Here is a 72,089-nt window from a genome sequence, read left to right on the forward strand (position 1 = left end):
TTTATAAAAAATAAAACACTTATTTTTTTTTAATTTTTGTATTTACTTTATATTGCATCAAAGGTAATTATTACACTATTATTCTACAACAAGGAAATATATGTACAATTATTTCTGGAATAAAGACCTCATTTTGAGAATAACATAAAAAAAAATTCTATTATAGAATTGACCTTATTCCTACATATTTTAAAGGGTTTAAATATAAATTTTAGATTTAGTGAGGCATATAAGTAAGTAAGGGATTTTAAAGGGTATGTATGCAAAAACCCTTATATTTATAGTTTTGGACCACTACATTTGGGAAGTCCTATTTATTGATGGGATTCTTAGGATCAATAAGATTTTCCCCCGGCGGCAACATAGAGTCATTTCTATTAAGTTAAGAGAATTTTACAAGAAAGAAAAAATAGGGGTATATTTGAAGAGATGCATCCTTTATTCTAAGGATGCTTAAGCGACTCTTCGTCATCTATAAAAAAAATTGCCATAATTAAACTAGATATAAAAAAATGTAGGGAATAATTTCAATTTCTGTTGATTTCTATTGTGGGTTGGGAGACCTTCTCAAGACCCTTTAAAAATACATCTATTAAAGACCTTGATTGCATTGAGTTTCGTATCCTAGATATAGAATTTTCACAAGTTTATTTGCATCTATAGTGGGGAAATCACTATTCTAAAAATTTGTGGTAGAAATTTTGTATAAAATTGAGAAGAGTTAAAGATATGCTAAAGAAAATAAAATTGTATGCCACTATTATAATACACAAGCCTAAAAAAAATAAAAGAATAATGGCTCAGGAATGCAACTACAGACTCAGTAATGCTTCTACCTCCACCTCGTGCTCACTAATCGAACGCTTGCGATCCTAGAGTATGCAAATGTTAAAGCGACCGATGATGCTATGGACATCCCCGAGAAGGCCTACAACCTAGATCTAGCCCTTGTGATCACAGGGACCTCGTTCAAACAAAGAAAGATCACTCCATCATCGGCCAAGGTTGCAGTCCTTTTCAAATCCAAGAGTAGGAATTATGGTGAGATAGATCCTTTTTGCATCAACCACGCCTTTAAAATTAGTCATCTCTTATATACGGATGACTTGCTTATCACTATTAAGGTATTAATACTGATGAACATTCTGTGATGAATCTACTAGAAGTCTTTGAAACGTTCTACTACATTACAAATTTAAAAATAATTAATGATAAATCTGAAGTGTTCTTTTTATTCTTTGTGTCCGATGATGTGGCAAATAATATTTGTAAGCTCCTCAAGATTGAGATGGAACTATCTTTTTCCTTACTTAGAGGCCCTTATCTCTTCTAATAGACTAAAAATCAGAGACCATGAGCTTGTCATCAATAAGATTGATGGTAAGCTAGCTAGGTGGAAAAGATCCAACCTTACCCAGGCCGGTTACCTTATGCTTATAAACTCAGTCATATCGGTTCACTTACTTTCATTCACTTGGACCTCACTGGCTATCATGGATTGAATTGAGAAGAGAGCTCAACAATTCTTCTTCTCGGATAAGAATAAGGGTAAGAGGGGCATCCACCTCACCGGATGAAACCTTATATCCAAACCCAAACTCCATGGGGGTCTTCATCAGGAATCTTCGATCGATCCATTGGTCCCTAGTAGTGAAATAGGTCCTTGACATGTTAAACAACTCGAATGGTAATTGGACTCAGCTGGTCTGGTCCAAATATGAAAATGTCCACCCTTGGCATATCAAGAAGATTAAAAAAGTGAATTAGGAGGCTCCTGAAAGAGGCCTTGCTGCATACCCGTTCGAGTTATTTTAGGCTTCTCAAAAATAGAAATACCACCTCTATTTGGAAGGATCCTTGGCCGCACAAGATCCCTCTAAATAAGTGGCTTACTTTTGTTAATATGAACCTAGTCAATATGATTCATAAAGTTTAAGAATTGATTGGATACAAGTCCTAGCTTGAGGATAGCATGTTAGACCTATTTTAGCCTAAACTAAGTGAGAAGGTCTTCGCCATCTACCTCCCACTTAGTGAAGGACCAGATTAATGGATCTAGTGCTCGAATCTCACGAGCCAAGCTACATCCAAGTCTGTTTATAATATTATCAATGAGATTGATTTAGTGGAAGTTACCTTGGAACCGTTTGCCTACTACAGCCATGCTTTCTGAGCTGAGACTAAGCTTCTCAAGAACTTGCCATGAATGTGGCCTCTTCAATGAAACGATTGATCATCTTTTCTTTTCTTGTTTTTTTTTTTTTTTTTGCTTGTAATATGTGGCAAGAATTCAATAAGTCTTAGCCTATTGGGCCGCCCAACTCGTTAGTGGGCTGAGGGCTCTTGGATGATGATGAACAGTCTATTCCCTAGCAAAAACAGATTTACCATGCTCTCGGTCATGGTTGTGCAACTTTGACACACTTGGAAAAATAGAAACATCTCCTTTAATAATATTAAGGAACATCCTAATATTATTTGGAAAGACCCTTGGCCCTTGTGTACAAATATCACTATATTTTGTCTCTTCCTTTAGCAAAAGCCCATAATTTTACCACCTCTAGCTAGGTTCCCAATGAGCTTGATGGGGCAGGCTTCATCTTACGTTCCTCATCGAGCTCCTTGATTTTGGTCGACCATCGCTTCGATATTTTTCAAATGCCAATCTCCACTAAAGTCATCACCTTTGAAGATGAGCTAATTGCTATTCAGAACCTAAGCATATCACACCTAGAAATAGATCAGACTCTCAAGTGCTTGTCAATATCTTTAATGAGGTTCTTCCGACCCCTTGGATGCTATCTACTCTAATCGATGACTTTATCTTCCTTCTTTGTATCCCCCATTAAACTATAAAGCATATTTATCGAGCCGCAAACAAATTAACACACTAGCTTGCTAACTCGGGTAGACAAGCAAGATTTGGATGAACCTAGCAAGGGGCTTTCTCAAACCCTTTAGTATGACTTTTGTACTCAAACACCATGGGTACCACGGTTCCCTATGAATCTTAATTAAAATGGTCGCTTTCTTAATAATTTTTTTTAAAAAAAAAGAGATGATAAGGGATCTCATATATTGAGTGGAGAGACGCTTTGTGAAAAAAAATGGTGATTCTAGAGAGAGAGAGAGAGAGAGAGAGAGAGAGAAGAGCAAGTGAACATCCTTTTCTCACATAGTAATGCATTTATAGAATAATGTATGCTTTACCATGTTGCACTATTAGTGTTAGTTCTATGTTTAAATATCCATATGTAGTAGTGTACCTCTTGTTGCATTGTAAGTGCTAGTTCTATATTTACATCTCTGCACATATGTATGTCTATTCATGGTCCACACAAAGTATATTTAGGAATATTCCATGTATTTCTTATGCTAAATGATTGGTGATGCTAATTGTGATGTAGTGGTGATGAGGTGTATGGATCACTCTTCTAATTAATCGAAAGCTGAGTCTAACGATACCTGATAGCCGCTAAGGTGAGAGTGAGGATAAAACATAGGTGGCACGATGCCGTTGAGTGATGGCATTATGTATAAACTTATATATAGGGCCTAAGCCTAAGATCTTGGCATTATAGATCCACGAATAATTAGATAGGCTAAAATTGACTCGCATAGCCCGATCAACACAGGGAGAAGGCACTTGATTGATATATATATATATATATATATATATATATATATATATATATATGTGGGTGATGGGTTAGCGACCGAGGTCATGAGTCTGTAATAGTAAAGTTATTTGTCGACTATTATTATGAGCAGATGATATCTCTATTAGGATCAATCCCATCTTGAGAAACACTCTTGGTGGTGAGTGCAAGTGAGATGTGATGACATGTTGGTTATAATGATCAAGCCTAGTGGGGGGTGGTAAGATGAGATAAAATCATCAAGGCAAATCATTCGTGCGATACTTAAATGTATTTAATATGATTAAAATATAAAGCTACTAAAGTGATAATTATATACAAGAACAACATGATGATTATGACACCTCTTCATTGTGTATGCTTACGTGTAGGTGGCATGATGCCATAAGGTGCTCAATAAGGGATCTTTCATATGTTATCAACAATGTGTAGAGATATGGACCATGATAATATACAACTACTCAACTTATGTCATTACTATTGCCATAATTATGCTATTGGTCATGCCCTTGCATCACTTGGTCATTTTCTCAAGTACTTATGTTTTACTTGCTTTGCTTATGGCTCACTCCATCATTGTTGTATGCTTTCAATTTCAGCTTGAGAGTTGGAGTGGATTCCAGTGAGATAGTATGCTGTGGCATGTGAGAGCCTACCTGTGGATGAGCCTTAGCTTTAATCATCTTACATCATGTTCTGATTATGCCATGTTAGTCAACCCCTTTGGAATCAATATCTTGGATTGGGCATTGCCTTCTCTTGGGCCTTTTGGGGCCAACTTTCAACACTTATCTATTTTTAACCACATACATCTTGCGTGCCGCGGCACGTGTAGGTGTAGGTCTTCGAACTTAGTCTATTTTTCATACGTCAACTACAAACACAACATGGAGTATTGTGATTTGTTATGATTTTCTTATTAAAGAGATCTATGTTGCACACATTATTGACCTGTAGTTATTTCTTACCTTTTTATTAGGATTACCGATTATTTCTGTATATAAAGATTTAAGTGTAAAATATTTATCACTAATTCTTTTGATGACGGCTAGATTCAGCTCTTCTAATTCTTTTGATCAAATTCTGATGTAGAACTAACAATCAGACATATGTAGATGACTCACTTCATAATAGATAGGAAATATGTGATCATTGAACTCATAGATGATTTACTTAAAATTTTGTTGATCACCTATGTAGAATTGAGAAACTTCTCTACTTCATAATAGGACAATCAGAAAAGAAAACCTAAGTTTGAATAAAATTCAGAAACACTTGGATATGCACCTAACTTATTGGGTGTGAATCCAACCCTGCTAACATATGACTTTGATGTCCACATTGGTCTGGGTGTGTACCCAAACTTCAAAGTTAATTCTCATCTCCTTCCACAAGTTATATATCACGATCTTATATTAAATCTGGATTGCATAACATATTTTAAAGTATTTTATGTCCACGAACTTTGCTATTACATAAAATTGCACTAACATCTACTATACAACAAACCAACAAAATGACAATAAGGTAAATTTGATCCTTCTTATCCCTTATCGTAACTATCAAAATCAAACACATTCTTATACAATTGTTTATTTTTATCCAAGATAAATATTACATTTTATTCTTCTTTTTCAACCAAATAGCAGAATAAAATTAGAGTATCACTATATAGTTTATCCCCAGCATAATTCATTATTTATCTCTATCCTTGTTTTTCTCTATCCTGCAACCAAATGGGCGACATATACTAGTATTGCTGAATGTAAGAATTCTGGATTTGTCTTCCCCAGATTTCATAGATAGTAAAAAGGATTTAGATAGTTCGGTAAAAAAAATAAGAAACAAAAATTAGGAGATGCTGAAAAACTAAAACTGATTTTAGTTTTCAGTGGAAAAGAGCCAAGATCAACTGAAGAGCTAATAAATATTTTCTGATCTAATAAATGGCAGCCTCAGCTTTGCTTCTGCAATGGGTCAGGGGCAACGAAAAAATTATTCATACTATGTGTTAAGCAGTACATTCATTACTTGCAGGAGAATGCTTTGGTTGTGAACTTGTGATCCATCATTAGTGTTCTACAGCTTTGCGCCTGCGAGCCAGCGGCTATAAAAAGCTAGTGCTTCCTGCGGCTTGTATTCACGAACAGTATGCCCTGCTCCCTGCACAAGAAACAACCACAGGATGGGGGAAGAGTACGTCATATAGAATCAAAACGCAAAATCATGTAAACCAAACGGCAAGTCTAATTAGAACAAAAGTAAACAGAACTGATACTCCTAAGCTATCCGCTTGACATAATTCAATCGTGTAGTCTTAGAAGACTACCAAGTGTGTCAATAGCCAGATGTAGCAATTTCCTACCAAGCTCACTTGATTACCGATAGGGATATCAACTATGTATCTCCAATTAGGTAATTTTTGGTTATATTACAAATAAACAGGAACAATTCACATATTGATGCCATTTTTTTTCTTTTTCTTTCTTTCTTAAGTATTTAATTTTAGGAAAGTGGGCGAAGCCCAATTATGTTTTATTGAAAAAGATTACAAAGATACCAAAATAAAAAGAAATGATAAAAAGGAGAATAATAGAGAGAGAAGCGGAGAAGTGATTAAAGGAGGCAGAGGAGGAGGTAACACCTTAAAAGCTATTAAAAAAAAGGGGGAGGGGGGGGACCCAGCGCCCTGCCACCCCCTTATCCGACCCGTCCTCCTCTTCTTCTTCTCTTGCCGTGCACGCCACCCAGCCCTTCCCTATTTCTTCTCCACCCCGCTATCTCTCTCTCCCTATCCTCTCTCTCGGGTTGCCGACGAAGTCCTAGAGCCAACGAAGCCAAGCGCACAAACCCACGGTAAGCCCCTAACCCCCTGTAATTTAGTAGATTAAACCCTCCCCCCTCACCGTCGTCGAAGTCCCCGACGACTGACGACTTCGCGTTTAGCCGCTAGTCCGAGGGCTCCGGTGGAAGGGAGCGGCTCTCTAGTCGGGCTTCGGGCCTTTACCGTTGGGAGGAGGGACCTCCATGGCTGCTGGCCATGGAGCGTGCCTCGCCGCCTTGTCGGCCACCCTGGCAGTGGGGCGAGCTACCCCCGCTCCCCCTCGTAAGCAGGGAGGACGGGCGACGACTCCACCGCAGCTCGGGTTATGCTCGCCGTCGTCAAGCCGAGCCCTCCTCCTCTTTCCCCTTGCCTTCCCTTCGACTAGCCATCCTCCCCCCCCTCGTGAGGGTCGCGGGCCGCCAACCTCGAGGGCGAGCTGCCGGTTGCGTGGGCCCTCGGTAGTGCCGGGCCCCTTCTCTCTCCCCCTCTGTATCCTTTCCTCAAAGGATATGGTGAGGGAGATAAGCATTTGGTGGGTTGCGGCAACCTAGACTTTTGGTGGGCTGCAGGCTGTAGCCCACTAAACCAAAGATTTGGGTGGGCTGCAGACTGCAGCCCACCAATCAAATTATTAGTGGGCTGTGGTTAGACCCCTAGCTCACCACAGCTAACCTAGTGGGCTGCAAGCCCACCAAGGCCTCCCTTACCCTATTGGGTTGGGCTCGAGCCAACCCAACCCAACACCCCAGCCTAGGCCCATTTGGACCATATAGCCTCATTTCTCTATTCCACTTGATTAATTAGCCTAACCAATCCCCTAAAGACAGATTATTATAACCTAAATAGTGTGAATTTTAGGATGACATGAAACTCACCATAGAGGACCCTTGACTCATGTATATGCCTAAACCTAAATTCTCTAACAAGGTAATTTATTCTATTAATTCGATAATCTTAAGTTTGGGTTTACATGCGTGAATTAATAGGATCGACACAGCGTGAAGAGGATTTTGAGATTCCGAAGAAGCTGGGTAGTTGAGGAGAACTAGAGTACTATGGAAACCCCTAGGCGAGTAGAGTTTATACAAGTCTAGAATAATGTAGTTGCAGCTATTATACCTTCCATGACACTGTAGGAAATGTTAGTATTAATACATGCATTTAGTGTACCATGATATATCTTGACATGTGCAATTATTGATAGTTTACTCAGCACGATATTATGAGAATGTTAATGTTAGCACATGCATTAGTGTAACGATGATCTACATGTATCCTGTATGGTAAATCCTTGCATAAATATCTGTTGTGAATATAGAATGTACTGATCATGATGACTGATTTATACACTCATAGACACTGCACCAGTTCCACCTATCATTAGTAGTCGGGTTTAGACTAGGCAGTGTTTCTACTCACTCAGCTCGGGGTTTAGGGTATCATATATGACTATATTATTAGCGGCTTATACCTGAGGTCGAGAGCCTGTGTGACATTCAGGTAATTATATTGCATAGTCAGAACTAGATTATGATAATAGAAGAACATGATTGTGAGGCGGAGATATATCTCAAGCGGTACCCGACGACGCATAGTTAGGGCGTCCATTGATGAGTTGAGGGCTCCTAATTCTCCCACTAAGGGCGGTAATGATTTAGAGATAGAGAGATATGAGCCCACGACCAAGGTCCTTAGTCTGATGGCTACAGATAACCGGTCACATGTAGTGTTGCCATACATGTTTGGGTGGCATTACTGCTAGATGTGTATATATCCATCCTCGATGTATGAGATAATGGATGGTTATATAATGGATGATTTGATTGAGAATATCTACATTATGTAGTGAATGGCTGGGTGAGCTATGATAAACATGATTAATGCCTTGGTGAGCATGAAATGACTAAATTACTCTTTTACTTCTAAGCATAATATGTAAATACTATAATTGAGATTTGTATGAATAAAATATTGTATCAGGCTTTATACCTGTGTGGACTTATCCTAATATGATTAGGAGTTGGCATGTTCTAGGATAGTGACGTGTAGTCTTTATTAATTGCATTGATTTAGTAACTCATGGTAAGTCATTGAAATAGGCGTATTTTATTGCTAGCAACTATAAGCGTGCATTGGATATGCACCTGCGATTTCATTATTATAGATTGTATGAATTCTACTCGCTGGGCTATGTGCTCACCACTTCTTGGTGGCATCATTTCAGAGCTAGGGGAAGCAGATGCGAGTAACGAGGAGTAGCTACCTTTATTTCAGTTATGACTTTCTATTAGTTGTATTGAGCCCCTACGAGGGTGTTATAATTAGTGTTGTATTTTGGACATTAGAGTTGTATTTTGGATGTGTATCTTGATGGCTTGTTGTGGCCTGCGGAACTTGTATTTGGACTCATAATTGTTTACGATTATTTATGGTATGAACCTATATTTCTATGTGCCTTGTGGAAACCTATTATCGACAGGTCACGTGATGCACCGCATGGGGGGGATTTACTCACGCGGTATACATGTGTATTTGGAGGTTTGGGTGTTTCAACTTGGTATCAGAGCTTAGGTTCACCATAAATCCGACAAGTCTTTCTAGATACTATTCAAATACATAGGAAAGTGATAATAATAATAATGAATAATTAGGAATAATGAACATTAGTCATGTATGACTTTTGACATACTTGTGAATTGAGAACTAAACTACATTGAACTTACTAGGAATGCCGCCTAGACGTGCTCGGTCTGTGCGTACGACTGTTTGTGGATGGGCTTCAGCCCCCGTTGATGAACCGGCTGCCGGTACTTCAGTCCGCATCGAGGCCCTTGGACAGCTTGTCAGGCAGCAGGAGAGGCAAATTGAAGAATTAGTTCGGGAGCGCACGGCAGCTATGTCTGGGATGCACATACCGAGGAAGTCATCAGAGCAGGTTACTCCAGCCGAGCAGACTAGAGGTGTGTCCGCCTGGTCATGCAGCTCAACCACCATTTTGTTCAGCGGCACGATGGACCCCATGGAAGCAAATAGGTGGATAGTGGATGTGAGGAAGATCCTAACTGCCTTTGAGTGCCTAAAGAGTCATTAGGTGACCTTTGCCACCTTCCTTCTCTATGGGGAGGCGGAAGAGTGGTGGAAAGCCACTGAGCGTATGACATCGGGACGCCTTGCTAGGGAGTACATCACTTGGAAGGCATTTTTAGATTCTTTTGATCATAAATATTTTCCTGCATCCCTGCATTTCAAGCTGACGAGAGAATTTACCTAATTAAGACAAGGAAATATGACAGTGGCGTAGTATGAGGACAAGTTTAATGCCTTATCCTATTTTTGCCCTAGAGTCATACCTGATGATGCTGCTAGGGCTGACCAGTTCAAGATGGGCCTCCGGATCGAGATCCAAAAGTAGGTGAATATGGTGAAGAATCTGACCTATGCAGAGCTAGTGGAGAATACGGGGATAGTTGAAAGGGACTTACTGGAGGAGCGCTTGCAGCGTCAGGAGCAGGACGTATTGGCCGCTTTGATGGGTATCCACGTGGAGGTTATCCTGGTGGGACCTTCCTGCGACCAAGGTGTCATCCCTATGCTAGTGGTGCTGGTTCTAGTGCCACCCCGAGTAGACCCAATCCTCAGGGTTTAGGCGGGCCGAGCAAGGCTCGACCTTTTGTTAGTGGTGGGAGGTCAGCAGCAGTTTCGAGCAGTTCTGGCAGTGGTGGTTTTGCACAGCCGTCTACCCCTGAGGGTCGGACCTGTTATACTTGTGGAAAGGAGTCATATATCTCGTGACTGCTTCAATGCTCGCATTACCTACTTCCAGTGTGGAGAGTCTAGGCATGTCCGCATGCAGTGTCCCCTGTTGGTCAGAGCGCCAGTCACTCCTATCACACCATCTATATCTGGAGCATCGGGAGCCAGTATTGCTGCGAGTAGGGGCCGCGGTGGCGCGCGATCGGGACCTTCTAGCAGAGGGCGAGGCGGACGTACCGACTGAGTTTTCACTATGACTTTGCAGGATGCTTAAGCGTCCAATGAGGTGGCCACAGGTAACAGAGTAAATTAATCATGTTATTTAAGTTTTACGTATGTTCTACTTATACATGATATTAGATCCTCGTTTCTAACCCTGTGCAAATTTGCATAATGTGAAAAATATATTTTTTCTATTTTATTTAAGACTTATATATGCAATGGTAGGTACTATGACCTTATTTGCACACACTGCTAGGATTTTGTTTAACCCTGAGGCCACCTACTCTTTTATTTTCACGTCCGACCTGGAATATACGGATGTGGCGCCGGAACCACTTGTTGAGCCCTTAGTCATAGCCACCCTACTTGGTGACTTTCTAGAAGTTCGCCATGTTTATCGATCTTACACCTTGACATTTGACGAGTGGGATTTTAAGGCAGACCTCCTACCTATTGAGATGTATGACATCATGTTTCTCTCGGCGAGGAGTGCCTTAGACACCATTTCTAGAAGCGTCTGACACTGGAATAGTGATATTCTATCTCTGATGGCTGGCCGCAACTTACCCTCGAAGAAGCTAACTTTCTCTTCCTCGCTCGCCGCTATATGTGGAACAAATCGCAACAGCTCGGTGATCCTCGCCTCAAAATCCACCACTGACATATCTCCCTGTCTCAGCTCAAAGAACTCATCATGCTTCTTCTTCTTTAATGCCCGAGGATAGTACTTTTCAAAGAAAATCTTCTTAAAGTTTCCCTAGGTCAGCTCCTTCTCTCGTCCAATGTACTGGCGCTCAATCATCTGCCACCAATGCTCTGCCCGATCCTCAAACATATAGGTCATCAAAGCAACCTTTTGATCCTCTGAACAATCCAATACTCGCAATATCTTCTCGATTCGCAGCAGCCATGCCTCTGCTTCAATCGGATCAGTGGTCCCTCTAAAGGTAGGTGGAGATGCCTTCAAAAACTTTTCAAACACTGTACCCCTATCTAGACTAAGGGGCCTTGACTCTGATGTAGCCGGAGTCTGCGATGGCTGTCCTCCAATGGCCTGAAGAAGGGTCTGAAGCACTGACACCACTATATGAGTAGCAGGAACTGGGGTAGGAGTGGGGATCTGGGCAGATGTAGGAGCAGTTTCCAATCCCGAACCAGGAATAGCAGTAGGTGCAAGAGCTAGCGCTTGAGCAGGAGCCGGCTCTTGCTCCCTAATCCTGTCAGGAGATAAACTCTAGGCCGCAGCTGCTTGTCGACGACGACGCGTATACATATTGTCCCTTCAAAATTTATAAATGAGATAAGAAATATAATAAAAATTTCATAACGAACCTGAGCTGATGCCACCGGACCTCCACACAACTCTAAGGGTGATTTAGGATAACACAATTTTTATTTTTTTATTTTTTTTAGGCTCTGATACCAACATTGTCACGACCCAAAATAGGAATCATGACCGGCCATGCATCTCAATATGCTTGAGATGCACGAAGCCTTATTAATACTCTCTACGTGTACGATGGCAAATTAAATAAATAAATAAGAACGTGCTTTATTAAATTTTATAACTAATTGCAATAAAAAAATATAAAACAATGTTAATGTTTTTGAGTCTCTAAAGTAAATAAATAAAATGTCTAATCTAAAGTATAAAATCAAAAGAGCGGAAAGGTAAATAAGTGAATCCTAAGTGGAGGTGGAGTCCGGGTACATCTCGCTCAGTCGCCCCGCTGACTATTACCTGAAATAAATAAACAAATACAAAAAAAACAATAGAACCCATGAGCCAACAACTATAGCTCAGTGAGTGGAATCCACTCACTAACCAAATAAATTTTAATTCATATTAATGCTGAATAAATTAAACTAAAAGCAACAATATCCATCACAATATGCAATAGGCATGCTCTCTAACTAATAACAGTGATAACAATAGAGAGAGATGTTACAACTTGAAACCTTGCACGTTTTTAACATATTAACATCTTTTGATATTTATACTGTCATATGTCTCAATGGGTCTAAACCCTGTGGATCCACATCAACTAGAAGTAACCTCGAGATAACGCTCGGGACTTTTCTTCATAGCTGATCCGGTTAGGGTCATCAGAGGGTATCATCCTGTGATTAACACACTCTATCTTTTCCTCTAACCGTTGAGAGAAGTTAGAGTCACCTAGGTATTTTTTTCATTCATCCTAGGACTGTTCCCTAACCCCGCCAGAGTCACCTAAGAAAGTCACTGCAGTGATCTAATTTAGGACTTTCCCCTGGACTTCCAAATAGACTTGAGTCATCACGGAAAATCGCAAACGATTTATACCGGACTGTTTCTCTAAGTCGTATCAATACTAGTCTCATTTTTGTTTTCACAAATTTCAATATTTGCACGAAGTATGGTGATGCATTGAATATAATAATTAAATGCACACAGAAAAATAAAACAATTTAATTTTCGCACGTACGAATGAAATAAATAGATTGCACACAGAAATTTCAACAATTTAAGTTTTATATATAAGGGTGAAATAAATAATTTGCACATAGAAAATTTACATGGTCTGACAAAAATACGAAATACAATAAAATAAACATATGAGTGAACCCACTCACCTGAGTCTAGGCAAGACAGCCGAAATCTCAAATCTCTAGCTCACGTACTAAAAATCACCACCTTAAATAATAAATAACAATAACATTTTTAATTAAAACAATTATTAAAAATCTTTCTACAATTTAACCCAAGAATAATTAACTTGGGCTATAAATAAGCCCAAATCAGTTGGGCTGGGCTGTAGTTGCCCCGCAGCCCACCCAACTATTACTTAAATGGATTGGGCCAAGGCCGAATCCAATTAGCTAATGGAACCGGGTCGGGTTCCTTGGATTCGGATCCAACCCGACCCGAATCCAAATACTAAAAGGGAGAAGATCAGACCCCGAGTCTGTTTTCTCCAAGCCGAAGAGAGAGAGAGAAAAGAGAGGAAGAGAGTCCATCGGCGATCGCCGCCGTCGGCGGTCGCTAGCCAACTCTAGCTCTCCCGCCTCCCCCATACGATGCCGCCATCGTCGCAAGGTGGGGGAAAACTCGCAAACGGCGGTCGATCCCTTGACCGACGGCGACCGGAGCCACGAGGGCTCCAACGGTGACTGCCCACGGCACGAGGCCAACGGCAAGGTGCTTCCAGAGGTAGCGGCTGCGACTCGAAGCCGCCGTCCGACCAGATTTGCCGATGAAGCCGAAAAGCCCCCAATATTTAGGTATTTTCACTAAACCCTATTAAACTTTAATTAAAATTTATTCTGGGAGAGGGCTTACCAACGAGTCGCGTGGTGGTCTCCGATGGCTCCGGCGGCGCTCCGGCGGGCCGATCCCACAACGACGACTTCGACGATAAGGAAGAAGAAAGCGAAAGAGGGGAGGAAGAAGAGAGAGAAGAGAGCTCAGATGGTTAAACAGAGATTAGGATTTTAATTTATAGATTAGAAGAGAAATCTAGACCTAATCCGATCCGGATTAGGCGTGATTTCTCTCTCTGCACCTCGTTGCGTGCTGGAGAGGGAAAGGGGAGGGGCTGCACGTGCACACTCCTCTCTCAACCCCTAAATTTTTATTATTTATATATATATATATATATATATATTTTTTTTTTGATTCTGGTTCTAACACCCAGCAATGGCCATGACGTCGTCTTCCCCACCCGTGGTGGAAGCTAGGGTCAGTGGCAATATAGGCGCTCCCAGCCTAAACGGCCATGTCCAATCCCTTCCATTGGACCCCCGCACCTGAGCCAAGTCGATGATAAGCACAAAAAACCGGAAGATCGCCGTCTACGTCCATTCTTGCTGCAATGAAACCGCAACTCGTGGCCACAGGTCCGACATTCCAGCGACCACTGACAGCCATGATCAGCTTCCACTAGCCGACTACAAGCTCATGATGGCCACCACAGCCGTCGGAGACCGCCCCATGGCCTAACCCGATGGCTACACTTCTGGCGATATCGCTCAAGCCAAGCCGCGTCAGGGTGGCTTCGTCAGGGGTCTTCACCATCTCTGCTCCACTGCAGTTGGGCCACGACTACCAACCACCGCCACTGAAGGCCACTAGGCCCGCCGACAAAGCCATAATGGCCGCCTCTACTGCAACCTAAGCCCGAGCTCGATAATTGGCTTCCACCACCGCTCCACCATAGCAAGGACCTCCTAAAGGTTGATTGCCTGTGGCCCACTACCTAACCCATCAGCCTCCAACGCCCATGCAGCCCACAGCGAAGCCCCTAGGCTGAAAAATAATTTCAGCCCTAAGGGTTGGGGTTTTAGCTATTGAGTGGGAGAGATGAAGTGCACATATCTTAAGGCGTGCTGAATTTTTGCAATTCAGTTTGACCAACTTGTGCGAACCAGTTGGGAACCAATATGCACGACTTGTGGCTTAAGTGCGAGCCCAAGGATAACTAGTGAAACAACCCGATGGATCCACATCAACTGACTGAGCCAAACTTGCATATAGACCGGTGGGCCTACAAGCACAATAGAGCCAGAATATTCAACTAGCGTACTAGTCACCTTGAGGACAAGGTGTCGAAAGCATGGTGGATTATTATGATTCTACTAAATTGATTTTCAGATACAACTATTTTAGAGTCTCACCTTAATTCAATTGTTTTCTTTCATTGTAAAGCCTGTAAAGTAGTAAGTTCGTTATCTTGCTAACTTATGCAACTTTACATATCCATCTTTTTTTTCGATATAATGGTTTGAAATATTTCTCCAGTTATCAAGCATCCTTGTTGTCTCTATATTTTCTTAACTTATCATCTAACCCGTTTTCTAGCTGTATGAGCTCAATAGAAGTAGAGCACAGCTAAAAGATGAGAAAGCTTCAAAAGAATCGACAATTTTACAACTAACTACAAAGTTAATATCAATTATCAACCCTCTCAAAATCGTGCCAAATTACCAGCCAAAGCATAATTAGACCTCAGAAGAATTTGCCATAAAGCAAGGCCATTTGATGGTCGAGAAGTTAGATGTCAGAGAAAATGAGAAATTTTGATTTTAGGGAATCGTCCTTCATGTTTGAGGCATAATTAATGCAAAAGGACAAATGATCTGTCACCTAGTTTCATTTGTTCTGCAACAACTTTTACCCTATCTAACCTAATTTCTAGCATGTCTATACCCTATCTTTTGTATGCCTTGTCTATTTAGTTATACTTTTGAGGATTCATGCATCTCAATGGACAAATTATAAAGGGTTAAATAGATATACCCACTATACATTAGACCAAAATCACTTTGTCCTCCTGAACTTTATTTTGTATCGCTATAACTCTCTGCACTTTTAACTAAATTGTAAATACAAACTCCGTTAAAAGTAAAAACTAAAGAAGAAAATAAGGAAAGAATTATGTACATACCATACATGGAAGTCCACTACTACCAAGTTCTGGCCATGTTGGTACCCGTCCATCTCTTACTGGAGCCCTCAAAGGCCAAGAGCGCCCAAACATTCTTTTCCGGACAGGTAGAGGCCTGTCAGTTTCACCTAGTCTTCTGAAGCTTGAAGGTAACCTACTATTATCAGAGTCATCAGACACAACTTCTCTGACCTTTGGACTATGGTAGCAGGGTTCGAGGATGTCATAAATATTTAGATTATCAAGTTCCTGAATATGCATAAAACTTCAGATATCAAAGAAAAAGTTTACTCGTCAATAGAATATGATGGGATAAAAAGAAAATCTTACCCAGTCTATCATTTACTGGATTCAAGAAGCTTCCTTGGCAGGCAGTGTTAACCTCCTAAAATTGATAGCATAGATTCATGTCAGAAAGGGCTGAGAAGATCCCAGACTTTTTCAATCCATTAATTGTTTTCAAAAGGAATATTGCATTACTGTAGCAAGGAGAGAATCAGGCAACTCTAAATCACTAGACAGATGCTAAGATGGTATTGCTGAATGTTGTTTCTACTATTTCTACGACAGCAAACAAATTAACTCATACATTTGCAGAATTCATATGACTGCTCAATCACATATCATACCTGAAACAAATCATTTGATATTAGACCCATTCCATGAGCAAATGGCACATATGAACCACCATCGAACCCTATATCTGTGGCTCCATTTCCAACCATATAGCCCTGATTAGGATGAAAAATTGTAAACAACACATTAGAAAAATAAATTCCCTATGAATAGTATAACTATTCCATGTCCATCAAAATTTGGAAATAAAATTATGTATCAATAGAATCTAACCCTTGAAATTAAGAGTAGGTATGTGTATCAGAGGCAGTCTTGTAATTTGATACATTATTTGAGTATGATAATCCAACACCAGCGGGAGAATCCAAATAGATCATATTAGAAACCTGAATTGGTGTGATTGTCAATGTGCTCGTTATGCAAATGAAATCAGTAGCTAGCGGTAAACACTGCGAGAAAGATTACCTTAGACCAGCTATATGGATTGAGATGCAGCAGTGGTGACTTCCAGGTTTTCCTCCAGATTCAAAATTGAATGGACCTAGTATATGGTATAAACAAACGCTCAGAAATTCGTGAGATTCACGTTCTTCAGTACTAGATTTTGTCAATATTAAGCTTAAAATTAGGTAACTATATTTGTAAGTTCATATCGTTAGAATATACAATGTGGAAAGGAAAACACCAGAACAGGATCAAATACATACATCCAAACAACTAATAAATGGTGGTAAAAGCCAAAATTTTACCTTTCTAAAAATTAAAGCCAAAATGTTCCAATGAAAACCCAATTCAGAAAATCTATCCTCAACCATTACCATGCTCGTAAACAAACCCACCAGAGCTTGAACAGCCAGGGCCCCCATTCAACCACAGGACAACAGAGTCTGTTTCTGGGTTAGTCTCCGATTCCACGAAGTAGTAGAAGAGATTCCTCCCACGGTCCTCATCCACCGTAATGTACCTGTACCAACAAAACCGCAAAAAGAATACTTACCAAGATCAAAAGAACATACTTACCAAGATCAAAAGATGAACAAAAGCAACATAGTGAGGGAAAAAATAAAAAAAAGAGATTTTTACCCAGCATAGTGCTTGGGTGGGAATATCCCATCAAACCCAGGAAGATGGGTGACTAAAGCATCCTGGGGAGCAGCTAAGGTTGCTGGAACAGTGAGGAGAAGTAGAGAGACGATGATGAGACTGGCCATTGTTGGGTTTGGAATTGAAGTCTCGAGCGGAGAGATGGAGACAGCACCGCAGGCAGAAAGCAGAGTTTTTGAATATTTTAAGTAGTTTATGCCTAAAATCATCTTCACAATGTAATTTCAAATCAGTCACGAAACCGTTTTGATTCTCCGTCTAAATTAACGGCGTGCGGCCAAATAATTAAAGTACCCTGTCCGATTTGTTACTCAAAATTAATAGGGTTTTAATTTTTAGGCAACTTTATCGTCTCCCTAACTAGAGTTTTTGAGATTGGGAAGAGAGATATATAGAAAAGAAAGTAAGAGAAAAAAATTAGGTATCAAAAAATTAAAAAGAAATAATTATATAAGAGGGGAAGGGCATTTTTGTCAATAAAAAATTAAAAAAGGAGAGAAGTGAGCGCGCTATTCAATTTTTGAAATTATTTGAGACATAAATTTAGACAAAAAATCTAATAATATCACTTTAGTTGTCTAGTTTGAGACTTTTGAAGTAAATGAGAGGAAAATGTATTTAACTTTTTTTTCTACCAAACTATCACTCTAAATATTTTTATTCACATGTTTAATATATTTTAAATTTTATATATGAAACTGTGTGTGTTTTTAAACGGTTGATTCAGTCAACGACTTCCAAATATTAAGAAACTTGTATGAAAATTTTAAATCCTCTAAAATATTTGCTTTAAAGAGAAATTTATATAGAAATATCTTTTCAATTTGGTGACTTGTCAAATATAAGTTACTTGCAAGGTCAACTACTTATGTAGAAATTTCTCTTACACATCTAGGCAATGTTTTTAGATAATTTAAAATTTCTATATAAGTTGCTGATCCAACTAACCAATGACTTATATTTGAAGTTGTTGACTAGGTTAACAGTTTCCAAACACACCTAACTGTATTTTAAGTTTCGGAATAAACTTGCATCTAACCTAAACAGTAACAGTAAACCTAAATAATAAATATAAACCTAAACATAAACATAATAGTAATCTAAACCTTCAACCTAAATAGTAACATAAACCTAAAGATAAGCATTTGACATAAAGTAAACATATTTACAGTAAACATGTAACTATATTTTTCAGATTGCACGTAACCTAAAACCTAAACCTAACAATAAACAATAACAATAACTTGAACCTTCATCCTATACAATAGCATACACGTAAAAATAAATAGTAGTAACACTAAACCTCAAACCTAAATAGTAACATAAACATAAATAGTAAACACAAATAATAAACTTGTAACCTAAACATAAACAGTAACAGCAAACTATATATCATAGTACTAAACAAAGTACTTACAATAGTAAACTTATAATAATGAATAGTAAAGAGTGAATATACAGTTTTTGTTTATCACTAATAAAACACCACCCTTTCTTTTCAGGTTCTCAGATTAGCGAGATTAGATTCTCTAAAAATCAAGTCCAATTATCTTTACAGTCTGCCTCAATGATTATAACTGCAATAAGAAATATTATTTCCATCACCAACTGCATGAAGAAAATGACTATCATAAGGTTCTTTTACATGACATGCATTAATACCTATTATGAACAGCCATAAATAAAATTATTTATTTGTGCAACATATAATACAAACAATCTCTAGAACATAGTAACATTTTCCAAGATACACCTTCAACATTCAATATTGCAACACTGCCGTGATTCTTTGATCTTATTATTCACAATAATATCTCAATCTCATATATTTATAGAATGATCTCTTTCAGTAAATTTAATGCCTTTCTACTAGCCCTACATACTTATTTAGCATAAAGATCCAACATCCAATCCCTTATAATTGTTCTCTTAATAGACCTAACATTTCATCCCGAGTTAGTTTGTCCAAATATTTATTTGAAAGCCAAGTAATTATGATATTATGATTCTTGAGTTAAAAGACTCATCATATATAGTGGCATGAATATCTTCTTCATCACAAGCAACTAAAGTTGTAATAGTTCGAGTTAAGGGCTCTTCTATGTTAATAGCACTATTAACAAAGTATATATCAATAGTTTGTGAATATGTAGTTGTACTAACATATGACGAACATCTTTATCCACTAAACCTTCATCATCCAATGATGTCCGAAGCATTAGATAATATATTCTACAAATAGGTGGCTAACTAAATTGATATGTTATATCTAAAAATTTAATAACATACATTTTATCTAGGTCCACAAAAGAATAAGTTATCTCCCCACCCATGTAGCATTTCTTAGGATCATGCAACATCTTATACCCCATAAAAAATCTCAGGTTCCGCCTGCAATCAGCCATCTACCATGCAAATAATAACAAAATAAACTATCTGAATTGCATTACATGGAACTATATAACATATGGATTAGAACATCTATCGGCCAAAGAGGAGTATAAATTAAAGATATAGTATAACATGGGATCCATTGCTATAAGGGACCACAATGCCAGGGTTTGCCATAGGGGTGGCAAAATTTGACCGGACCTAATAATCTGACACGATAACCTGGCTCGTAATTTATAATAACCCGAAAAAAATTAAAAATTAAAATTTGGGCACGACATGGTCGGCCTCGTGCCCATGCAAGGACACCCAAGAGGCTTGGCGCTGCATGGGGGCGCTATGTGTTGCAAGCCTGGCTAGCTAGTTGTGGCGGGCCCCACCCTACCTTCACCACCAGTCTCCCCCCCCCCACCGCCTTTATTTCTTCCGTCCTTTTTATTTTTTTCTCTCTCTCACTCTCTCTCTCTCTCTTCCCACTTCTTGCCAATGTCGGCCTACCGCCATCGTCGCTAAGGTGAGCCTCTCTCATTGTTTATTTTCTCTCTCTCTCTCTCTCTCTCTCTCTATATATATATATATATATCACTCTCTCTAGTGGTCTTAGGCCCGCCGAACCCGAGCCGCCGGTGAGAGGCCGACCGCTAGCTGGCCAACAGCAACCGAGCCCCTCCCCACAGGCCCGGCTTTCCCTCCCTCCCCTCCTCTTTCTCTTCTTTTTTCTTCTTCCTTCCTTTCTTTCTTCCTTCTTTCTTTTTCTCCTTCCTTTCTTCTTCTTCCTTCTCGGTTCCTCCTCCTCTTACAGCAACAATGCTGGCTCGACCCAGCACTATAGCAAAGAGGATTTTTATTTCTATTAATTATATAATTTATTTTTCTAATGTTAGGTAAATTAGTTTATTTAGATAATTAATTATTTTGGTAATTTACACTCACTAGTATAATTTTTAGCTAAGTATTTTTAGTATAATTAATTTATTAGTTCTAATTATAAATATTTGCATATAAATTTTATTTATGGTTTAGTTATTATTTATTAGATTAACACATGTAGCCTTATTGGTAATAATATTATATTTGTATTCTATTTTATAATTAACTACTTTTAGCATCTTATTATTGTCTATTACTTTGTATAAAATGAAATACTAAGCTTTGCATATTATTTTTGTATAATAGGATAATGGCTATTTGTCATATAATTTATGATTAATTAAATAAGAGTAAGTATCAGAAAATAATTATTAATAAGAGTATATTTATAATTATAATTTTATAAATCATATATATGGTTTGTCATTAATTATATACAAAAAGAGATAAATTACTATATTACTTACCCTATATTTAGCAAATAAGGATTCTTATTAATAAATATAAATTATGGTATTAGCATATTAATATTATCATAATTAAATTTATCCTATGAATCAAATTAATTTTTAAACTTAATAAATTATCATATTTTTACTCGAATGGATTATGATCGGATAAATGACTAATATCATACTACTTAAATATTTTTAGATGTCGAACCCCTTATTTGAGACCCCGGGGACCTTACTAACGATGAACAACAGTTAATTGATGGACATGAGGGATATGTGTGCTGGGTCTTCTGATCAGATGGTAAGTAGTCTTATCCCTTAGACGTCTTTCTCAAATTAGGATATATTATATAATTATGTATAGGTATGTTTTACCCTTCAGCATAATTATATGATCTTATCTAGAGATAATTTCAATCTAGTATATTTTATCATTCATGTGATTAAACTGATCTTAGATATACGTATGCAGATTATATATAGAGATTGTTAGAAATGACTATACTATTATGATTTTATGTCGAGATAATCTATAGCATAAATATGTATATGATAGACTAATATGAGTATGTATGTGATACATATACATTAGATATTTCATCACATCATATATTTCTTTTGACTCATCTTCCATCTAAATTTCTAATATGCATGACTTGTTATAGTACTGGATAAAATGCATATGATCTATCATCTAAAAGGAAAGTATAAAATTTGATTAAGAGAATAGTTGATAGAAAGCGTGAGAATACCCGAGTGGGCGTAAAGGTTAGGATATGATTGGTGGATGATTGATCGCTTGACATAGTTGTGATCCTGTGGCCTTACGTCCGAGGTCATTAGTTTTTATGCATAGTAAGCACTCAAACACATGTCGTTTATCAAGGCATATGTGGTAAGTTATCCTCACGTATTTCTATCAACTAGAAGGGTGTCTAGTCTAGATAGATGTTGATACCCTTAGCGAATGGCAGTGTATGATTATATTTGAGGTACTCTTTGTGGATGACAAAGTATGTTTTAAGCCTTCGGCCTTCGAGCATGATGTTGAGATCGGGTATTGGGTGGTGCTGACTATGCATAGTAATCTAGTATGATAATACTATACCAAGATATCGATGATAATCGTCTTGAGAAATGCATATGATTTTATTATCATATGATATACTTGATTATCAAGTGGTCAATATATATCATATGTGGTTGTATTTGATATCATAGCATGGTTATAGTTAATATGCATGATATGTGTCATATTTGAGAGAGAATTATGATAATGATATGACATAGAAATTTATTTATACATTATCGAGAATTATATACTTTGATCAGTTATGTCATGATATCTATCGTCCATTTATATATTATTGGGGATACATTCTTATACTCATTCATGATATAATGTTCATATGTGATTCATATTATCTAGTACATAATTTACTCTCTATTTAACATCACTAATTCGGGGTAAGGTCTATTTACTAAGTATTTAGCTTATAACTCTCTTTATTTCTTTTCTAACTCTCCCTAAGATATGTGGTATGTGATAATGACTTTAGATATCATAAGAAAATATTTAGAGCAATGATTAGGTGAGCTATAGGTGGGAGACAGTATAGATGATAGTTTATATAGAAATTAAGTTGTACTATTATTTAATATTTGTACTCTATTATATTAGACGTTGTATAAATACATGTCAGATTATATTATACTCGTGTGTTAGTAGTTATAAGTTGTATCTTGATAGTTTGTCATGACCTACGTGGATTCTACCAGATTATTTGGTGGCCTAATATATATTATTATGGACTTGGATATTCATATGTTAATAAGTTTATTTGGTTGGCAGTATGATTTATTTTGTAATGGATTATGTGAGCATAGGGATATATCTGTGCGTGGTGGGCCTCACCCGTCCTATCGCGTGCATCGCACATGCCATGTGGGCGTGTGAGCGTGCGTGTGCCCATGCTGGGCAATGGTGTTACATAATTGGGTTTGAGTTTATAATCGGGTTCAAATCATAAACGAGTCAACCCGCCAAACCCTTTAATAAACAGGTCATGCTCGGGTTACACAACTGACTCGTTTTGACTCATTTGACTCATTTAAGTATACGGGTCGGGTCGGGTCAACCCGCCAACCCGTTTATATATATATATATCCTAACCTAACCCTCTCTCTCAAATCTCAATCTCTCCACTTCCTCGTTTCCAACCGCCTCAGCATTTCAAAATAAAAATCTCTCCTGCGCCTACCACTGCGCCTGCCACCTACCGCCTCCCACATCTCTGCCTATCGCCTCAGGCAACTCCGTTTACCGCCTCGCATATCTCCATCTCCGCCTACCATCGCATCTCCACCTCCGCCTACCATCACATCTCTGTCTCCGCCTACTGCCTTATCTCCACTCCTCGTCTCCGCTTGTCGTGACCATCTACCATGGTGCCTTCATCCTTGTCTCCACCTGCTGCGATGCCTTCGTCCCCGTCTTTGCCTACCATCGCCTCTCTGTCTTTGACCGCACTGATCTCCTCTCCATCTCCGACCGCATTGGCCACCTCTAACCTTTCCCTCCTTGTCTTCCTCGGCAGATTCGAAGCTCGTCGCCATGGGAACCAGCTACCAGCTCTTGGAGCCTTACCTCCACCATCGCTGCTTCGCCAACTTCGATGATGCCTCCCCCACCGGAAGTTGCTAAGCCAATTTGAATTATTTTTTTACTAAATGTTCCTATAATATTGTAAATCTAATAGATTTGTGTAAATATGTGATATTTTTGTTAAATGGGTGTTGTGTTAAATGGATGTATAACTAGTTAAATGGGTTGTACAAATGAGTTAAACGGGTTGACTAAAAAATATAATGTGTTTATTAAACAGGTTAAATGGGTTGTATAAAAATATAATTCATTTATTAAATGGGTCATGTTCATGTTTAGAAAAATTGACTCTTTTATTAAACGGGTCATGTTCATGTTAGTACTACTTTGACCTGACCCGAATCTAACCCGACCCAATTGCCACCCCTAGTTTGGGGGCAACGGATCCCTAACGCAAATTTAAAGTTACACACTTGCGCATAGTTGGGCACCATGACAAAAAAAACTCATGCCCTAGAAAGAATATAAAAGAAAGTAAGGGTTTTCGAGCAAGGGAACATCTACCTGACACCCTTTATTGTCTATTCTCCTTAATATCGCCTACAAATAGTCGCGAGCAACTATGTCTGTACTATCCCGAGAGTGGTTTGGGTGGAGATGTACACGAGAGAGGAGTAGAGTTTGGGGTAGAGAGAGGAGAGAGAGGAAGAGAGGAGAGAGAAGAAGAGGACAGTGCGGGGTAGGGATGTTGCTTGGAGTAGTGGAGACGAGAGAGGAGGAGAGCTAAGGGTGGGGATGTGCTCGGGATTAAAAAAAGAGGAGAGGAATAGAGGAGAGAGGAGGAAAAGGGGAGAGGATCAAGGACAACATGGGGTGGGGATGTTTTTTAGAATAACGGAGATAAGAGAGGAGGAGAGCTCAAGGTGGCATGTGCTCGGGACAGATAGAGAAGAGGAAGAGAGGAGATGTCAAATCTATAAATAAGAAAGGGGAATTAGGGCAAGAGGGCAATGAAGGAATTTCTAAAAAATCAAAATTTTTATATTAACTAAGTCACAACTATCTGGCCATTATAAGTAGAGGGGCAATTTGGTCAATTCTCCAATTTTGCCTACTACAGAAAGAGATGAGGTATTTCATAGTTCAGAGTGTTATTGTGTAACAAAAAATAGTTCAGAGAGTTATTATGGAAAAATAGTAATTATTCAGGGAAAAGGGAATCTCTAATTATTAATTACTAGGAAATTGTAGGGTATGTTATTTACAAAAATTATTACAGAGACACTTTAATTAATATAACTATCAAAGAAACTATATTTTAACCATTGCCCATGATAATGATGCGGAATAGTATTATTTATTAAGACAAACAAATAAATATAAAAAAAACTCAATTGGACCTACCAAACTAACAGTGGCAACTCGTGGCCTAAACAATTAGTTCAATGTAGGTAGATATGTTTGCTTGGTATATCTATTACCATAGATAGAGTATCTCGAGACACAGGAAGATATCGACATTTGAGGAGAGCTTATGGTAGTCCTGATATATTTTCCAAGCAAGTAAATTTTATATAATCTAGGAATAATATAAACTTTAGCATGATATTATGAATATTATTATAGTGCTATATTTTGTGGCTTGTATATTATTATTTAAGTTCATATGTTTTTTACTTTATGTGCTTGTTATAAGTTAATGAGTTGATCCATGTTCTTATAAATGATGTGTCCTAATAATTATCATATACATGGCATGACAAAGATGATGAATTTATGTATGTGACGATGAGATTATAGACATACCAGTACCTAATGATGTAGAATTAGGGTGTCATTTTGAGTTATGTGTTCTTTATTTCACTACGTGTGATGATTTGAGTTATTATGTGCTTTTTGGTTGTATGGACATATAGTTCTGGATGCTTATTGTGGTATATATTTTGCGTTGGTTATTAGATTTATAGTTTGGTAAAACATTTATAACTTTAATACTTTGTGGAAATATTAATCACTAAGTCGCATGAGCACCATATGGGTACTCCCCACGTGAGGAAACAAGTGTATTTTGAATTGATATTTCATTGTTGCAGATGGCTTGAATAGGCCATTAGAGCAGGCGAAACTAAATAATTTGATATTTGGTATAAGGATCAATATCATTGATGGACGGATCATTAATTTGCAATTAGCATGCAATATGGTAATGATACATTGGTTTTCCTTAAAGTTGGTGATAAAGAAGTGGCTATTTTGAATTTTTCTCATTTATTGTTTTGAAAATAATTTAGGGTTAAAGATAGATTTCAGTAAAAGCTCCTTGATTTATTTGGGAATTAGAGAAATTGCTAGTGAAATATCTTATCTTACCTTACCTTTGCATAACAGCTCCCGTAGAAAATAGAACTGGCTTCCTGTTATAGAAAAGGTAATAAGAAGCTAGCTGAGTGGAAAAGAAAGCTTCTTTCTTTGGGAGGGTGATTAACTTCAGCTCCATTCCAATGTGTTGTCTGTCCAATTTTGCTACACCTGAGTGTTCAAAAGTATAGCTAGTTGAGAAGTAGATATTTTTAGAAGAGTGTTTTCCCAAATCCCAAATGGTGGTGGAAAATGCTGGCTACTGATAATCAAGTGTGGACTGGTATCATTTGCTAGAGATACTATAGAAGGGTCAGAAAAAGAGAATTTCGATTCTTGTGTTCTAATAGGGTTTGACCCTTTCAGAAGATGTTCTTTAGATTGTTTTGAAATAAAGAGACTTCGTTAGGAAAACCAGAGGCTCAAAATACACCCTAATAGCACCAGGAAATACCCATCACAAGTGCGTCTCTATTCAAAATGTCGTGGAACTCAGGCATCCCTTAACCGTCCCAACAAAATGTAAAATCTATACATTTACAAAAGCATGCTAACTAATGAGGTGCATTGTTTGCAGCCCGATAGACATGATGAATTTTAAATTTTATGAAGGTAAAGCTCAGTTTGTAACAATCATCCGTAACACTTTTAAGTCTCCATGAACAAATCTTCTGCTTAAACAGATAAACCAACATCTGAGAGTCAGCTTTGAACACTACATCTTGTAAGCCAATCTCCTTAGCTCTTACCATGGTTTCTCTCAGCCGCCCAAGCTTCTGAAATAGTGATTCAATGCCAGCGTAAGGTCCTCCATCTACAGTCAAAACATAAGCATTAGAATCTCTGATAATCCACCCCCTACCACTTTTCTTGGTTCTAAGATCAAAAACATCATCAATATTAATCGTAATTGATCAGCGTGCCATCTACTTTCATTAGAAGTATTAGCAGGCATAGACTTTATTTTATCCAGATTATGAAAATAATCAACCGTCATCATTAATATATTTCTCCAAAACTGATTAAAAAAATTATTTAATTCTTTAAACAAATGAGCATTATGGATTTTTCATAATTGTCATGGGAAATTTGCAATGGTAGCAAAAATAAAATCATTTTACGTGCTATCTTGAGTATCTTTTTCCTTAATCATATCTCTTAAAAGCCAATCCCCATTAAAGGAGAACCAAAATCCCAAGACAATCATAGAGAGATCCCAAAAATGTCGTGTAATCTCACAATCAATAAAAATATGTTCAACAGTTTCCGCATCCAAAACACACATGTTACATCTGCAGTCCACTATAGAATGCCAATTTTAAAGAGTCTATCTTTAAATCATTTAAAGCATTTCAAGGTAAGGAATCCCATACCAAATGATAACACTTTTCATTGAAATATATTATCTAGAGCACAATTAGGGATGAATTGGTTTAACTAGCTACTCATACTTGTTATTGGTCCCTATGCTCATGTACGTATGCTTATAATTTCAAACACACATGTTATTATAAAAAATCTATGCATTTTACACTTCTGTCACCCTAAAATATCACTTATTTCTAAATTTGGGAGATTACAAACATCACAAAAGGTGAAGAAAAAATAAGTAACAAAAATGGCAAATACTTGACAACTTTAACAGAAGGTTGGTCATACCATTATAGTTAGACGGGCAAACTAATGGGTGTATATAAGTCAAAACTACAAAGATCAAAGTGCCACAAATGAATGAGTAGGGGGCACTTAAATTTTGGAAAAACTACAAGGAAATAAAATAAGATTTCTCATTTATGACCAGAACCTAATTATTTTAAATGCAAACCCCTTTAAAGCCTTTGTAAAAAATTTATTAACAAAATTAACATATAAAAGTATGTACATACTTACGTATTTGGAGAGTAAATACATCAGGCACCTTATTTAAAACACAAAGATCAAGAGCACTTGCCTAATAGGAGGCCAGCACAAAAGGAGCAAGGAGGATAACTAGTTCCTTTGGGATTTGAATTTTTTTACATAATTTCTTACCATTATGATTACTCAATGTTCAAGAATTTCACTCGATACACTCAGTTAAGCTGTATAAGGAAGTTATATGCTCCCTCTGAAGTCAGATCTAACTTTCTTCTAATATCCAAAAGAATTATCAGAAGCAATAGCCATCAACAATTTTTTTTTCCAAATCCACTTTCCAAATTATTACGCTAATAAATAATAACAAATAATAATAATGTACAAGCACAAGCCAACCAGAACGAATACAAGCTCAGTCAATCAAACATAATCTTGTGCACAAAGGATGATTTAAATATCCAGGTTGTATACTAACCAAAATATACAAAACCATAAGCACTAATAAAAAATATTCGCACTTCAATTAGGCTACTAATAATGGATGTAATCTTACCAAGTCGCCGTAGACGATACTCTTAGATTGCCTTTCCTTAGGCGAATCCTCCTCGCCGACCCTGCGCAATCATAAAGAAGTCAAAATCGATTTCGACCTAAGACCGGATTGGAGGCTAAATAAATCGTCCTCCGACTTGAATTAGAGCAAGAATTAGAATTGGAATTAGGATTTCTCACCGCCACTCTTACATTAACAAGATGACCCGCTCCTCCTTGGCACGACTCTCGACTGTCGACTCCTCTGCAATGGCAACGACTATGGTGAAGAAGACGAAGGGTCGTCGGAAGATTGAGATGAAGCGGATAGAAGACTACGGCTCCCGACACGTGTGTTTCTCCAAACGCCGCAAGGGTCTCTTTAGGAAGGCAAGCGAGATCAGTACGCTCTGCGGCGTCGACGTCTGCGTCGTGGTCTTCACCCCGTCCGGGAAACCCTCCTTCTTCGGAGTTCCCTCCGTCGGCGCCGTCATCGACCGGTTCCTCGGCGGCGGTGAAGGCGGTGGAGAAGTGCACGACGACGACGGCGCGGTAGCGGAGATGAAGGCAGAGGATGAGGAGAAGGAGAAGAGAGATGCGGTGGAGGAGAAGTTTTGGTGGGAGGCGGATTTGGATGGTCTAGGGATGGACGAGCTGATGGAAATGGAGAGAGCGCTCGAAGAGCTCAAGGCCAATTTAGTTAGTAGAGTGAGTGAGTGAGATGTATTTTCTTCTTTCAACAAAAATAAATAAATAAATATTATTCTTATAGTTTGGACTATTTAAATTGAATTTCTTGTGAATTTTCAAACCTTTGTTAATATTTCTGTTAAGAAATAATTTCATACTCTAAATTATTCTTTTATGAGTTCTTTGCACAGAAAACTCACTTGAATTTTGATTTGGCGAGACAGGAACTTTTCCAATTTCCCTTGTATTTGAGATTTTTTTTCTCTTAATTTTCTTCCAATTTTTTCATTTTTATCGTTTAGTGTTTCGTTAAATATTGACGGGACACTATGACAGAGAAAAGACTCGGTACTTTTCATCATTATCATCATCTTCTTTTCTTCTTCTTCTACTTGATATGTTTCTAGTAATTCTTTCTTCTTTTTCTTTCTTTTTATTATTCTACTTCATATGTTCTTGGTAATTCTTTTTCTTCTTTTTCTTCTTATGCTCCTCCTTTTTCTATCTCTTAATATTTTTTTTCTATACAAGTTTCTCTAACTCTTTTTAATTAATAAAAATAAAAGATTAATTAGAGATAGTTATGATATAATTAAAATTAGTTAAATAATCAAAAACATAACTCTACGTGATTATTATTTTTTCTATGTTTAAATTTTAATGGTGAAATTTGTAAATTATGTAGTATATGAAAAGTGTATCAAGGAAAAAACAATAAAAGTTGTTATTATATATGAAAACATTGTTAACATATTTCTTATTCTTTTTTTTTTTTGTTCCTTCTTCTTTTACTTCTTCTTTTATTTCTTAATCGTTTTTTTCCTATACAAGTCTATTTATTCACTCTTTAATTAATAAAATAAGAATTAATTAGAAATAGTGAAGAGATAATTATGATAAAGTAAGAGACTAATCCTAATTATTTCACCACTATCTCTAATTAATATATTACTTTATTAATTAAAAAGGGATTAGAGAGACATGTATAAAAAAGAGAGAATGATTAAAAGATAGAAAAAGAAAACGTAATAAAGAAGAAGAAAATGGTACGGGTCATATAATTTTCATACTTAAACTATAAAATTCTAATTTAGTGTTGTTTTAGAAAACCATTCAAAAGATAATCATTTGTTTTTCAAATATTATGAAACTAATTAGATAAAATTGGTGACATTATGATCTATAATTTTTGTATTTAGAGTTTTTTCACATTAGGAATCTATTTGCGATAGAATGAATAATTCCTAGTTTAAGTACGAACTTCTAATTATAATTCATAAGTTTTTTTAAGTAGATAATGTAATTTATTTGCAATATAATTTAATTTTTTTGAAACATTGATTAAAGATTTTTTATTTTAATTTATTTTAATTATCTCACCACTATCTCTAATTAGTTTCTTACTATATTAATTAAAAAGCGATTAGAGAGACTTGTATAAAAAAAAAAGAATGATTAAGAGATAGAAGAAGAACAAGAAGAAACAATAATAAAGAAGAAGAATAATAAAAATATTAAGAAGAAGAAGAAAAGGGTACGGGTTACAAGGTTTTTGTACTTAAACTATAAAATTTAAATTTAGCGCAGTTTTGATAAAAAATTTATCATTTGATATCCAAATATTATAAAACTAATTTGATAAAATAGATGATATCATGATTTATAATTTTTGTATTCAAAGTTTATTCAGATTATAAATCTATCTATGTCGAAATGAATAATTTCTAGTTTAAGAACGAAATTCTATATTACGATTTACATAGAAATAAATAAAAATCATGTAGAGTCACGTCTTTTATTATTTAATTAATCCTAATTATTTCACTACTATCTTTAATTAATTTTTTACTTTATTAATTAAATAGCAGTTATAGAGACTTGTATAGAAAAAAAAGAGTCATTAAGGAATGGATGAAGTAAAAAAAGAAAAATATAATATAATAATAACTTTCATTGATTTTTAACAAATATTACAGAATTTACGTACTTCATCATTATAATTTACATAGAAATAAATAATAATTATATAGAATCATACTTTTAGTTATTTAACTAAATTATAATCATCTCATCACTATTTTCAATTAATCTCTTACTTTATTAATTAAAGATGATTAGATAGACTTGTATAGAATTTTAAAAAGAAGAGAACAATTAAGGGATAGAAGAAGAAGAATAAAAAAAAAAAATTCAAAAATTGTTAAAATATTTTCTTATTTTCCTTCTACTTCTTTTCTATTATTGTTTCTTCTTCTTGTTTTTGTTCTTGTTCTTTTTCTTCTCCTTCTCCTCCTCCACCTCTCCTCCTTTTCTTCTCTTTCTTCTCCTCTTCTCCTTCTCCTTCTTCTCTTTCCTCTTCTATCTCTTAATCATTCTTTTTCTTTATCTATACAAGTTTTTCTAATAGCTTTTTAATTAATAAAGTAAGAGACTAATCGGAGATAGTGGTGAGATTATTATAACTAATTAAATAATCAAAAGTATGACTCTACGTGATTATTATTTGTTGATATATCAATTGTAATAGTGAAGTATATAAGTTCTACAATATATAGAAAAAACAACAAAACTTTTTTAAAAATCAATGAAAATTATTATTATATTTGCGAAAGTTATTAATAATTTTTTATAAGTTCTACAATGTATAGAAAAACAATAAATTTTTTTAAAAATCAATGAAAATTATTATTATATTTGCGAAAGTTATAAATAATTTTCTCCTATTATTAATATCACTTAATCATTCCTTCCTTTTTCTGTACAAGTTTATCTAATCATTTTTTAATTAATAAAGTAAGAGATTAAGTAGAGATAGTGGTGAGATAATTATGATTGATTAAATAATCAAAAACATGATTCTGCATAATTATTATTTATTTATTTGTAAATTTTAATGGCAAAGTATATAAATTCTGCAATGTATAGAAAAAATAATGAAAGTTGTTAAAAATAAATGAAAGTTATTATTATATTTACTGAATTTGTTAATATGTAATTCTTTTCTTTCTTCTTCTTCTATGCTTTAATTATTCTCTCTTCTTTTTCTATACAAGTCTCTCTAATCACTTTTTAATTAATAAAGTAAGAGATTAATTAGGGATAGTTGTGAGAATTTATATTTCGTTGTCTTTTAACAACTTTTATTTTTTTCTATACACATTTTATTATTTTTTAACAATTTCAGTGGTGAAAGTAGATTAAGAAGAAGAAAATAAAAAAAAAGCTACAACAACAAAAAAGATGAAGAAGAAACAAAAGATAATAATAAGAAGAAAACATATTAACAATTTTCGCAAATATACTAACAATTTTTGTTATTTTTTCTATACACTTTCTATACACTATAGAATTTACATATTTTACCATTACATAGTCATATTTTTGTTAGGGTTAATTACGCTAACACCCCTGAACTACATCCGGTTTTCATGGAGACCTCTTAAACATTTTTAGTTTACAATGTCACCCTTAAACTTTGGGGCAAAATGAAATGGGTAACGGTGGTGACGAAAAATGCATAATGACCAACTATACCCGTAATAAGTTAACAAAGTCATCAATTTAGCCATAACTAGCAAAATAAAACAAAATAATTAAATTATAAACCACCATCTCCTCCCGAAACCCATTGCCATTCCTTCTCCCCCGGCCTCCTCGCTGGTGCACCTAGCCTTCTTGGTGGCATAGTGACTGAGGGCACCTTCATGAGCCGCGAGGCGGTGATCCTGGCTCACCGAAAGGCAAACCCGCTGCCTCATCCCTCGCCCTCGCCCTCACTGCCCTCACCTCTATCATGCTTGTCGTCACCGCCCTCACTCTCGGCCGTCGCCCTCATCACCCTCACTGCCCTCGCTGCTGTCCTCCTTGGCCACCTCCACCTCAATTTGATTGATCCACTGTGCATGATCTCCCCCACGCCGTGCCGCCATCCTCGACCACCCTCGGGCACGCTACGCTATGCCTTGCCACACTGCCCTTGCCCTCACCACCCTCTATCTTGGCTGCCCTTACCTTCACTACCCGTGGTTGCCTATGACCTCGCCCTTAGCTGTTGTAGGCGGAAGCTGCTTTGGCGCTGCCCCTCGATTTCTTAGCTGGCTCACGATCGATGCTACCGATAGTGAGGCGAGGGAAGGGCAGGAGGGGAGCATAACTAAATCTCATTTAATTACCCTAATTTAATTAAATGATTAAAATACTACTATCTCTTATTAATCTCTTATTTTTTTAAGGAATAATTCTATTTTCACCACCTAAACTATCACCCATTTTCACAATAACCCCTTGAACTTCTTTTAGTACACACTGACCCCTTAAATTATTAGAAATACCTCACCCCCTAACATTATTGATGGAATTGATAAATTAACCAAATTACCAAATTACCCATCCACTTGTAATGACAGGATAATTAAGTAGCATCACTAAAATTAAATATTTTAGTTTTTAAAATTCCTTCATTGCCCTCTATCCTAATCCCCTTTCCAAACAAAAATCCTTCTTCCCTCTCCTTTTCGAGCACATCCCACCCTAACGACACGACCCGAGGCGGTCGGTTGCGGTCTGGCATGGGTGAGGTCGGTGAAAGCCAATGGGCCGAGGGTTTCAAGTTCATGCATGAGACATGCTCGATCTTGTCTCGTTGTGCATGAAGTTAAAGCGGAGGCAGCCGAGGCTGACGGAGAAGCCACGGTCGATGACCTTGGGGTTGATAGAGGTGGAGGAGGTGATCTGGCGGCCGATGGCATCCCACTCAAGGCATTGTACATCAATGATGGTAAGCTTCTCGACATTAAGGTGATGGAAGCAAAGGTCCATCGTCGGAGACAAACTGAAGGGAAGAAGATCCCAACGCGCATCCCTCCTCCCTTCTTACATCCTCATTCACGTTGCCGCCAATGATGATTTCCTCGACATTGTGCCAATGCGAGAACCAGCGAGGTTGGCGGAGATGGGTTTCATTTCTTTCCCTCTTTGATGGCATTTTAGGTCGATTATCGCTGCTTTGTTGCAATATTGAATTGGGCATTTAGAACGTGTCGTCACCATGGATGAATTGGCCTAGGAGGGAGTCAGAGGGGAGATAGAACACGACGTCATAAGGCTTTAGCCTAGTCGGGACCTTGAGGTTGATGACGACGAGGAAGGAGGCTTTGCCTTTTCGTTGGCGGTGGCAGAAGGTCGAGGTGACATTGTTGTAGGGGCGGGAGAGGACATGGTCAAGGTAGGGAGCAAAGCAGAGTCAGTCGATTTGGGCAGGGAGGAAAAGCAATAGCCGGACGACGACTGCTGGAGGTGGAGAGGGGCGATGCCCACCCGAGAGCTCCTTAGCTATGAAAGGAGAGGAGGAGGGATATTTTTTATCAACCTAAGATTTTCTTTGAGTTGCATGTGACTTGCACATGCACATAAGTGGTAAAATTGTCATATATTTGTCATGTGATTACCGCTGGTAGCTCACAAGCTCTCCACCATCAAGAACGCGAACCAGATCGCGATAATGGACGCCAGCGTGATCGTCGAGATCGGTACGCATGATGAACTAATCAGCAAGAATGGCCAGTACTCTAGATTAGTGAAGTTTCAGAGGTTATCAAGCTATAACGATCAAGAAGCCGAACTCTTTCGGCCTTCTTCCACCGCGAGGAGCAGCGCAAGCCATCTTAGCATGACCCGAGCCAGCCCCTTGTCCTTGTCCTTCCACTCACCATTCTGCGACGAACCGCCTTGCCTCGTCTCTCATCCTGCGCCATCCTTCTCTAGGCTCCTCGCCATTAACTCGTCGGAATGGAAGCAAGGCACCATAGGCAGTGTCTCCGCTGTAATTTACGGCTCCCTGTAGCCAATCTACGCCTTGTCGATCGGCGGTATGATCGCCGCATTCTACGTCCAAGACCACGACGAGATGAAAGCAATCGCCCACCACTACGCCTTGATATTCTCATCGCTGTCGGTGGTCTCCATCCTTGTCAATCTCTTGCAACACTACAATTTTGCCTGAATAGAAATAAGTAATGAAACCCTAACAAAAGGGGTTAAGTGAGGTAAATCTGATAGTTCAGGGGGTCAATATGTATCAAAAAAAAAGTTTAAGGGTCGTTGTGAAAATGCGAGATAGTTCGGGGGCTGAAAAGAAAATTGTCCTATTTTTTAATGCAAAAAAGCCTTCAAATAGATTCCTAATCTACAAACTTTGAATAGTAAAATTATAGATCATGATGTCATTGATTTTATTTAATTTGTTTTGCCCTATTTTAGGCGTCAGATGAAAATCTTTTGTATAGTTTTCCAAAACTATGCAAAATTAGAAGAACATCCTTTCATTGCAATGTAAACTCTCTTCTTCAACTCTTTTTGTAGTTTAAGTATGAAATTCATAGTTTAAGTACAAATTTTGTAATTAAACTATGAAATTTCAGTTTTGCACAATTTTAGAAAATTATTCAAAAGATAATCAACTGATATTCAAAGATTATGAAACTAATTGGGTAAATCCATAACATAATGATCTAGAACTTTTATATTCATAATTTAAGTAAGAAATTCTAATAGTAATTCATAGTTTTTAGGTAGATACTGTAATTTATTTAGAACATATATTAAGTTCTGAACATTGATTAGAGAGTTTTTATTTATTTAAACTATCTATAATTAGTCTCTGACTATATTAATTAAAGAATGATTAGAGAAACTTGTATAGAAAAAAAAGAAGATTAAAAGAGAAAAAAAATAGCAGTAGCAAAAAAAGAAAAAGAAACAACAACAAAAAAAGAACAAGACAAAAAAGAAGAAAGAAAAACCAGCAACAACATAAGAAGAAGAAGAAGAAGAAGAAAAGAATAACTTTTGTTATTTTTTAGCAACTTTCGTTGTTTTGTCTATACACTATAGAATTTACATATTTCATCATTATAATTTACATAAAAATAAATAATAGGTATACAAAGTCATATTTTTAAATATTTAACTAATCATAATTATCTCACCACTATCTCTATTAATATCTTATTTTATTAAGTAAAGAGCAATTATAGAGACTTGTATAAAAAAAGGATTAAGAAATAGAAAAAGGAGTAGTAACAAAAGAAGAAGAAGAATAAATGTTTCAAAAACTTATGAATTATAATTAGATTCAATATTTGATCAATGTTTCAAAAAGAGAACTTAATCTGTGCTGCAAATAAATTATAATATCTACTTAAAAAACTTATGAATTATAGTTAGAATTTTGAACTTAAATATAAAATTTCATAGTTAAACTAAAAATTATTCATTCCACCATAGATAGATTCATAATATAAACAAACTCTGAATATAAAAGTTCTAGATCATGATGTCCTCGATTTTATCTAATTAATTTCATGTTTTGGATGTTAGATGATTATTTTTTTCATATTTTCCAAAATATGTAGAATTGAAATTCTGTATTTAAGTACGAAATTTTGACTGTAATTCATAATTTCATACTTAAACTAGAAATTATTTGTTTCGCCATAGATAAATTTCTAATCTGAAGAAACTCTGAATGCAAAATTTGTAGATCATTGTGTCATCGATTTTATCTAATTTATTTCATAATATTTGGACGTTAAATGATTATCTTCTGAATAGTTTTCTAAAACTGCCCTAAAATAGAATTTTGTAGTTTAAGTATGAAAATTATGTGACATGTATCCTTTTCTTCTTATTTTTATGCTATTGCTTCTTCTTTTTATTGTTAAATTTTTTTTTGTCTTTTAATCTTTCTCTTTATTTCTACACAAGTCTCTTGATACACTTAGTTAGGATCTTTTTTTATTGCATTAGTTGTTCATTTTCATTAAAATAAAATTCCTGTAGGTCGCGTTCGAACACAGGAGGGGTCACGTTCAAATGCCCTTGCGAACGCCTGCACCAAGTTCGGAAATACAGAGAACGCGAAAAGTGCATTCAAACGCGGTCGGGCGAGTTCAAATGCCTGCATCGCGGTCGCACATACAGAGAACGTCTTTTGTGCATTCGAATGCGATCGGCGGGAATCCTCTAGAATTAGGGTTACTTATTATTTTAGGACTTGTTGGCTAGCCTTTATATATATGTGGATGGCAGCCAAATTCATAATTCTATTAGAATATTAATTTCTTGCCTCTCTATCATCTATCTATCCGAATCTTCCTCCTTCCTCTTTACCATCCTCCCATCTCTACTGTTGGCAAGATTTCTTCTAACTTCTAATCTCCCTCGATTGCGAGCCACCCCTCTTCTTTGGGATCTCGACCACTTCATTCCCTTCGTCTATATTCCTTAACCACATCCACCATCCACCTTCATCTCCATACCTATCCATAACATCTCGACCACTTCGTTCCCTTCGTCTATATTCCTTAACCACATCCACCATCCACCTTCATCTCCATACCCATCCATAACCCTAACATCCACTCCACCCGTCACCACCACCATCACCCACGTTATTCTGTATTTTCGTCTCTGTTACAGTTTGAATCTGTTAAAGGATGTAAATACAAAAGTTGTAGATAAGGAAGTTATAAATCTAATACACTTAGTTTCGTAATTTTTTGATTATAGGAGAATATTTGACAAATATTTTCCACGGTTGTGCGAACTACTTCCTACAATAAATTCATATCTTAAGGAATTATTCCGTAGCCGACCTTTTAGTACAAGAACCCATCATCTCTCTAGTCGCTCTTTAATTAATAAAGCAAGAGATTAATCAGAGATAGTGATGATAATTATGAGTAATTCTTACTTTATCATAATTATCTCACCACTATCTTTGATTAATTTCTTACTTTATTAATTAAATAGTGATTAAATAGACTTGTATAGGAAAAAAAGAGAACGATTAACGGATAGAAGAATAAGAAACATGAAGAAAAGGAAGAAGAAGAAAAACATATTAACAATTTTCGTAAATATAATAACAACTTTCGTTATTTTTTTATACACTATCTGTACACTGTAGAATTTATATATTTCACTATTAAAATTTATATAGAAACAAATAATAATCATGTAGAGTTATATTTTTAGTTATTTATCTAATTTTAATTATATCACAACTATCACTAACTAATCTCTTATTTTATTAATTAAAGAGCAATTAGATAAACTTGTATAGAAAAAAAAAGAAAGATAAGAGATAGAAGAAGAAGAAAAAAAATTAACAACAGCATATGAAGTAGAAGATGAAGGAGAAGAAAAAGAAGATGAAAAAGAAGATAAGTACAAGACCATTTCTCTCTCTCTCTCTCTCTTTTATAGTGTCCTATCAATATTTAGTAAGGTACTAAATGACAGAAATAATAAATTTGAAAGAAAAATAAGAAAAACACGTCAAGTGCAACAGAAACTGCTAAGATCATTCGCGCACTCACCTGCAATAGAATCTCTCATTGCGGATCAAATGTGTTCATTATTTGTAATTTTGATCTGATTCGCATAAGCTTGTAAAGTTGGTTAAAGGGTTTGAAGCTACAAGCACATATAGTTCAAAAGTATCTCTTCCGGTAATTAAGTCTAGGAAATGATTTCACAACTTAGAGAGTGAACTTCTTCAAAATGGACAATTGGTTGAGCTTTGAAAAAGCTGCAAGAACGTCGGTATTTGCTTTGTTGGCATTGTAAGCTTCCAAAGTTCATGGGCAAGAAGCAGGGTATCCAAATTCACAAATACTGAACACAACTTATTTGGGTAGGAATTGAACCAGATTTGGAGGAGGAATTGAGTGTAGAATCTAAGAATGAATACAGAAGCAATGTATTTTTTTTTTTTGCTTGAATGATTTGTACATTATTAAAATAGTTTGGTATTAAATAGCCAAAAAATTCCTAATTTATAGCCTAAACAACAACACACACGATGTGTGCATTTGAATGAAGATAGCTGCTAAACTAATTCCTATAGACCATGAAATTTTTTGAACAAAACTGAGATGTATGACCAAGTAAACAGTAGACTTGGTAAATCCCCTGGAATTAAGGACCCAACTCCTTCAATCCCCATCTTAAACTAATATGTGTATCATTGTTTAGTTTACCTTATGCTAAATAGACTCTAAGTTGTGTGCAAAGCTTCTGAAATTTGTTAAGTTTTAATGGCTTCGTAAAAATGTCAGCTATTTGATCTTGTGTTCCACAATGCTCTAGCTTTATCACACCGTCATTAACCAAATCCTGCAAGAAAGGGAATTGTTGTGCTTACATCTACCATGAAACAATGAATTCTTAGATAACTTTATTGCTGAGGTGTTGTCCCACACTTTAGAACTCTTCTCATCTAGATAGCTTGACAAGCACAAGCAAGAGCTGCAAGGTATTTAGCTTTCGTTGTGAAAATGTAACAATGGCTTGCTTCTTTGAGGACCAGGCTATCACCCCGTTACTTAACAAGAATGTGTAGCCTGAGGTGCTCTTCCGCCTATCAACATCTCCTACATGGTCACTATCTGTGAACACTTTCAAATCTTTTGTACCTCAACACTTACACCATGTCCCATAATCTAGAATGCTTTTTAAGTATCTTAACACCCTCTTGGCTGCCTGATAATGTGCCTTGGTTGGTCTGGACATGAAACAACTAATAAGACACATAACAAATTGCAAATCTGGTTGAGTAGAAGTAATATACATCAGACTTCCAATTATTTGTTTATAGAGTGTTTCATCAACCTTTTCTCCCTCTTCATCACGACTCAATTTGCACCTTAGAACAATGGGATTACATACATGATTGCAGTCTTCCATTTCAAAACGTTTTAAAATGTCAATTGCATACTTATGTTGGCAAATGTGAATGTCATTAGGTGCCTGCATTACTTATATTCCAAGAAAAATTCTCATCTTTCCAAGATCAAACATGTCAAACTCTCTCTGCATTGAGTTTTTAATTCTTTCGTCAACAAAGTATCATTACCAGTATGTATAAAATCATCAACATAGATACTGACAATGAGAAATTTACCATCACTATTTCCTTTGAAGAATAATGTATGTTCATTTTGACTTCTCTAAAAGCCTTCTTTGACGAAATAGGTTTCAATACGACTAAACTAAGCCCTAGGTGTTTATTTTAGTTTGGATAGAGTGTTAAATTCATAATTATAATATTTGTTATGCCCAAATTATTAAATATTAATATTTTATTTTAACTAATAAATGTATTTTAGTTATATGTAGACCTTTGATCAATTGAATCTCATTTAATCACTAAAAATGATTAAATTTGGGCTCAAACTAGAATTAGGCTTAGCCACTACTAACCAACTGAATCTACCTCTCATCTTTCAAGTCATGCTTAAGTCAGACTATGATCTAATAATTCCTTTCTTCCTTATCTAAATCAGAATGAATCAAAATTTTTTCTTTTTTTTATCAAGCAACAAATTTTCAGCAATCAAATCTCTATCAAGTTGCAGAATTTTAGCAAAATTTTTTTACCTAATGCAACAGATTTTTATCTCTAATTCAGGCAAAATTTCAGCAATAATTGCAGTAGTAAATAAATTTCAAATTCCTATTTAAGCAGCAATTTCAGCCAAGCAAATCACCTACCTAATGCGGCAGATTTCTAACATATTTCATGCAGATTTTCACCAGATTTTATACACATATTTACCAGATTTCAAATACAATCACAGCAGATTTCTAACCGATTTGGAGCAAATTTTCATGCTCCAAAAAGTCTATAAATAGAGGGGTTGAGAGCTAGAGAAAAATATCTTTTCTTGTGTATTTTTTGTTAAGTTTTTCTTTTGAGGAGTTGTAGTTTAAAATTCAGCATTTAAACTTGTAATTGTTTCAATTCAATTGGCAACAATAGAGCACATTCGAAGAAATTTCAATCTTTGTAAGTCAGCAAAGTTCATATTATGATATTCTTTTAGCGCAATATCTTGTTTTTGGATTTAGATTTTATTTTTGAAAGAAGTATTCTGCAACTCTGTAATGCTAAATCTCATATTTATTTTTATTTAAGTTGTGTTATTAACTACTAAAATGAATTTCTAATTTTCTTAAGGTTGAGGATGAAGCTTGTTAAGAACATATTTCTTTTATTCTAAATCTCTTATGTGTTCTTAATTGATAAATATGTTTTTTCTTTCTTCTACTTTAAATTTATTGTTTAGAATTTAGATATTAGTTATTTTTCTTAAAAATGATACATCTAATGATTTAAAATTCTTACTTCATATTTTCTAAAAATGAAGGAAAAACGTAATTTTTATAAAAATTAAATTGTTCATTCAAAGATAATCTTCCGATCCACTAGTGATTGATTTCTTGGTGAATCGTAGAAAAAGAAAAGATTTATATTATCTAATAGAAATGTGTTATCTACAAGTGGATTCCAAAACCTTATTTCTCACACTTAATTAAAAAAATTTGCAAGAAGGTTTTCTTTCTTCATAAATCTCCTAAACCCATTTTTCAACTAGGTTAAAATTATTTTTAAGATTTTCAAATACTTTAAGTTTTCAAACAAGTCCTCGTGGGATCGATACCTTGTTTGCCAATCTACTCCATAGATTCGTGTACTTGCGAGTGTTACTTAATTTGTCACAACATAGAGCCTTATGAAATTTGTAAACCTTACGTTCATTGCCCTTGATCACATACTTTTTGGTTGTTCTATGTAGACATCCTCTTGCAAAGGTTCATGCAGAAATGCTAACTTGACATCAAGTTAGAAGATTTCACTATGTCCATTCGATCCACTAGTGCATACACCTCTGTGTAGTTAATTACATACTTTTGATAATACCCTTTTGCCACCAATCGAGCTTTAAATTTATCCACCTCTTCAAGTTCATTGAGTTTAGTTTTGTAAATCCATTTAATACCAATGCATTTAGCTCCCTTTGGTAACTCGGCCAACTTCCAAGTTTGATTCCTTTCAATTGCTTCCATTTCTGCATCCATGGCTATTCTTCACCTTTTGCTTCGTTTTGCTTCCTCAAAGGTCAATGGATTACATGTGTCAAACTCCAAGGATCACATTTGTCAAGCTCCAGTAGATCACATGTGTCAAGCTTAACCAAATTTAGCTCCATCATATTAGACTCATCTTCATATTATGACAATTCTTCATCAGTGACATAGTCACTAAGGTAAGGAGGTGGTCTACGTGCTTGTCCCTCCCTTGCTTCTGCAATTGTCTCTCTAGCTGCATCCAAGTCTTCCTATATGTGACCATCATTCCTATTTACACCCTCACCCTCTTCTTCTCCTTCACTTATTTCTTCATCACCCCAAACTGACTCTACACTAATTTGTTCTACATAATTCTCTCTCCAACCCTATAGCTTATTCTATTTGAAAACGACATCTTTACTTACTACAACTCTCTTAGTTCTTGGATCAATTAATCTATAGCATTTAGACTCCTCACCAACTCCCAAAAGAATACAAGATTAACTCCACTCCAAGCCTCTTGTGGTGTGATATTCTTGATTGCCGGTGTAGGGCATCTGTTGAGGACATAGAAGATCCATATTACATCTTCTTGCCAAAAGGTCTTGGGAATCTTCTTTGTAGATAGCATGGATCTCACCATCCATATTCATAATAGTCATATCTTTGTGCTCAACTACGTCATTTTGCTGTGGCATATAGGGAGTTGTTAACTGTTTCTAAATTCCAAGCTCCTTGCAATAGTTATTGAATTCATGGGAAGTGAATTCATCTCCTTGATCTGCCATTAAGCTCTTGATAATCTTTCCTATTTCTTTTTCAACTAATTTTTTAAATAACTTGAAGCAGTTAAAGGCCTCAGACTTTTCAACAAGCAAATACACCCATGCCTTATGACTAAAATCATCTATAAAGCATAGAGTGTACCTTTTACCACTATTGGATGTAGGACTAATTGGACAATAGATGTCAGAGTGTATGAGATCCAAGGCTTCTTTTGCTCTCTAAGTACTTTGTTTGGGAATGATATTCTTATGTTGCTTGTCAACCATGCAATCTATGCGGATGTTATTTGATGCTTCAAACCGTAGCAAACCTCGCACCATTTTCTTGCAAGCCTTTATAACTTACGTGACCATATCTTTCATGTCAAAGTTGAGGTAGATCTATAAAGCTTGTGTGCAAACAGTGCTTTTGGAGATGAATGAGCTTGAGCTACCACTATGAACATCCTGTTTGAACTCATTTTACTTTGAACAATTAACCCTCTTACTAGATGAAAGATTTGACATATTCCTCTTTGAATTAAGATTGTTAATTCTTTCTCTTGGAGTTGTCTTACACTTAAGAGGTTGCTCTTGAGCTCGGAGACATAATACACATCACTAATCACATAGGCATCATTATTGAATACCAATTTGACATTCCCTTTTCCGGCCACTTCCATTCTAGTGTTATTTTCAAGCTTAATTGAATGTTTGACATTTTCCTTTAAGCTTGAGAACATACCTTTGTCTCTACACATGTGATTATTGTAGCCAAAATCTAAGAACCATACATCATTCCTCCACTAATGTCATTAAAAGAAGCTCTCCATCTTCATCAAACACAGTTGACTTCCTTGTTCCACTTTAGGCATTCATATTGAAAATGTCCAAAGTTTGACACTTTATAACATTTTAGCCTTATTGAAGAAGCTTCTATCCTGACCTCGTCCTCTTCCTCTCATAGTTGTCTTTCCGCAACCTCTAGAACTCTTCATATGGCTCACTTTTAGAGCTTAATCTTCTCTTTGATCATGTCTCTAAATTTCTGCTCATGAACTACAAGGGAGCTTTGCAGTTCATCAATTGAGATTGTCACAATTGGATTCTTCTATGAATATCACAACATAAGTGAATCTTTTTGTGAGGGTTCTTAGAATCTTTTTAACCACCTTTGAATCTGGCATTTTCTCTCCATTGCTTCTCATCTCATTGGTTATTGACATAACTTTGACAAAGTACTCAAAGACATTCTCATTCTCCTTCATTTCGATACTTCAAAATCTCTTAGTTTTTTAAGGAGTGACCTTTTGATATGATCATTTCCTCCAAATTTCTTTTTCATGGAATCCCACACAATTTTTGTTGTGCGCCTATCAAGGATTTGCTCAAATGTTACCCTATCAATTGCTAGATAAAAATAATGTTTTACTTTGTGATATTTAATACTTGCATCTTCAAATTGTGCCCTCTTTGTATCAACCTCCACAATCCTTTTGCTCTCAAAAGGTTCTCCACTAGTTCACTCTGGTGGTCATAATGACCATCAAAGTGAGGAAGCTTCATCTTCTCTTCACATATCTCTGTGTATCACTCAAGAAAGCTACTACTTTTCTTTTCTCATGCCTAACCTAGCTCTAATACCAAGTGTAGAATCTAAGAATAAATACAGAAGCAACATTTTTTTTTTTTTGCTTGAATGACTTGTCCATTACTGAAATAGTTTGGCATTAAATAGCCATATAATTCCTAATATACCATCTAAAAGATAGCACACAGTGTATGCATTTGAATTGAAAACAGTTGCTAAATTAATTCCTAGAGATTAGAGATTTATTTGAACAAAACTGAGATGCATGACCAAGTAAACAACAGACTTGGTAAATCCCCTGGAATTAAGGACCCAACTCCTTCATTGAGAGCTTGGAAAGACAAATGGGGAAGGTGAGGAGAGGAGAGAAGAAAAAAAAAAATGGTGGTGAAACCCAAGTTGGCCGGCTTTGTTTTACTCTATTGTGAGGAGAGGAGCTAATAGGAAATTAACAAAAAGAAATTATATTTTATATAAATAAGTAGAAGGGTATTTCTTTCTCTCCATTTTGTTTGCTAGTAGAGTCAGAAGTTTCTAATAGTTTATTTACCAAAATAAAAATTCAATTGGGTGTATATGAAAATAAACGATAGTTTAAAAAGTCTAAGTGATAAACGAGTCCAAATTACACTTATATAGAACTTATTGACGCTCATAATAAAATTGTATGACTAAGTAACTAAACTATAGTGATAGCTTAACACTGCTTCGTTTGCTTGAGATTAAGGGAAAAATCTAGGATATCTAGTTTAGATTCTTAAATGATACCTCTAGTCTAGAGTACGGTAAATTTTTTGTAACTTAGAATAGTAATATAATAATTAGTTTTCATGTTACATAAAAATGAAAAGTGAAAATTGACTCAAATAGATTTGATTTGAGTATTCTAAATAAGTTAAAATGTTTTTATTTACTGTAGGTATATAATACATACTTGTAACGAGATAGATTGGTGGTAGGAGAGAAGATAAATTGTTGCAAAATTGGGTGAAAAAAATGGAGAGATAACTTTTGGTTTGCGGAATGAGATTATTAAATACTAGGAGAGAGAGGAGAGACGATTTTTAAAATAACTTTAATTAAAATCAAAGGTAAAATTATAATTAAGTTTATGCATGTAATAATTTGAACAATTTAATTTAAAGTAATAATTTTTTTTGAAAAAGGCCAAGCTATATTTCATTGAAACAATAAATATAATTGCCAAAATAAAAAAAAACCAGTAAGGGTAATTTCGAAACATTACCACAAAACAAACACACCAACAACTTAAGTTTTAAGACCACTAACAAAAATTTTAATACCACCATCAGTTTTAACATCACCAACCAAGTAAATTTATAAGTCCAGATGCAATAGCCATTGCTTGACTAGGAACCATTGCTGCCATCTTCTCAATCTTTATTTTCTAGGTTCACCATCACCTTGATAGTCAATTACTTTGCCCTTTTAGAAGCTTTTTCTCCCTATTTTTTGCCTAGCATAAGAACAAGGATGTTATTCTGTGATGCAAGGCCACCTAGGACTTTGAGCAATCATTAAGAATTTTTATTATTTTTTTCAACCCATATACTCCAAATCAAAGCTTCAACCCAAATATTATCTTTAAAAAAATAAAAACCTCCAATCCAAATTAAGAACCACTTGGTACTATCCTTGTTTTTCAGAATCCCCCCATCCCAAACCAATTTATCACATATTTAGGATTGTTTGTCATAGTGAACTTTCTGATCGCTTAAAAAAATTCTTTTCACTAGTCTAGCCTCTTCTTAGTAGATTATCCCTAGTCAGAATTCTATTATAACACATTAGCCATAGAAAAACTCTTACTTTTAGAGGTATCTTTAACCTCCAAATCATTACTAATCTTCTAGGAACAACTCCCCCATTCTCTATAAAAATCGATATAGAAATTTGATAGTGTATATGCCATTGTAGTAAACCATTACTTCAAAGTATCAATCTCGTTGGACATTTGAATACCGCTAGTCTCTCAATCAATGACACTAATTCCTGCTCCTCTTTCCTCAATTGTTCAGATAAATGTCTCATGTATTTTAAATTTCAAGTAGTATCATCTCATACCTCTTTTATTAAGCTAGTCGAGGGGAAACCCAACCGTCAAAGGCAATCGACATTAAGGACCATCCCCGCTAAGGTTGACGGCCAAGGCGAGGGGTTGCTCGGCAGATCCGACCATGAGGGCTCAAATGCCGAGACCAACAGCATCTCCTCCCAAAGAGGAAGCTAAAACGACTGGTCGGGTAGTTTAGCTGATTGCGACGGTGGCCGAAAATCCACTTGAAACTCGATAAGGGGAGGCTACCATGTGTAGCCTCCACCGGGGGCCAGAATGGCCCACCAAAGGAACCACCGAAAAGAAGAGGATGAGGGGGAGCTATGGGGCCTGTGCAGGGAGGCACGAGGCTGCCGGCTGGCTGGATTTTAGATGAAATCGAGAGAAGGAAAAATTGGAGGAAAACTCAAATAATTAACGAATTATAAATTAGACTTACTTGGAGAATAAAGGAGCTCCGACGCTTTGATCCAAGGGGTTGGCGATTCTGGTGGCACTTCGGCATGGCGTGAAGAAGCAGGGGAAAAAACGAGTTGTGAGCAGGGAGAAGAAAAGAAAAAAAGGAAAACGAAGGAGAGAGAAGAAGAAAAGAAGGAAGGAAAGAGAAAGAGGCGCACGTCGTACGTGCGTGCCCTAAGTCACAACGCACATGCCGGTTATGCGCGCTAATTTTTTTTGTTAAGAGGTGTTATAATTTGCATAGTTAATGCATGTCTTTTTTTTTTAACTAGATTTGGATGCGTACTTAGTGAAATTGAAAGTGTTTTTTTAATATAATCTTCTCATATAGTTTTAGGGTGAGACAATCATTTTTAATTTTATTTTGTTAAGACTAAATGAGTAAAAAGGTCCGAAAATGTTATTCAAAAATTGAAGAGCTGGCACTACCATAAATAAAAAGTTCTTTCATACAAATTGCCCAAAATTCTGTCAGAAAAACCTACATTTTATTTTTATTATCATTTACATTCCATTATATAAATAGTTATGATTAGATTCCTACATTATAATTTTAATGTCTCGAAATTATAATTTGAAACTTATTCAAATTTAAATAAGTTTTTTAAATTTATAAACTAATTTATCTAAATTGATAAACTGAGTTATCTAGATTATAAATCAATTTATTTATATTATAAATAGGTACTCGGAATTGACATGTGAACCCGATTTATGACCGGAACCAGTTATATTAAGTCCAACCCCCTTCAAATTACCACCATCACCCATTAATGAACTAGCGGATCAAATATCTAATCCGGTAATCCAGTTTCGGATGATCCGTTGGGTTAGCGGATCAGTTGGGTTTCAACTTTTAACCCGTTTAGTGGCCCAAATCCGACCCATTTCCACCTCCCAAAAGTCCAAATAGGGGTAGGGTGGTAAATGGGAGTCATCTTCTTCTGACAGAGAAATCTACATTTCTAATAAGACCAAGCGATCTCTTATCTCTTCTAAATCTCGTCACCAAAACCTTCTCCTGAGAGAAACCAAAGAGATATGGCGAGCGTCTCCGGCGTTAGTTCGAGCCTCTCTCTCCTCTCCTTCTCCTCGAAACCATCTCGCCTCTCGACTCGCCGCGTCTCCACCGTGGTGAGGAATGCGATTTCCGTGGAGAAGAAGCCCTTCACGTTGGAGAAGTCTGAAGAAATCTTCAACGCCGCTAAGGTCCCAATACCGTCTGACTCTGATATCGGTTATTTGTTATTATCTATCATTTCTTAGCTTCTCCTTTTGTGGGGTTCTCTTGATCAGCTCTTTTGTTGGGAAATTGCTTTTGTTTGATCATAATTTCGTCGAATTTTTGTAAAAATAAGATTTTTAAGCTGAATTAAGATGTCGGTCTTTCTGGTTTGGCTCAAATGTTTCATCTTTCTATGGGGATGTTCGTATTAGTCTTCTTCAGTTTCTTGGAGTTCTACATGGTTGGAATTCAAAGAAAGTATCATTTTTCGTTGTTCATTTCGGCAGTATAGTTTTGTAGTATGGAATTTTTGGATATGATGTCTGGTGATTCTTTGGGATTGCAGTTGGTTAATTGACATTGGATGTCATGAGTCAGATCTATATTTCCCTTGCTCGAGACATTTATTTTTTAGGTTAAGGAGCTACCAATTGACCATAAAGTTCAAAATCCAGGTTAATAACTTGAAAGAGCTTCATTTTGCACATCAATACATCAATAGCTTTTGTGAACAGATAAAATGATGATATTATTTACTTTTTCTCGATACAATGAGATGGCTGCAGGAGTAACCCAGTTCCAGCATTTGGTGGAACTATTATTCTGAGATGAAGTTGTATTAATTTTTTCGTCATCTCTGTTCTAACTTAGTGATTGGCAGAAAAGCAAGGATACCTGACAATTCCACTGAAAGCATCCAAAGGGTCTATTGCTTGGGAAATATAAATAATTTGTAAAGAGAAGGGATCACCTATTGTCTAGTTTTCTGGAATGTAGGATATATAAGACAAATTTCGGGAGAGGGAGGTTTGGTTCAGATGGAGGTTGCAGTCCAGATGTAAGGGGATAAGACAGGAAGGACGAAAGGGTTTACATTATGGAAGTAAACATGGTTGATATGTGGTAAAAAGGTAGGGAAAGGGAGAGATTGAAGAAACTATTTAGGTGGTGTTAGTACTTGGTACTCCCCTTGGACAGATGGCCTATTTTGATATATTTTTATCTAATCAAACCCTTTCTTCATCTTTTCTTTTCCTGATCTTACACGGGACGAAGGTGTGAGGCATCTAAAGTAATTTCCTGAGAACAATGTTAAGCTGGATGTTTTCATATTCTTTTTATTCTGGATTGGTGTATCTTTAAACTCCCTCTATGGACCTTCCTTTCTTTATTTCTTTCTTTCATCTATTTCACTACTACTATATAGTTAATCTCAACAGCCTAAAGGCCTTAAACTTTGCCAATTTGTTTTGCTTTCTGGGAGACTCTATTTATCCTTCTTCCAACACATACTTCCCACATCGTCAACTGGTTTTCTTCTTCTAAGTTATCAAGCATAGATCCTCCAGTGAAACCCAAAGACCCTAAAACAATTGTCAAATCCTATCATTCATGTCTATCTTCATACTAATTGTGAAACATCTTCTCTACAGTAATGTTATTTGCGGTCTTCGTGCGTGATTATTTCATATCATGAAATAGATTAGATAATTCAGATCTTTATTCACCATACAACTTCACTAGAGGCTTTGTGGACTTTTATCACTAAACCATGAGTACAAAGCATCATGGCTTGTGTTTGTTTATCTGTTTGCAAAAAATTTGGCATTGGACTCCAATGTGCACCTTTTACTATTTATTATGGTTTGAAGAAAGAATATAATAGGATGTCAGATTTCAGCTTTTGTGTTTTTTTTCCCTTTCTCCAGAATGAATTTCTATGAAAATGAGATATTTTCATAAGAGAGCTCTGCATCCTACTAAATAGTCCTTCAACCTTACACTCTCTCGTAGTGGATGTATGCTAACTTGCATTTTGTGTATTGGTGTGCCATTGTTTCCTTAGGGTTTCGTAGCATGTTTTATTTACTTCATTTGCTTACATTTTTGGGTGCTTGTCTATCTGAGACTATTTCAACATTCCCTCCTTATTCTAGATTAAAACTAAATAGATATAATATTTTGTCAACAATAACAAATTTATAGTGGTACTTGATCTTCAAAATAGGCTTGAAAATAATTACGAGCTAAACTTGATCATGAGCCGACTCGATCAAGTAGGCTCGATAAGGCTCGAAATATATATATATATAATTATATATAATTATATATAATACTTTCTATACTATACTATACTTATGTTATATTTTAAAATTTACTTAAGTAGATTGTTATATATTCTAATCTTATAGAGCTTAGTTCTGAATTCTGATCCAATTATATATTTTCTAAATACACAGATAATTCTATTAATTTATATTTTTGAATTAAGACTTATTTTAAGCTTGATTCAATCATTCAACTCTAAATCAAGCTTGGACAGGCTTGAATTTGGCTTGAATTGATTAATGCTTGAAATTGCTTATTGATCGGTTCCTTTAGGCTCAAGCTCGAAATTGGCCCGAATTGAAGTAATTTCAATTCAAGCTTGATCAGAGCTAGGCTCGGTCAAGCTCGATTCGATTACACCCATACTGATTAATGATAAATAAGAACTTCGATCATATTTGAACATTATAATTTGAAAATATGAAATCCTTTAGAAGCTTGAAGAAATTCAACAATTACGGACTAGCTAGTACTTTCACCAATCAATTTTCACAAGAAGTAAATTCCGTCAATTCTCCAGGAAAAAACATTAATCTTCTGTAAACCATAACGAGTTTATAGTGGTACCTGCTGATGGTGATAAATAACAGGATTTCTGACTATATTTGGAGATTTCTTGTTTTGAAAGAGAGTACCTTTAGAATTTAGTGGCTAACACGACATCCATAAATTATGCAGTAACTACCACTTTCACAAATTAGTTGGCAGAAGCAGAAGATTTAAATCAGTTCTTGAGAAACAAGACATTCAATTTGTTCAGTCTATTTATTATAAAGTTAGTTTGTAATACTGTCTTGTTTTGTCTTGTTAAAGCTTCAGTCTGATGTTAATGATACATGTAGCATTCTTAGAGATATAACGAGTTCTTTTTGAAATATTGACTGTCAAATATGTTTCTCATACTTTTGCTGATCGAAGCACTTGTTGGTTTAGGAACTGATGCCTGGTGGTGTTAATTCGCCTGTTCGTGCCTTCAAATCAGTTGGTGGACAGCCTATAGTTTTTGATTCTGTAAAGGGATCTCGGATGTGGGATGTTGATGGTAATGAGTACATTGATTATGTTGGTTCATGGGGACCTGCTATTATTGGTCATGCTGATGATAAGGTGAACCTTCCTTGTTTTATTTCACAATTTTGACAGGTTGCAGAACTTTCTTATTGAAATTGCACTATTGACAGTGTTTTATGGCACTCTGTTAAATGGCAATTTACTTATAAAACTAAGATGTTGGTTAGTTTCCTCATATAATGTGCTGAACAAGATCACCTGCACGGTTCTTTAAATCAAGTATCTTGGAATAAAAATTTCTGAACTTCAGAAATATCCTATGTTATTGAGACAAGTTAAATGAACTTCATTGAAGACATCATTATAAGATTCTGGAATAGGAAAATGTTAAATACTAGACAAACATAAAAGGATATTTCCTTCTCTTGTTGCCATTGAGATTCATGTTATAATTGATTTTAGAAAAGTTTGCCCTTTTGTATTGAATTGATATGGTTCAAACCTGCCTTTTTCACTTTAGCTAAATGAGACCCTGTATTTCTCTATAGATGTTAAATTAACTCCGTGTGTCAACTTTAACATAACATGTCCTAAGGGAAGTGTACTGAAAAGGGAATATTCCATTTATTTTGAATGGAAAAGTTTGTAGGTCAAAATTTCCCTTTTCTTCTTCTCTGAAATTCAGCCATTACGTCATCTTTTTCCTTCAAATGATTGTTGCATGTTTGGCTTTTCTCAAGGTTGATTTAAATTAGTTGAGTTCTGTTGGATCCATATATATTTGATTCCTATCAAATTAAGTTGGATATTTTTGTAGTTTCAAAGGTAGAGTAAAGTTAACCAAGGGTTAAAGTTACGGTTTAAATAAACAAGCCAGGGTGTTGTTTGAACAAGTTTTAGGGTAACATAAGGTTCAATTTTGAAAAAAATGTAAAGGTAGGTTTCAAACTAGAAGTGCAGAAAATATTTTAAAATTCAGAGATTTCAAACAAATGAACTTCAGAAATCAAAACTTGAACCTTTGTGGATCTTAATATCTGATAATTCTTGATCATGGAGAATCTTGACTTATCCAAAGAATCTTCTGTACCAAACAAATAAATACCAGGTAATATACTAACTATAGAAAGATTATGATTCCAAAATGCTAATCGAAACTTAATGAATTATCCCCAGTGATTCACGTGTACTTTCCTTTTTTTTAATTTGCTAAATCTCTGAAGAGATGAAATGTTCGCCACTTAGGGCTCACATAAAAAGTTCCACTATCAATTGATATAAAATACTATATTGATGGAAAAAGGAGCCAACACCATGTATTGTAGATCCCCCTCTTTTTTACTAATGTTTTTTATTACAAGTTTTTCCAGGGATTCAAGTGCTGCAGGTACAGCCCATGCTGGCAGCTTGTTTGCACGGACTGTGTCAAGAACTTCTTGACAAATGATAATAATATAATGGCCGTGCAACTCAAATGAAAGACACCAGAAAAAAAAAGCACACTATAAGATAAACACTGTCTAAGGCGTAAGAGAAAATCATTGCTTTTATTCGATTGTTTCAAAATGTTTTTATGGGAATATGAACAACTACCTATTTGCATATTATGTAAGTCATTGAAACCTACCTTTTATAATGAACTTTGAACAACAATATTACATTATGGAATGCACATATGTGTGCGCGCATGAAAGCAATATATATTTGTTTAGGATATGCACCAGTTACTTCCTATTAGTCTTAGTATGTATTTACACAAAGGTACAGTAATTTGCTTCCTGCGAATAATATTACTTTTCTATTGATTGCAGGTGAATGCTGCCTTGATTGAAACACTGAAGAAAGGCACTAGTTTTGGTGCTCCATGTTTGCTGGAGAATGTACTGGCTGAGATGGTGATCTCAGCTGTGCCAAGTATTGAGATGGTCCGCTTTGTTAATTCAGGAACCGAGGCATGCATGGGAGCACTCCGACTTGCCCGTGCCTTCACTGGCCGGCAAAAGGTCATCAAATTTGAAGGCTGTTACCATGGGCATGCTGATTCCTTCCTTGTTAAAGCTGGCAGTGGTGTTGCCACCCTAGGCCTTCCTGATTCCCCTGGTGTGCCTAAAGCAGCTACTTCCGATACTCTAACATCACCATATAATGACATTGAAACTGTGAAGAATTTGTTTGATGCCCACAAAGACGAGATTGCTGCTATCATTCTTGAACCAGTTGTTGGAAATTCAGGATTCATCACACCAAAACCTGAGTTCCTAACTGCAGTTCGGGAGATAACTAAACAAAATGGTGCTCTCTTAATTTTTGATGAGGTGATGACTGGGTTTCGTCTGGCTTATGGTGGGGCACAAGAGTACTTTGGCATGACCCCTGATCTGACGACATTGGGAAAGATTATAGGTGGTGGCCTTCCTGTGGGTGCTTATGGTGGGAGGAGGGAGATCATGGAAATGGTAGCTCCAGCTGGGCCAATGTACCAAGCAGGAACCCTTAGTGGCAATCCACTGGCGATGACGGCAGGAATCCACACTCTTAGGCGTTTGATGGAACCTGGTTCTTATGACTACTTGGACAAAATCACAGGTGAGCTTATTCATGGAATCTTAGATGCTGGTAAGAGATCAGGGCATGAAATTTGTGGTGGGCACATTCGTGGAATGTTTGGGTTCTTCTTCACCAATGGCCCAGTTAATAATTTTGAGGATGCAAAGAAGAGTGATACTTCCAAATTTGCAAAATTTCATAGGGGAATGTTGGAGGAAGGTGTGTATCTAGCTCCCTCGCAGTATGAAGCAGGGTTCACTAGCTTAGCACATACTTCTAAAGATATTGAGCAAACTGTTGTGGCGGCTGAGAAGGTACTTCGCCGGATATAGGATAGATTACCTAGCTGCTCAGTGTTCCAGGTCCTTTTTCTTCTGTTTAATCCCTTGTAATTTATTTTTCGATTCCTGTAACTGATTTTGTATGCATGAGAGTTGCTTGATTTTGTGCAGGAGACTTTTGTATCCTTTGTCAGGTTTTATGAAGCAATAAAATGGTCTATGATTCACATATTCCTTAGCCCCTTTCAAATGTGTAATTTGAAGGGTTTTGTTCTCGAGTGATAGAATATAAATAAATATATATGCTATGTATCAAAAGAATTTATTGTTACTAACAAATTGATTAAATTGCATGACTGGCCGAGAACTCTACAAAGAAGGCTACAATTTCTCGGGTAGAAATACTCCCATTTTAGCCGAAGGGTAGAAAGATCCCAGAGAAAATTTATGTGGATTGGGTCTTGAAGTGAAAATTTCTGGTATTATGCTCCCCTCTAAATTTTTCTACCTGGAGATGGCGAGGAGCATATCCACAACTTTGTGCAATCTGGGCGGAATGCATCTCACTAGCTAAATTCAAAAAGAATCCCATGAGGCCGGCCCAAATTGGATTGACAACTTTGAAGAGAAATGTTTTGAAATGGAGGTAGTGCAGTTGCACTTAAAGAGGATGTGCTCCATTAACGAGTTTTTAATCAAAATATTATTACAGTAAAATTTATTTCCCAAACTAGAATACTGTTCAAAGTATTTCTCAAAATAGTATAATAGGGAAAACGCTTTTTGGACAGCGACTATCTTTCGTGTAATTAGCTATGTTCCATAACTAAGTAATTGAGAAAGCGATTAATGAATCGTATGGGAAAGCAATTTACTTATGAACTGCTTTACAAGAAAGATTTATGAATCGCTTTACTTGAAAGTGATTAAGTAATTGCTTACCCAAAAGCAAGACCGACATTGTGTAAGGAACTGACCACAAATCATAATTGTGCTCTGAGCAACATGAGTCGTGTAAGGAAAGCAACTTAATAATCGTTTTTTTAGATAGTGTTTCTGATGAACACTGCGTGCCAAAAAAACTTGCAACATAATCTGAAACTTAACTTGTACAAAAAGTTGAGTCACATACCAAAAATTATAACTTAAAAATTAAATCTGAATTCAAACAAAATGGGTCAACTTTGCAACTTCACAATCCGAGTCAACTAACAACACACCTAACAATAAAAATTCAGAACTTAACAATTAATAAAACTTACCATAAAACCCAAATAATATGTAGCAAAAAATAATTTAAAAATCAAAATATATCATAACTCCCCAAATATTTACAAGAATAGAATAAAACTAAAAATAAAAAATAAGTATCATCGACTATCCTCCTAGTACATAAAACTAAAACTGTGATGATTTCTTTCTCTTGTAAACAATAATTCTTCGTGTAGATGGCTCTTACGTCAATTAGGATGTGGGGACCTCTGTCTCAGGAGCCTCTACCTCTTAGGGGATCTCAATATGAGGAGGGACCTCTAATTTCTTGTCTACTGGTTTAGAAGACTCTCGTCGTTCTCTTTCTCTACATCCCCGTCCTCGTCCCCATCCTCGTCTACCATGTTCTCTCTCTCGTGTAGATGACTCTTGCGTCAGCTCTCATGTGGTGTAGCGTCCTCGTGAGCTAGAGCTACAAAATCCTCATGAGCTAGAACTGCAACGCCCTTGTGAGCTAGATGTGCAGCAAGACGTCATGACTCATCAATCTTATTTAATGTTATAACACATTTCACACATCTTTGTCATCATAAGATATCCCTATTACTACTCCACATCTATAGTGCATTTGTACCTCTAGTATGAATATCCGTCAAAGTATGAACCTATAAGAAAATCGCAAGTCAAATATACATAATAATACAAATAATAAATTTAGTTTTAAAAAACTATGCATACCATAGTCTCGATGATGCTACCACATGGATGAAATCACATGGGGTGTCTATAAGATAAAGGAGAAATAAGTTGTCCGGTGATTGTTCGATACCACTCCATATAGGGGTGAGCCCCATCAATCCAATAAGCTACGTGATGCGTCTGCTAGTGATAACCGCTTTTTCTATGCTTATTGACCTCATAAATTGTATCATATGTATTACTTGCTACTAGGTTCTATTATATGTGAACAACCTATCACATAACACGATTAGGAAAATGCCATTCCACGACATCAAAGCATATTAGTGAAGCTTTAGTCCTCCATATGTGATTATATGATGTACATATGGCAGATAAAGTAGCCATAACATCCTCAGTTTATGGCTCTCATATCATTTGCATTATAGCAAAATAATTAGTGAAAAATACATGTGGTGTCCGATTGTAAAAAAAAGGATGTATACCTTATATCAATAACTATTTACTACCTGATCATCTCTATATTGATCTAACTGATCTCTGTAGTATCGCAATGCATGTGGTGCCGGATTATGCTCAAAAGTCAAGCGGCACCGCCATTTTGTATCAAGTGGATCTATAGGTGGGGGTGGTACTATGGGTGGCTAGTCACCCTGGGGTCTCATGCTGCTCAATATGATCACCAACTGCTTCGATAGGAGATGGGAGCCTATTTGGTTATCTAACGTGTAGACATTCACATGCCCAAACCCGATTCACCAATATATATACAGAACAGATAAAACAAATAGGAGTAGATTATACATGTAATAAGATGAGGGGCCCAGCTATCTCTGACGTACTGAGGTGAGAAGCTCGAAATAACTCTCGATAATTGCTACTGCTGCCAATATTGTAAACATAAACAACTAAGAATTAAACTGCAACAACTACTCCATGATAAACTTGCAGCTCTCATCTAGATTTGCAATATATTCTACCAAAAGGTGACAAGCATAAACGCCCAGCAAGTGCAATCTACAATAGTCTAAAGATAATGTAAATATAGCAATAGTACATTTCATGTTGAAGAAATGAGACAACAAAGTATAATCAGAATAAATAGTAGCAAAAATTCATATGTAGTGTATTATTGATTTAATAGATATCTAAAAATTATATCTGAAATGCCCCCACCCGGTACGGGCACGTGCACACCCACGCGCCTACACGGCACGCGCGGCGCACGCGATAGGACGGGAGGGGGGGGCTCGTCACGTACAGATACTCTCCTGTACACATACAATCATGACATCATCAAATACTACCTGCTAACATATACATGATCACATAATCCATCACCAATTAAATCATATTATTAACCAAATAAACCTGTTAACATATGAATATTTCAGTCCACAATAATATAAATTAAACCACTACATAATCTGGTAGGACCCACACAGGCCACAACAAACCATCAAGATATAACTAAAACGACTAATATAAGAGTACACTATGATTCGACCTGTATTATACAATTCATCGTCTAATACAACAGAGTACAAATATTAAATATTGGTACAACTCAATTCCTATATAAACTATCATCTATACCGTCTCGCATCTATACTCAGTGAATAGACCTTACCCCGAATCAGTAATGCCAAATAGAGAGTAAATCATATACTGGATAATTTGAATCAGAAAAAGCATCATGTCATGAATGAGTATATGAATGTTCCTCAATAATACATAAATAAAAAATAGATAACATGTCATGTCATAACTGGTAAAAGTATATAATCTTCAACAATGTATAAATAAATCTCCATGTCATACCATCAACATAACTCTCTCTCAAATATGACACATGATGCATGCCGACCATGACCATGCTATGATATCAAATGCAACCATATATAATGCATATTGATCGCTCGATAATCAGGTAACCAAATGATAATGAAATTATATGCATTTCTCAACATAACAATCATCACCGATATCTCAGTATCATATCATCATACTAGACCATTGTGCACAGTCACCACCCGGTACCCGGTCTCAACATCATGTCCGAAGGCTCAGAGCATACTCCGCCACCCGCAAGAGTATCTCAAATATAATCATACCCCGCCACCTGCTAGGGTATCAACATCCATCCAGACCGAGCATCCACATAGTTGATAGAAACCTCGTGAGGATAACTCGACACATATGCCCTAGTGAACGACATGTGTTCGAATATCTACTACGCACACAGACTAACGACCTCGAACGTAAGGCCAACAGGATCGCGACTATGTCGAGCGATCAATCATCCAGCAAGCGCGTCCTAACCCTCGCGCCCACTCGGGTATCCCCACGCCAACTATCCTATCAATCACATTTCATGCTTTCCTTCTAAATGACAGATCAAATGCATATATCCAATACGATAACAAGTCAATGCATAACATGAATTTAGGTAGAATAGGAATCAAGAGAAAATGATGCAATGTAGTCTCCAACTATATCGTCAACACATGCATACTCATGCTAATCTATTACATGTATACTCATGCTACAGATCAACTCGGTAAACAATCATAATAGTAGAATCATCTCTAATCATCTCTATATATATCACCAATGTACTTATATTCCAAATCAGCATAATCGAATGCATAATAAAATATGCTCGATTGTAATCATCTCTAGATAAAATTATATAATCATGCTGGAGGCTAAAACATGCATGTACATAAATATATAATATAACCTAATTTGAGAAATGCGTCTAAGGGATAAGACTACTCACCACTATTGCAATTACCAAACCACCACTCATTCACGTTGCTACGACCATGATCAAGCCTTGATTGCTAAGTCCACGGGGTCTTGAACCGGGGGGTCGGAATCTGAAATTATTTAAGTAGTATGATGTTAGCCATTTATTTGATTAAAATCCGGTCATGTAATATATGATAATTTAAAAGGTTTTAGAATTCCTGCTTATCTTTATAACTAGTTAGATTTTTAATTACAAATAAAAAATATAAATATAAATATAGATGAAAACCTAACTATAATTATATCTTGATTAATTAGAAATTACTTTATAAAATAATAAATAAATACATAAGCCTAGTATTTTATTTGTTACAAAAATAACAATATATAATAAATTAATAGAATTACTTAAAATGTATATCATAAGAATATTATTATATAAATCTGATAATTATAATTTATAAATCTATCTATTAATCTAATATACATATAAGTAAATAAATAACTAAATAAATATACATATGACCTATATTTATGTGTAATAGTTTACAACCTAATCAATCATTAATTAATTATAATTAGCCATAATCATAATGATGAATATGTATTAATATAAATAATGTCTAAATCTATTTGTATTAATTAATAAAGAAATACCTAAGTAAAATAATGAATAATAAAAATTAACAAAAACATTAAGGGATCACTAGTACTAGTGCTGGGCTTGGCCCAAAGATCTACTCATGATCTTGGGGCGGGCCCGAGCCCAAAGATTGCGAAAAATAAGGAGAGAAGAAGCAGCTGAGGAAGAAGAAGAAGAAAGGGAGAAGGAAGAAGAAGGAAGAAGAAGGAAGAAGAAAAAGAGAAGAGAAGAAGGGGAGGGAGGTGCGGACCCGGGCCGGCGGGGAGGGCACCGGCCGCTGCTGGCCAGCCAGCGGCTCGGCTCCGATGAGCCTGACCCCGGGCAAGAGAGAGAGAGAGAGAGAGAGAGAGAGAGAGAGAGAGCGGTGGAGGAGGGGTAGCGGCGATGCCGAGGCCTGCCGGGGGCGCGTGACGCCCCACCATGCAGCTTGCATGAGCACGAGGCCAGCCACAGTGTGGCCGGTCGCGTCGTGCCCCTTACATTTTTTTTTTAAGATTGGGTTGTTACAATATCACATTCTACCATGCAATTACAAGTCATATTATAGGCTCACATAGAGCATAAATCAATTCTCAACTATCATATCATAAGCTTACACAAAAGAATTATATAACATATCAAAAGCTTATAAAGAAGCAAAACACACAACGAGAAGGGAAATAGATAACTAGCAGTAACATCGCCGGAACAAGCCTAGCAACATTGCATATGACTGATTTTCTATGCCCATTAGACTAAGGACCTCAATTATAAGCCCATAAGCCCTATCTCATCGCACGCAAAAGAATTAGGAGCACGCAGCTCAAAAAGACACCCTGACCCTACATCATCAGGTATTACTAGGTTTATAATCCTTTCCTCACATACATAAGTTCTTTTATCTATACCGTCATGTCATATTCATCATAATTATAACATACATGATTCTAAAATGCAAGAATCATAATACCAAATATATAGTAAGCACATATGATAAAGAATAAGAGCGTAATAAATATTATGCATGCCCTAATATATCTATATTATTATAATACTTATCATATCATGCTAGAATTTGCATTATCCCTAGACTATAGAAGATTCACTTGTCTGAAAATATTTAGAACTGCGACAAGCCTTCCTCAAATGTCGGCTCCTCATGAGTCTCGAGATCCTTCTCGTATGGTAACAGATCTACCAAGTAATGAAATAATCATGTATAAGCAAACATAGATACATAGACCCAACTAACTATTTAGGCTATGGGTTGTCTTAATATTACATCTATTAATTTAATTTAGTCAGGTATATTTTAATCAATTGCCAAAATAAATTGTGATGTATACAAAAAAAAATCTACAACAATTACAAATAGTTAGGATCATTTTCATAATTAATAGTTTAACAGTTACATTAACTAAAGTGTCTCTGCAATAATTTTTGTAAATAACATAACCTACAATTTCGTAGTGATCAAAATTTCTGCCTTCTTTTATTATCTATTAAACAAAGAATTAATTATATAAAAAATGGAAAGATAGATAAGTGTTTAATGGCTGTGGACAAGAATTAATTAATTAATTAATAAATTAAATTTTAAAAGTTGTATGGAATAAGATAAGAGAGAATGTTGATTTAGTATACTAGAATAAGATAAAGTTGTTATTAATTATTACACCAGAATAAAAAGGCTTATTATATAATAAGTCTATTTCTATTCAATAAGTGAACGGAGGCTAAGAGTTAGATAGGCTACTAGTCCATCAAGCTAAAAAAGAATAAAATAAAATGGGAAGCTTTCACCTTCAAGGAACGACATTGTATTGGTATAAATCGGTTATTCGTGGTGGTGGATTTACCTGATAGACTGATTTTTGTAGGAGGATTACATGCAGATTTGGGACAGCGGCATATGAAGATTTTGCTGCCACATTAAGCAAGATGATTTAGAGGACAACCGTATTGGAGTACCATGCTGAATTTGAAAGAGTTAGTAGTCATGAGCCACCATGGCTCGAACGGACATTGATGAGTATATTTATTTCAAGGCTACGGGAAGAGATACAAGCAGATGTTCGTGCTCTATGTCCTACTATTCTTGAGGAGTATATTTATTTCAAGGCTACAGGAAGAGATACAAGCGGATGTTCGTGCTCTATGTCCTACTACTCTTGAGGAGGCCTTTGAGAAGGCTATGAGGATAGCGCAAAAGCATAGGGCTTTAAAGATGGCAGCGAAAACCAATTGGGGCAATCGAGACGGGTGGTTTGCACCTAGAATGTCGGCTGGAAATTCTGTGGTTTCAAAAATAGCGGCTGCAAGTACTAGACCATAACCATCTTTGAGACCTTATTCCGATGTTAGAGGAGGCACAAGACCCCCGTTCGAACTCTCACACCTGCCCAGGTGGAGGAGCGAAGAACGAAGGGCCTTTGCTTTCGATGTGATGAGCGTTTCACCCCCGGTCATCAGTGTTCTAAATCGATCGAGAGTGTGATGCTTATCGACGGTATTGAGAAGGATGATGAGGTTGTTGATGATGGAGAGTGTCTAGAGGAGGTCCATGAGGAGACAGTTGACGAGGGCTTGGAGGAAGATATCCAAGTTGAAATATCGATGCATGCATATTCGGGTAATTCTACGCCGAGGACGTTACGAGTAGACAGACTCGTTAGAAAGCATTGTGTGCACATCCTCATTGATTCGGGGAGTACACACAACTTTCTAGATGAGAGGTTAGTGAGGAGATTGGGTTTGGATGCCGAACCGACCACGAGATTTGACGTTGCTATTGGAGACGACATGAAGCTTAAGGCGGAGAGCTTGTATTGCCGGGTCGGTATACGGGTGCAAGGACACGACATCATTGTGGACTTCTATCCATTGGCGCTGCGAGGAGCGGACATTGTCCTTGGTACTCAGTGGTTGTAGAGTTTGGGACCCGTCACATTTGATTTCCGGAGCATGTGGATAAAATTTAAACAAGGAAACAAAGATGTGCGGCTTGATGGCATTAGGTCTTTGCCGATTCCTGTGATGCAGCCTATGATGGGGCTGCCTTGTGCGTATGATTTGGCCTATCTTCTTCAGTTAGAACTAGGAGGAGATAAGCCTCAAATGAGTTCAGATACTACCATTGAATTATCTAATTTATTAGATAACTTTTCTGGACTGTTTGAGGAGCCACAGGAGTTGCCACCGAGGAGAGCGGTGGACTATCACATAGAGATTGTACTTGGGGCTGCACCGGTGAACGTGATGCCATATCGATATCCACATGTGCAAAAAGAAGTTATCTTAAAGATGGTAGATAAGATGTTGGAGCAATGTCTCATTCAACAAAGTCATAGCTCATACTCATCCCACGTGCTATTGGTGTAAAAAAAGGACGGGACATGGCATTTTTTCTGTCGACTATCGGGCACTAAATGCTATTACCGTCAAGGACCGGTATCCTATTCTGATTATCGAGGAGTTGCTGGACGAGCTTGCAGGGTCGATTATATTTAGTAAGCTTGACTTAAGGGCCGGGTATCATCAAATTAGAGTTCACTCGGCGGATGTGCACAAAACTGCATTTTGGACTCCGGACGGGCATTACGAGTTCCGGGTGATGCCTTTTGGTCTCACCAATGCTCCAGCTACCTTTCAAGGCCTCATGAATGATATATTTCGGCCTCTCTTGCGGAGGTATGTCTTGATATTTTTTGACGATATTTTGGTGTATAGCAGGACTGAATTGGAGCATTAGCAGCATTTGGAGGATGTGCTGAATTTGTTGAAGCAAAATCAATTAAAGATCAAGAAGTCCAAGTGCCTATGAGGAGTACCACAAGTGGAGTATTTATGCCACATTATTTCAGCATATGGTGTAGCGGGGGATCCTCAAAAGCTTGCATGTATGACCGCTTGGCCTATTCCTACTACTACCACCGGATTGAGAGGATATTTGGGGCTGATCGGATATTATCGACACTTCATCGCCGTATATGACAAGATCGCTGCTCTTCTCACTTCTTTGTTGAGGAAGGACTTTTTTAGATTGATGGATGAAACTACTTTAGTCTTTGAAAAACTAAAAACAACAATGACGATGGCACCCATTCTAGCGCTACCGGACTTCACCAAAGAGTTTATTATAGAATGTGATGCGTCGGGTGTTGGCATAGGAGCTGTACTCATGCAAGGAGGACGTCCCATAGCCTTTCTTAGTAAGGTTTTGTCACAAAAATCTCAGCAATTATTGACTTATGAGAGAGAGAGAGAGATGTTGGCAATTCTGCATACGGTGACAAAGTTGAGGCCTTTTTTGATTGGTAGATGATTCATTATCCGAACCGATAAAATGAGCCTTCTATACTTTATGAGACAGCGCATACACACTTCGGAACAGCAGCGATGGGTCACAAAATTGCTGGGATATGATTATAAAATCCAATACAAGAAGGGAACGGAAAATAGAGTGGCAGATGCACTATCTCGCCAACCCGATACTGCTGAGCTTGCAGCCTATACATCTCCTGCCTTTCCCTTCCTTGACGAGCTGAGGTATGCATGTACATCTGACCTAGATATTTTGAGATTGTTGTAGGAGGTGATGGATGATCCGGAGCGCCATCTAGAGTTGGAAAATCAAGGCGGTTTGCTGTTGAACCGCGGATGCATTCGAGTGCCCGCAAATGATAGATTGTGGCAGAAATTGTTGGAGCACTGTCATCATACTCCAGAGGCTAGTCTTGAGGACTTATAGGAGGATATATTAGAGTTGCACGTGGCCAGGATTGAGGTGGGATGTGAAGAGTTTTGTCCGTGCTTGCGAAGTCTGTCAAAGGGCTAAAGCAACCACATTAAAACCGGCTGGATTACTACAACCTTTACCTATGCCGGACCATGTTTGAGAGGAAATTTATATGGATTTCATAGAGGGTCTTCCGCTGGTACATAGTTATTCTGTTATCTTTGTGGTGGTTGATAGATTGAGCAAGTATGCACACTTTTCGGCATTGCCACATTCGTTTTCAGCCAAGTCTGTGGCTGAAATTTTTATTAAAGATGCTACTTGGTTACATGGCATGCACGCACGATTATCTCAGATCATGATCGTGTATTTATGAGTGACTTTTGGACAGAGTTTTTCAGATTGTAGAGGACTCAGTTGAACTTCAATTCGGCCTACCATCCACAAACGGACGACTAAACCAAAGTGGTCAATCGAGGCATTGAGTAGTATTTGAGGTGCTTTGTGGGAAAGATGTTGAGACGATAGTTGGAGTTATTACCGTGGGCGGAGTGGTCTTATAACACCACCTACCATAGCAGTATTGGCATGACTCCATTTGAGTGGTGTATGGACGCATGGCTCCGACGTTACGCGCTTATGATCCAGTGGCATCACCATATCGTACAAAGGTGGACTTAGCCTTGATGGATAGAGACACCAAATTGAGGAGGTTGCGTGCCCATCTTAAACTTGCTCAAAATCGCATGAAGTAAGTTTATGATCGTAGCCATACAGAGCAGGAGTTTGACATCGGCAGGTGACCTTACATCCGATGCGAAACCAAAAGTTAGCACATCGCTACTTTGGTCCGTTTCGGGTGTTGGAGCGTATTGGTCCGATTGCATATCGATTGGAGCTGCCGGAGGGGTCGAGAGTGCATCCTGTCTTTCATGTTTCATTGTTCAGAGAGCGCATTGGAGATCATGAGATTGTAGGATCGGTTCTATTAGAGCCATTGGAGGAGATAGAGACGTAGAGCCAGTTTGAGTACTTGCTAGACGCCGACGTCGACATGGTACCAGATTGGAGACATGGGTTATTTGGCAAGCCATCTAATGAGGCAACATGGGAGTTGGGGACTAATATCTTGGAGCGTTTCCTCGACTTTTCACCTTGAGGGCAAGGTGGGGAAAGCGTGGTGGGCTGATACACTTAGTTAAGATCTTTTCTTATTGTATTATGTGTTTATTTTTATTAAAATAAAATTTCTGTAGGTCGCATTCGAACGCCCTTGCGAATGCCTGCATCAGGTTTGCAAATACAGAGAATGCATATTGTGCGTTCGAACGCGGTCGAGCGAGTTCAAACACCTGTATCACTTTCGCACATACAGAGAACGTCTTTTGGTGCGTTCGAATGTGATCGACGGGAATCCTCTTGAATTAGGGTTTCATATTATTTTAGGACTTATTGGCTAGCCTCTATAAATATGTGGATGGCAGCCAACTTCATTATGCTATTGAAATATTAATTTCTTGCCTCTCTATCATCTATCTACCCTAATCTCCCTCCTCCCTCTTCACCAACCTTCTACCTCTACCGTTGGCAAGGTTTCTCCTAACTTCTAATCTCCCTCAACTATCGAGTCACCCCTCTTCTTTGAGATCTTGATCACTTCGTTTGCTTCATCTACATCCCTTAATCACATCCACCATCCACCTTCACCTCCGTACCCATCCATAACCCTAACATCCACTCCACCCATCACCATCACCCACGTTATTCCATATTTTCGTCCCTGCTACAGTTAGAATATGTAAATGATATAAATATGAAAGTTGTATATCAGGAAGTTATGGATCTAACCCAATTAGTTTCGTAATTTTCTGAATACCAAAGAATATCTGAAAAATATTTTCCCACAGTTGTGCGGACTAATTCATATAATACATTCAGATCTTGAAGGAATAGTTGCGTGGCTTATCTTTGGTTCCAGATATTAACAAATTGGTATCAGAGCCTATCAAGTGGTATCAAAGCTTAACAATTGGTATTAGAGTTTATCAAAGACATATCGACATAGGTCAAAGTTCAAGCCCGTTTTCTTTATTTCTTCGAGGAAATTATATTGTTCATCAATACTCTATGCCCGGAGATCCTCAACAGAATGGAGTTGCTGAAAGACGTAGTCGTACGGTAATGGGTATGGTATGAAGTATGATGTGCAAGACCATTTTGCCAGAATTTTTGTGGATGAAAACTTTAAAAAACAGCCACACATATTTTAAATCGGGTTCCTAGTAAATCTGTTCCAAAAACACCTTACCAACTGTGGACTGGCAGAAAATCACAATTAGGATACTTATGTGTGTGGGGCTGTCCGACTGAAGCAAAAGTCTTTAGTCCGCAAAATAAAGAAACTTGATACCAGAACCGTTAGTTGTTATTTTATTGGTTATCCAGAGAGATCCAAATATTTCAGATTTTATTGCCCATCAAATACCACAAGAATTGTGACAAGACATGCTGTATTTTTGAAAATGGCAATGTCAGTGGGAGTAATGTAAATAGAACTGTAAACTTCAAGGAAAATCAGACTTATGTTCCAATTTCGATCATTCGAGAGGTTACAAGTTCTATACCTCTTTTAGAGGCTAATAAAGAAACTCACGTGTATGGTGTTCCCAATGTTGATAAAGCTCCTATGCTGGCACAAGAACCATTTTGTAGATCGCAAAGAGAGAAAAGATCTACAATATCTGATGATTATATCGTATACCTTACTAAGGAGGGATATGATATAGGTTATGGAGAAGATCCTATCTCATTCAAGCAAGATGTTATGAGCAAAAAATCATCTCAATGGTTAGAAGTCATGAATGAAATCTATGGAAGTTAATGATGTTTGGGATCTTGTTGAGTTCCTTGTCGGGGTTGAAACTAAATGTGACTCCAAAGGTAACATTGAGAGATTAAAGGCTCGACTAGTTGCTAAAGGGTTTATGTAATGTTACGATTAAGCTAGTTATAACTTTTGTTTATTTTCATTTTATAAATAACTTTTGTTTTGGAAGAATAAGATTTCTACCAGTCGCGTTCGAATGCTAGCAAGTCGCATTCGAACGTGACTATCGAACGCCTGCATATATTCGCAAAAACGTATCGTTCGAACGCTTGCACACGTTCACAATGACAGAGAACGCAAAATTCGCATTCGAATGCGTTCGAATGCAATCGGCGAACTGCATTATCCTAGGGTTATCTTTTAATTATTTTGTTTGATAGGTTAGCCTCTAAATATATGGAAGGCAACCTAATTGAGGATTATTGTTAAAATATTAGAGTTATCCTTCCCAACCCTGAATGGCTAGGCAAACCATTCGATAAGGCGTCATGGGAGCTTGAGTCTGAGATCGTCACTCGATTTCTCGACTTCACACCTTGAGGGCAAGGCGGGGAAAGCATGGTGAGCTGTTACGATTTAGCTAGTTATGACTTTTGTTTATTTTTGTTTTAAAAATAACTTTTGTTTTGGAGGAATAAGATTTCTAGCAGTCACGTTTGAACATGACTATCGAACGCCTGCATACGTTCGCAAAAGCAGAGAACGTGTTTAGTGCGTTCGAATGCATTCGACTGCATTCAAACGCGCCGTTCAAATGCCTGCACACGTTTGCAAAGACAGAGAACGCAAATCCGCGTTCGATTGCATTTAAACGCAATCAGCGAACTGCATTATCCTAGGATTATCTTTTAATTATTTTGTTTAATAGGTTAGCCTCTAAATATGTGGAAGGCAACCTAATTGAGGATTATTGATAAACTATTAGAGTTATCCTTCCCAACCCTCTCTCTTTCCTCCAACTATATCCAATCTTGGACGTCGTCTTCTTCCTCCCTCAATTTGATGGTGCCCCTTTTTTCTCCAGGATCGGTCCACTCTCTCTCCTTTCGTCTAGCTTAATGCTCTACCCCACTACCGTAGTCACCATCTTCCATGAAACCTAACTATTATTTCCCTATTCCATTACTCACGTCCCCCAACCCACCGTCTGTCCCACGATCAATATTTTCCCCATAACTTTTGATCTACAAGTCCGATCGATGTGACCTCAATTGCATTAGATTTCTTACTTCAAGAGGAATAATCTCTTCGAGTTATAGATCTATTGGATAGTTAGATCCCATAGATCTCCTCAAAAGTTCCGCCGTAAGAAGAATTTGGGCAGATCTTCATATTGTTGCAATTTCATTATTACTGATCTTATCAAGTAGTATTAGAGCCAGGCTGACCTCAGATGTATTATTGATGACGACGAATTGAGCAATGGCTTCTAAAAGGCAAATGGAAGATATAAACGTAATGAAAGATCTAAATGTAATGGAGGAAGACGCAAACATCAAAACACCAAGGCGTGAAGCACGGAGAGCGAATCTTTCCACGAAAAGTCCAATGACTGTGGAAGGTCTAGTGTCCGCATTGATGGCTGCCTTGGCACCGATCAACATGATCTTGGAAAGGTTGGTGAAGGCTAGTGACGAGAACAAAGAAGACCACCGCGCCACTCGCGAAGCGATTCATGGATTGATGTTGGAACGCGCGAGACCTCAACACATCAGCGTCAAACATCAGGTTCGGCTAGCCCTATCGATGGACATGTCATCCACCACCGCGAGTCGATTCTTCCAAACCCCATGGCATGAGAGGCCCCGGTTATCCCTAGACTGGTGCAACTCGAGGAGAACCCTAGGGCTCGGGTATGAACTTTACATGAAGATGATGAGGAGTGGGCGGAGTATGATGAGGTGGAGCACCGGCGTGATTTCATGCAGCAGAGAAGGGATGCATACCGACAACAACAACACCCTCCCACGGCTAGGTCGGGTCAAGGCTACGATCCTAACAATAATTTTGGTGTACGGGGTCGATCGGTACGTCTTGATTTTCCAAAATTTCAAAGTGACGATCCTCTTGATTGGATATATAGGGCCGAGCAAATTTTTGAGTTCTAAAGAATGCAGGAAGACTCCAAGGTGATGCTAGCAAGCTTCTATTTTGAAAGACTAGCCCTTCATCGGTATCGGGGCGCCGAACGGGCGGCTTGGGATATGCGCTGACTTTGCAAGGGGTATTGTGAAAAGGTTTGGAGCTGCTGGATATGAATATTTTGATGCTCTTTTCACCAAGACGGTACAGCGAACTACAGTCATAGCATACCAAGAAGAGTTCGATAGGATTAGTGCACGTTGTGATCCACCATGGCTGGACGTCTCGCTGAAATTTAACTTCTTAGCTAGGTTGCGAAGTGAATTGCGAGCAGATGTTGAAGCCTTGCATTCAAAAATCTTAGAGGAAGCATATGTGTAACGCCCCCGCCTAGCATGGGCACGTGCACGCCCACGCGCCCACACGGCACGCGCGGCACACGCGACAGGTTGGGTGGGGCCCGTCATGCACAGATACACTCTTTTGCACATACAATCATGATATCATCAAATACTGCCTACTAACATATCCATGCTCACATAATCCAACACCAAATAAATCATACTATCAAGCAAATAAACTTGTTAACATATGAATATCCAAGTTCACAATAATATATACTAGACCACTACATAATCTGGTAGGACCCACATAGGCCACGATAAACTATCAAGATACAACTAAATAATTGATACACAAGTACACTATAATCTGACATATATTATACAAATCACTGTCTGATATAGTAAAGTATAATATCAAATAATGGTACAACTCAATATCTGGTTAAACTATCTTCTATACCATCTCACGCCTATAGCTCACCTCATCTTCACTCTAAAATATCTCCTTGAGGTATCTCAAGTTGCTATCACGTACCACATATCTGAGGAGGTTAGAAAAGAAATAAAGAGAGAGTCATGAGCAAAACGCTTAGTAAATAGATCTTACTCCGAATCAGTGATACCAAATAGAGAGTAAAATATGTATTGGATAAAATGAATCAGAATGTAATGAATGAATATATGAATGTATTCTCAATAATACATAAATGAAAAGTAGATAACATATCATAACTGATAAATTATATAATCCTCGATAATGAATAAACAAATCTCCATGTCATACTATCATCATAACTCTTTCTCACATATGATTCATGATGCATGCCAACCATGACGATGCTATGATATCAAATGCAACCATATATGATGTATATTGACCACTCAATAATCAGGTAATCGGATGATAATGAAATCATATGCATGTCTGAACATCTCAGTCATCAATGTCAGCTCTATATATCATCATCGTACTAGGCCACTATGCACAGTCAACACCTAGTACCCGATCTCAACATCATGCCCGAAGGCTCAGATATACTCTGTCATCCGCAAATAGTATCTCAAATATAATCATACCCTGTCATCCGCTAAGGGTATCAACATCCATCCAAACCGGGCTCCCTTCGAGCTGATAGAAATCTCGTAAGGATAACTCGCCACATATGCTCTAGCAAACGACATGTGTTCGAATGTCTGTTGTGCACACAGACTAACGACCTCGGACGTAAGGCCAACAGGATCGCGACTATGTCGAGCGATCAATCATCTACCAAGCGCGTCCTAACCCTCTCGCCCACTCGGTTATCCTCACACTCTATCAACTATCCTATGAATTACATTTCATGCTTTTCTTCTAAATGACAGATTATATGCATAAATCTAGTACGATAACAAGTCAATACATAATAGGAATTTAGGTGGAATAGGAATCAAGAAAAAAATGATGCAATGTCGTCTCCAATCATGTCGTCAACACATGCATACGCATGCTAATCTATTACATGCAGTCATGCTACAGATCAACTGGACATAACATTATAACAGTATAATCATCTCTATTTATCATCATCATAGTCATCCAAGATCAACCTAATTAGATGCATGATAATAATATGCTTGATTGTAATCATCTCTAGATAAAGTCATATAATCATGTTGGAGGCCAAAACATGCATGTACATAATATATAATATAACCTAATTTGATAAAGGCATCTAGGGGATAAGACTATTGACATCTAATTAGAAGACACTACTCACGTATCCCTCACATCAGGCAACCGAGCGACAACTCATCTTAACAGGGTCCACGGGCCTCACATAAGGGGTTCGGGATTTGCAGTAGTATGGCGACAGCGGCGGCGGGTCGGCAGTGGGAGAGAGCGAGAGAGAGAGTGAGAGTTTGAGGGAAGGAGGAGAGAGAGAAAGACCGAAAGAGAGAGTAAGGAGAAGGAAAAGAAAATAGAGAGAAAGGTGGTGGGGAGGGAGGCCCCGGCGGCGGTGGCAGGGCTCACCACACTAGTGGCCTGGCCAAGTTGGCCGGGTCGGCGCTTGGGGCATGTGGCGCCCTCCCCTCCTACCACTGCATGGCACGAGGCTACCCACGCTGTGGCCGGCCATGTCGTGCCATGCAATAGAATTAGTTTTTTTTAAGGTTGGGTTGTTACATTTTCCTTCCCCCCTTAAAAAAATTTCGACCCTGAAATTTAAATCACACTTGTATTATAAGAAAATCCACATATCTAGTTCCACTATCTTCTAATCTAATCGACAATTGTGTAATCTCACTTTTTCATATTCATAACTCATACTTCGTTCACTAACTTACTCATTAACTTCTAACATTACACAACCACAAGTAACTCCTTTACAATAATAAAATTCCTCGATCTAGGTCAGTCAGGTAATCATACTATATTTATAGGCATCAATAATACCATTGGTATGCAGGAAA

The 72,089-nt window shown here is 36.9% G+C and overlaps 3 protein-coding genes across 10 annotated transcripts; 2 read left to right on the forward strand and 1 right to left on the reverse strand.

Moving 5' to 3' along the window:
* Positions 1-5,419: 5,419 nt before the first annotated feature.
* Positions 5,420-24,802, reverse strand: LOC140801616 (serine carboxypeptidase-like 20). 8 transcript variants are annotated; one of them, XM_073156809.1, is made up of 9 exons: positions 17,541-17,748; positions 17,297-17,421; positions 16,923-16,998; positions 16,731-16,843; positions 16,511-16,612; positions 16,212-16,266; positions 15,882-16,130; positions 13,072-13,132; positions 5,420-5,822 (listed from the first exon to the last, which is right to left on the reverse strand). In XM_073156809.1, the coding sequence occupies exons 1-4, from the start codon at positions 17,666-17,668 to the stop codon at positions 16,831-16,833; spliced, it is 342 nt and encodes a 113-aa protein (XP_073012910.1). In that variant the 5' UTR covers positions 17,669-17,748; the 3' UTR covers positions 5,420-5,822; positions 13,072-13,132; positions 15,882-16,130; positions 16,212-16,266; positions 16,511-16,612; positions 16,731-16,830. The 8 variants fall into 8 exon arrangements, with proteins under 8 accessions (XP_073012910.1, XP_073012905.1, XP_073012911.1 ...); XM_073156804.1 differs by lacking the exons at positions 13,072-13,132; positions 17,541-17,748 and adding an exon at positions 24,447-24,802; XM_073156810.1 differs by lacking the exon at positions 13,072-13,132 and having other exon boundaries at positions 15,882-16,035.
* Positions 24,803-28,875: 4,073 nt separating this feature from the next.
* Positions 28,876-34,220, forward strand: LOC140802159 (agamous-like MADS-box protein AGL61). The gene is made up of 2 exons (XM_073157602.1): positions 28,876-29,340; positions 33,973-34,220. The coding sequence occupies exons 1-2, from the start codon at positions 28,899-28,901 to the stop codon at positions 34,218-34,220; spliced, it is 690 nt and encodes a 229-aa protein (XP_073013703.1). The 5' UTR covers positions 28,876-28,898.
* Positions 34,221-48,053: 13,833 nt separating this feature from the next.
* Positions 48,054-54,528, forward strand: LOC140802013 (glutamate-1-semialdehyde 2,1-aminomutase, chloroplastic-like). The gene is made up of 3 exons (XM_073157419.1): positions 48,054-48,333; positions 51,392-51,565; positions 53,281-54,528. The coding sequence occupies exons 1-3, from the start codon at positions 48,166-48,168 to the stop codon at positions 54,346-54,348; spliced, it is 1,410 nt and encodes a 469-aa protein (XP_073013520.1). The 5' UTR covers positions 48,054-48,165; the 3' UTR covers positions 54,349-54,528.
* Positions 54,529-72,089: the final 17,561 nt, after the last annotated feature.

Source organism: Typha latifolia, chromosome 15 (assembly GCF_019914945.1).
Source record: "Typha latifolia isolate L0001 chromosome 15, TyphaL0001v2, whole genome shotgun sequence".
In the NCBI taxonomy this organism is placed as follows: domain Eukaryota; kingdom Viridiplantae; phylum Streptophyta; class Magnoliopsida; order Poales; family Typhaceae; genus Typha; species Typha latifolia.

Coding starts and splice junctions, on each gene's coding strand:
- LOC140801616 (XM_073156804.1), bottom strand. Junction 5,823..15,881: donor GTAGTGGACTTCCATGTATG/GTATGTACATAA, acceptor TTTCTTGTGCAG/GGAGCAGGGCATACTGTTCG.
- LOC140802013 (XM_073157419.1), top strand. CDS start 48,166: ATGGCGAGCGTCTCCGGCGTTAGTTCGAGCCTCTCTCTCCTCTCCTTC. Junction 48,334..51,391: donor AAATCTTCAACGCCGCTAAG/GTCCCAATACCG, acceptor TTGTTGGTTTAG/GAACTGATGCCTGGTGGTGT. Junction 51,566..53,280: donor TTGGTCATGCTGATGATAAG/GTGAACCTTCCT, acceptor TATTGATTGCAG/GTGAATGCTGCCTTGATTGA.
- LOC140802159 (XM_073157602.1), top strand. CDS start 28,899: ATGGCAACGACTATGGTGAAGAAGACGAAGGGTCGTCGGAAGATTGAG. Junction 29,341..33,972: donor CAATTTAGTTAGTAGAGTGA/GTGAGTGAGATG, acceptor TTGTGCATGAAG/TTAAAGCGGAGGCAGCCGAG.